We start from the raw sequence: 64,997 nt of genomic DNA, 5'->3' as shown, positions 1-64,997 counted from the left end.
GAAACAAAATTATTCCAAGCCGTAAGAAGAGAATATGGTTTACACACCGCTCATGGGGCCAAAATTGTCAGACTCGACAAATGCCCCGAATTACCTCGGCCCCCCCGACACTTTCAGATCAGTCCCCTGGATATACACTTCTTGCCATTCCTCTTGAAGCATTTTCAAGGCAAAAAACACATGCCATCATATGTAGTTAATCCATCCCAGCCTCACTTTTATTGGGACACTGTAAGTATAGCCCGCCTTAGTTGGGCACCCTTTCACCACAATAGCACTGGACCAAACCTGTAACCAGACATGCAAAGGCGCACTGACGCGACCCAACTTGATCCCGACATACGTCGACAACATTCAAACCCACCCCAACACAAACTTCTGCTCCATCCGACAAACTATGTATCCCTGCAATTTTCGTCAACATACCAGCAAACACTACTTCTAAACAACCCATCCCAAGTTCTTAAGGTAAAATGATGACTCAAGTTGCAGTATAAATCAAACATTTGAAAATAAATTTTAGCTTACCTCCCTGTGGAAAACGAACCAAATCATTTTCAGCTGAAATTGAATCCTCCAGACAGTACTTGAACGGGGGGGGGGGGGGGTGGAGGGGAGGGGGGCGAGTTAGGATTTTCCATTAGGTGCTTTCAAGAAAACCAACGCCGACTTTATTATCCTGGACATTGATTCATGTCCTTGAGTGTTCAGCCACAGTACTTTGACATGTTTATGAAATTTTAGCCACAGCCCACATGTCTTAATGGCTAAGTGCATACTTTGGACACCCTTTTTAACGTATCTGACTGACTCAATTGGTTTGTTAACCATCTTCCATTCCTATGGATTACAAGATAAATATGAATTTTCAGATGTAAATATTTCACCATGGAGGTAGAGTTAACATGATTTTATATTTTGATTTGTTAGGTTACTAGTTTCTTACTGGTCTTGGCTTGAATAAATCTGGCGGCTTTTAATATTACTGACTATTTTGATCTTTTCCTTTTTCATGGCAGTCATTACTTGTTTTCTTTAATCCAATCAAGTTCGGAATCACATTCACATTTGGGAATTTGCTTTCACTCGGAAGGTTTGTGTCTGAATTCTGGTATTATATTGTCTATGGTGATAGGGCTAACCAAAAAATGTCTGCACATGTGGGTATGTGTTATGCCATCTTGGTGGCAGTTTACATTGAAAATATGCAGAGGTGAATGAAATTTTCTTTTTTTTTCTATGTTTCCAGAATAGGAATCCTTGCAAATAGTACATTTCTGATTTGAGTGGCCAATGCTGTATTTTAACATCCTAGGATGCTACAATCTGGGTGTTTAGAAATCTTATTTCTGTCTTATCTGTATTTAGTCTTCCTTTCCTGTTGTCGTCACTTTACCATCTTTACTATGTATTAACTTTCTTATGATAACTTTCTTCTCCTTCTTGCATTTCTCTAAGTAAAATTGTTCTTTTAGTAAATTAGTTTCTTCGAGTTAAAATAACATGGTAAGTTATATTTTGTGAAACTGGTTCAAAATGCTTGTTTCTTTCCTCATTTAGTCAGGCATTTTCATTCACAAAATCTGTTATAATTTCTCAAGTCACTGGAAAACGTTGTGGTACTTTTCATAATTTGTCCTGCTATCCAGCCTTTCTTTCGGACGTTAAGCTGGTTTTTTCCCCCTGTTCTTTTTAATGGCAGCACAGCATTCCTCATAGGCCCAAAACGACAAGTGACAATGATGCTTGATCCTGCTCGTATTTACGCAACAGCTATATATATTGCAAGTATGATTATTGCCCTGTTTTCTGCTCTCTATGTAAGTTGCAATCTTCTTGTTGTTTCTCTTCCTTTCTTTTTTTTTTAAATAATTAAATTCCAATGTACGGAATATATCTTTAGACTGAGCAATAACATCAGTTGGGGATTTAATTTGATCTTTCATTGATTGCATTGAGCAGGTTCATAACAAGTTATTAACACTTTTGGCGCTGATTTTAGAGTTCGGAGCACTAATTTGGTATACCTTATCACTTTTGTACTCTTTCATTTGCACATCTGCTTCTTAGTCTCATCCACTAATACAAAATTTTAGACCTTACACGAATTGAAATGATTATGTTTCATTCTTTAGCATTTTAACATGCAAATTTGACTGATGAATTCATGCCCCTGTAGTCCACAATGCAAACATCATTCATAAATTAGTTGATTTGTTGAAATTTTGAAATGATCATTCTTAAAGGGGTGTGTGTACCCTTTTATCTTATACAAATTGCAACAACTTGTCGACCTTTAGATTAATTCACTTTGAATGATTCATCTTTCATATTACTCATGCTATTCCCATAGTGATATACACTATTTATGTATATTTATGTGTATCTACAATGGACTAAAATATATTAACCTTAATGCTCTGGCTATAACTAATGTTTCTGTTTCATGGTACAGTTTTCATTGTCTAGGGAATTGAAGGTTCTGTTTTATGCTGTAATTCTTTAGAGGGAAAAACTGTGGTGCAACTGTGGTATCGTACCACAGTTGCACCCAGCCGTTGGATCCCAATAGACCCACCCATCTAAGTGAATCCAACGGCTGGATGCAACTGTGGCACGGTACCACAGTTGCACCGTAGCCGGACCATTCTTTAGAATCACTTGTTTTGTCTGTACTGCTTTATTGAATCACTATTAGATGTGTGTTGCTTGTAAAAGAATTGATTCCACTTATATGGATATGGAAAATGATAGTCCTTGTCCTGTTGTCCATTTTATTGATTCCTCACATGTACATTATTGCATCCCGATTTGCTTACTTCTTGTGTTCTTCTAATTGTCTCTGTACAATATAGGTATAGCTTGAGCTATATCCCATTTGCAAGGTCCATGGTTTCCAAGATCATGTTAGCTTGCTTCGACACTGAATTTTAGGCTGATAAGCATGGAAAACAGTAGATGGATCATTCAAAGAAGAAAGTGATCTGCTATTTGCTGATGCAATTTGCCTGCAGCGAGTTGTGCAGAGGTCTGTCTTAGATGTATCAACATACAAAACTGAAACTGGATTTGTTTATGTGAATAGAGTTGTAGAATTCAAATGTTCTTTTTTCTTTCTCAATTTTTTTTTTCTTCTACTCTTTATTGCCATTTGTGGATTATAATTAGAATGGAGATGGGTGTGTCAACAGAGATCAACTCGTTTGTTGCCATTTGATATTGATGGAACCAGTATGAGTTTATGGTTCCTGCTGAGAACAATATTTAATTTTTTGTTGTGATAGTTTAGTAGGTTATCAACTTTACTAATTTCCTTAGGTTAGTTATTCTGTGGAGTTGACCAAAATGTCGACAAATTTTTCTATTATTATTTTATGCTGGTTTGATGGTATTATCCACTCGGGCTTGCTTATCAGGCTATAGATCATTGTTATGTTACCGTATTAACAACCTTCAAACCAACTTTCAGCAAATTGTTTCTTTCAAATTCCCTTTCTCCACTGTAACTTGGTACATAACAAAATTTACCAGGCTAATGTTTTTCAATGTTATCAATTAAACATAAATGTTATTATTTTGATTTTAAGTTAAAATTAATAATTGTAATCTATTTTAATTAGTGACAAAAAAATGTAGCTATGCCCATTCGTCATAACTCTTCTTCTTTTTCTTCTTTTTTTAATATATGTCACCAAACACGAAATTGGATTAAAATTGGAAAAATAATCCAATCCTAAAATTTTTATTATCCCTCGACCAGAGGCACCAGGCACTTATGCTAATTATATGGAGCCGTATTGTCAAGGAGTTAGAGCCACTGCTGCAATTTGGTGCCGCACTATGTATTACGTGAATCCGACAGTGATTATCATACATTAGAGTCGAGTGTGATTTGATGATTAAGGATACGATTGGGATTGACATTGGTCAGCTGTAGTTTAGATATAATACTAAAGTGTTTGGTAAATATCAGCTGCTGTAGTTTGTAAACTATATTATATAATTTTTTATTTATTTAAAATTTATATTTACTAAATATTATTAACTTTTTTTTAATAATTACAATTTTTTTTTTCACAGCAATTGTAACTTAAAAGTTACAGCACCTCAATTCCAAACGGAGTTTAAAATTGTATCTTTACATTTGCTTAAATCTTCTAGTCACTTTTGTTGGAGCAATAAAAATCATTTAGTGAGCTGGTTAAACGAGGGATTTGCTCGTAGATGTGCGAGTCGAGTCTTCGCTTTCGAAATTTCATACCGGTACAGTGAAATTAGACAGTTTTAAGTCATATTTACTATATACTATTAACTTCTATTTTATAGTTATGATTTTTTTTTCACGACAACTATGATAATATATCAATACCGAACAAGGCATTAATCCAAATAATGTAGATTTCATGGAAACAATGTTTTTCCTATCAGCAATTGTCCAGCCACATCCACCGCCCTTTTATACCAAAAAAAGAAACACAATATGCTTCATTCTAAAACAAACATTTATGGCATCAAATACAGTCAACTAAAAGCAATCGAATTTCTGCAATTCTTTGTCAATTAAAGTTTTACATGTAAATGCCATAGATCAGAGCATCGATTTGTAAATACATCGTCAGAATCATACAATCTCAGAAACAGAAAAATGACATGAGATTTTACTTTGGGAAGGCAAAGACTGCTATCTGATACAGGAAAAACCATTCACTTTGCATCAACCAAAATTCAGCTTCTTCTTCAGATACAATAATAAATAGAGAGAAAAAAAAATGAAGGGGTACTTAATGAAAACAGGAAATCTTAAAGAATCTTCCCTTGCATTTTGACATAATTGTTTATGCAGAACTCCAGTAAAATCAAAATAAACACAATGCACTTTAAGCAGCATCAGCATTAATATACCCATCCTTGCGACCTTCAAATCCTGGTCGCAAGAGCTTTTTCTCTCTTTTCTCGATACGTCGCATCTTCTTTTGGTGAATCCTCTCAGAAATATTTGCCGATCGCTTCTGCTGTTTCTCAGCTTTCATCCTCTCTCTGGCTTCAGTCCTCTCCTTCCACTTCCCAGCATTCTTCTGATGCTTCCTTTTATCCTTCTGTATGCTCTGTTTCAACAGTTTTGGATTGTCATGCACCTTAATTCCTGCAGCTCTACTGGTGGCTGTTTGCCATGAATGCTTCGTCGCAATCATCTCTCCTTTCTCAGGATCTTTCTTTGCTTCCTCCAGTTTTTTTGCCTTTTCAAGCTCCTCGAACTTGGAAGGCTTCTTCCTCTTCTTCTTAACATGTTTTACGTCATCTCCAATTTTAACATGAGTAAACGCAAGTTTATTCGACGCCTCTGCTATATCCTCCTCCACATTATCTGAAGAATTGTTAGTGGTAGATTTCCTTTCTTCAGTTCCGGATTCTCTCTTGCGTTTCTTCTGCTGAATTCCCTTCTTGTCACTCTTCTCATTCCTCTTCTTTGGTTTATCTGAACTATCAGCATTTCGACCAGCTCGAAGCTCTTCAATCTTCTTTTTAAGTCTTTGCCGGAGTTCTTCATATGTCACTGATCGATCATCACCTTCAAAACCAGACATCACAGGTTTATTCTCCGTTTCCTCATCGTCACTCTCCTCGTGTGATCTTTCCTTTTCCAAGTTTTGCTTCAACAAATCAAGTGTTGTTATATTAGACTTCTCAGGATCCAACCGATCTCTCCGAGCTTTCTTGATATTTTCTCTCACTTCCTTCTTCACTGAAGCTTTTTCTTTCTTGCTGAGGCCTTGAAACCATGGCTTCTCTTTATCATCAACTGGTAGATAAAACCTTGCCGGGACAAGCTCAACCAACTTGTCAAAGAACAGCGCATGGTCACGAATAATGGACTTTAAATCGATATCAGGACTGGCTTCCTCAACAACTTTTAGCTTTTTCTTACCCATCTGTAAAGATATTGAAATCAAAGCAACAGGAATGAATCAACTAAAAACTATTGTCAAAGAACAGCGCCTGATTCTACTATGACTATTGCAACGCAACTTACTCAAAATAAACATCGATCAAAAGAGAAAATAATTCAAGAATAATTCAAAAGGTCACATTACAAACAAGAACTGTTATCTAGGTCACACACGAATATATATTAATTTGACCAATAAAACTGTAATTTGATCCACGCTAGCAACTAGTATAACATAAAACCCTGTTTCCGATATTCAAAGAAAATCCACTAACCAACTTAAATTCTCCGATTTCTCAATAATGAAAGAAAAAAATTCTTATTTCCGTTTATACTTTACTCCAAGCAAACATATGTAAAAATAAAAAGAAAATACCTCATTTAGAAAAAAGGAGTGAACGAAATAGAGAAAAAGATACCTGAGTGTCGCCGCCGGTGACGGAGACTGGAGGTTTAAGAAAGGTTTTGTTTTAGCAAGACGATGAATCTCTGTCGAAATTTTAGGGTTTTGTGGCTGTGAACCGATGAACCACCATAACGGAAATTTGGGCCCATTGGGTCAAACCCATTAGGCGGCGTTATTATTTAGTACTTTATGCATCCCTATTGACTTTTAAGTTCATCCTTATCTCTTTGCAATAACTGACGGACTTCATCTAATTTTCTCGACATAAAAATTCTCTCCTATTGTTTTTTTTTCCTCTTCTAACCTCTCCTAATAAATTGTGTGATCAAGATTAAATTTCAAATTTTAATATTAATAATTAAATTGTTTTTTTTTCACTTTATTTACAATTAATTGACTTTTTTCACTAAATTTATTTCATTTAAAGTGGTTAGGAGAGAAAAAAAAAATTAGGAGAGGATCTTGATTCTAAACAAAAACTCTTAATTTACATGATGATATGGTAAATAACAACTTGTCACATCACAAAATTATAATACTGTTACATTACTTAAGACACCATTTTTTTTTTGTAACAACACAATTATTGATGATAATATGACAAAAATAGTTTTAATATGTAAACTTGTTTCACAACTTTTTTTAAATAGTAATGCTACACTTCCAAAGTAATCTTTCAAAATATTTCATTGCAGGTGATGAGTGTTCATCCATTAAATGGTGGGATGTTTAAATCAGAAATTTTTATAAGTTATGGATTTTCATCATTTAATTAATGACACATTGGTTTTGATGAAATCTCTTAAAATATTACTTAAATAGTGTTAAAATTATTATTTTTTAAGAGACAGAATCTAATTTTTAGATTGACATTTTTTTAGGATGCAGTGTTAAAAAAAAAAAAAAAAACTTAACGCTTGCTATAACTATAAACTCTTTATTCGAATTAATGTGACATAATAACAATGGTTAGATGATACACCAATGGCCTACTTGACTTATTTTTATTATTTGGGTTTCGATTACTATTAATGTATTACTATTAAATAAATTAATTAGTGCGTGTTATATTTATTTAAGCGTTATCTGTTCATACTTCAAATACTAATAAAATTCAAAAGTTACCTTCATGTTTTAGTTTCACATATGAAGCCTATATATTGGTATCTTATATCACCAATCGTTGGTTGATATATACATTAAACACACATAATTTAATACAAATTATGTATCCTAATTATATGTATGTGTGGTAATATCAGTCTTGTAACCATGTTACACATCAATAGTTGCTAAAGATTAAGAAAACTTGAAAACCGTTTAGTGCCCTTCATAGATTTAAATTTTATCATAATTAATTATACGGCGCGTAATGGAAAAGTTTTCATTTCCTTTTATTTGTTTATTCTCACTGCTAAATGAAAATAATTATCACTAATCTGTTTCAATGAGTATTCAAATCTAAAGCGTGTTTTACTCTATGATTAATCAATACTTAGTGTTGGTCTCAGCATGATTAACATGATTAAGCTATAGATTTAGGGATACGCAGCCGCCTAAAACATCACCCAGCAACCGTTTTATAATAAAGAAATTATGGGAATCAATTACATCTCTCCCTTAGTTACTAAAGGATCATGGAGGCATCAATTACTGTCTATGATTATCATAATTAAACCCCCTAATTCTATTCCATTATCTCTTTCTAAGTTGGTATCCTAAGCTTTAACTCTACTACATCAATTTCCTCAAAATGCATTCGGTACAGTACTTCCGCTGAGTGACAAGCACATGCACTTAAAATTGGTCGGCCATTCGTGGTAATTAAACAATATCTTGCTTCTTCTAATTTTCATAAGTAATCTTTACCTGCGAAGTTTGATGTGCCATACTCGTATTTATTGTCTGATCAATAGTGTATATCGTGTGGATGATAGAATATTGCGATGGCTTATTCTATACTTGTACATTCTTTACTTGAAGGTTTATTAATCTCTAACTAAAAGAAATAACTCTTAATAAAGAGTCGGGGCGCACACTTTTTATGAATAACATTAATGGGATAGATGATGTTCTTAAATTTTTAAATTAAAACTTAAATTATTTCTAACTAAAAGAAATGACTCTCTGCCATTATTCTTTAGATTAAATTAGAACTCTCACCTTCTGCATTTTTTTTTTCCCTCTCTTTTTCGAAGCACTTGTAATGCTGCATGAAATGGATACAGTCTAGCCCCTCAGTACTAGAAACATTTCAACTCTCAAGAACATGGAAAGAGTGCTGTATGACCTAGCTAGAGTAACATGAAAATCTGATACAAATACAAGAACAGGCCCTGAAAATTATTTGGAAACATGCATGAAAATTATATTGATAAAATGGTAGAAATGAAAAGACCAGCTGCTGCTTCACTTCGACTAATCAAACGATGACGAGTTTTTCTTGGCGAAACTCTGCTTGTTATTGTGCATCCAAACTTTGAGAACTCTCCTCTTGATCCCGATCTCTTGACAGAACTGCTGCACAACAGATTCATCAAGCTTCTGTATTCTCCAATCAGCCCTTTCAGCAAAGCTCAGCATCTTCTCTTTTTGTTCTTGTGTGAACTTTGTCCTAAACCTCTTTCTCATCATCATCCTCTTTTGATGATCATCATCGTCAGCTGGAGCTGGCCTTCCTACAACCACACCTCTTCTTTCAACCTTCTCATCCGATGCCGAATGCGCCGACCCGCTATTTCCGGAGAGCATCATCATGGCCTGCTGATGAAGATGATGGTAGTGAGCATCACATCCTATCTCTTTTCTGTGGAAGTTTCTGTGGCAGTTGCATGCCGAGCATTTTAGGGATTCAATGGAGCCTTCTTCTCCGCTGGGCATGAACTCGCCGCATCCATCTGTGGCACTGCCGCCAATAGCTGCTGCATGGTTCTTCAGGCATTCCTTGTACCTCACCACCTTTTTGCAAGGATTCTTCTCTTCCTCATGATCCTGCACGACTATGTTACCATTTGAGTTTGAGCTGTTAACAAGCACGATAAATTGTCTCTCCTTCGGTGGGCTTGAAGAACTGTTCATCTCTCTCACACACAACAACTTATTTTATATGTATATGCACTACTGATTATTGAGTGTCTGGGAATATGGGATGTTTGCTTTCAGAGTTGACTCTTCGTTGTTGCTATATGTGATCTTGTGGCAGTGGCACATAGCTAGTGATAACAAAAACAATTATGAAAGGTTACTGAGGAAGAAATGAACATCGATCTATCAGGGAAACCGACACGTTAATTAGTTCTAATGGAAAAAGAGATATGTTGAAGAATCCTAGCTATGGCTAACATTGGATTCTTTTGGAAAATTGGTTAACGAGAGAGAGAGAGAGAGAGAGAGAGAGAGAGAGAGAGCAAACGCGTTTAAATTTATTCGGAAAAACTGAAGGAGAATTGTATATATGGAGAGTTTGGACGGAATAGATAGAATTAAATTAATATCTTCTTTTTTTTTCCTCTTTTATGATGATCAATTTTGCAAGTGAAGCAATACCAACTGGCCATACCATATAATAATTAAAATAACTTAATGAAAGCGAAAGAGAGAATAGGGTGGGGAGGGTTGAAGGAATTAGTGCTCAACGGTACGTGTACTTATATTTAGTAGAGGGAACTGACTACTCTACTTCATCCTAATTAATGATGTGTGTGTATGTGTTGATTTGACGATCAGAAAGAAAGAGAAAATTCTTACATATCGGAAAGAAGGGACTAGAGAGGTTTAAGGTTAATTAGATATATATATCGATTGTACAATAAGTTAATAAACAAGGGATACTTGTTGCTTTGCTTGCACAACAATCTGAAAGCTTAGCTATGGCAAGCTCTCAGCCATTTAAATTAAAAACATTTCTGTCACGCGTGTACTCACATTTGAAATAGATTCAAGAGAGAGAGATCAACAACCTCAACTTTTAAATTACAGAAACTGTGAACATGTCTCTATATTCCATGCAACTGCATGCACTGCCGCTTCAATAATAACCATTAATGAAAATAGTGGTATTGTGGCTGCTTCATTTTCTACAAAAAAAAATATATATATATATATATACCACTATATATGAGCTCACAAGGGCAGCAAAAATAATTAATGCATATGTTTCCTATATCATCGTTTAATTTTATATGATTCGTAGCTAGGTTGAGGCCTCTGATAACCTGATAATATATTTAGATTATAGATGCACAAAAAAATTAACAGACACACGAATTGAACCCCACTAACTCACTAGCTTAATTTTAACGATGTAGCTGGCACATTTTCTTTCGGTGTGAATGTAGCTTAGTTGGTTCAGTTAACAAAAAGAAAGAAACAAAAAATTCTCATTGATTTAATAAGATAGAATATATTGTTTACTTAAGCCAATGATGAAGGGAAGAAATTATATTTATGAATTAGAAGAGTAAATTGCAAGTTCTTTGGAAGTTTGATAATATATTTATTCCTATATTTAAATGTCTGGGACTGGATTGTATTTATGTGGGTGCCATTGAGCTGGCTGCTTTTTTCTTTTTTGCCTCCTTGTCTGATACCTTGAAGCGCTAGATTTGGTCTTGATGCACTTGAGCTTTAATATAGAGGAAACTTTATAGCTAATGCTCAAGTAATGACAAAATTTTTTGTGCTTATTAAATATATAAAAATAAGAGTTCCCATCAATCATTTCCTAGCTCTCTATATATATTATTTCTTATTGTAGGCTAATAATCAATAAATCTATACCTTTTTTTCCGAAAAATAAAATCTCTTAATTTGTTCACTTTAAAAAAAATATTAAATTCTTTTTTATTTTTTTGTGTGTGTGCTTGCGTGTAAAATAATATTCAAAGGATCAGCATAATATATATGGGCGAACATTATAAATTGTACAAAGGATAATAATAACGAGTCAATTTATACTAATTAAAAAGGTTGATAACCTTTATATTTGGATAGCAATAGTGGGGAAAGTTACACTTGATCATTTGGCGGTATTACAAATGGAGCCACGAGTACATCAATGGACCAACAAGTTTTGTTCACTAAAATGAAAAATCATGAGTTTAAAAACATCAAATCACTCGAGGTGAAATCTTTTATAATATAATTTGAACAGCTATTTGCATGCACTAGAATAATCCTACTCTATCGCTACAAATTTGGTGGCTTTTGTATGCTAAAATTAATCTCTAAAACTACTAAAACATTTATGGGTTAATTTGACATTAAGGATTAGGCATATGTTATTTTAGTTTGTGGATTAGTCCAAATTATTTTACCGATGTAGGGAACAAAATTTTAGTTTTGGGTTAATTTTAGCCTACCACTTCGTGAAGTGACAATCTTCAAATCGCTCATTTTATTATTGAAAATATCAAGTTATCCCTCAAAATTTATTATTTCTCTGTTATTTTTAATAGGTAAAAAGATAAAATAGTATATGTACATTTTCCTAACAGTCAATTAACAGAAAAATGTCAAACCTAGGTAGACTAATTTTCATGGGTCCAAATCTTTCTAGATTTCTCAAAACACACATAAATATTTTAAATATTTATAGTATGCTCCCTAATACTTTAAAATATTTTTATTTTGTGCCTATATGACTAATTTTTTGAACGGATTAAATTTTATCTTTTCGTATTAAAAAATATTTTAAAAAATAAATATAGAAATTAATTAAAAGCTACAAATAGAAAATATATAATATTTTACCTTTTTCATATTTTTAATTATTATCATTATTATTCTTTTTTTCATTTTTTAAAGCTACTTAAAGAAAATATAGATATAAAAAAAAATCAAAGAATAAAAGAAAAATGCTACTGACAAATGAAAGGAGTAAGGATGAGAAAAATAAAAGGAAAGAAAAAAAAAATGCTACTGAATTCATGTACATGGAAGAAAAAAAAAAACAAATGAAAGGAAAAGGAGTATAGATGAGAAAAATGAAAGGAAAAAAAAAGTTACTGGAGTCATGTACATGAAATAAAAGAAGAAATGAAGAAAAAGACAAAGAACGAGTAAGGATGGCGAAAAAACAAATGAAAAGAAAAGATGAAGGAGTAAGAATGAAAAAAAAAAGATGAAGAGAAATGAAAGAAAAAGACAAAGATGACATTATCATAATTTATATGTGATGATTCGTCTGGTAATTTATTTAATTAACATGTCTAATTTAAAAAAATTATCAATTTATTTAAGCTCATTAAGTTATTTCAAAATTTTATTTTTTAATTTATTTTTCAATGACTAGCCATACATCAATTACTTTTATCATTTTCTAATTACTAATCATACATCAATTACTTTTTTTTTTTAGTCTCACAACGTCATTACAAGAATATTTTATTAACATCAAAATATTTTTATATTTTTATAAGTTAACGATAATCAATGGTTAAAGATAATAAATTTTAAGAAGTAACTTAATGTTTTCAATAGATTAGGGAACGATTTGTTGAAAATTGTCACGAGGAGCAGACCGAAATTAACCCTGTATAAATTAACTAAAAAGTAGTTGTTGCTAAATAGTTGAACGTCTTTACATAAGTCTTCAACAATAGGTGGGGCGGACCCATTCTGTTTTTTTTTTCCTTTTTTCAAGGGGTTTCTCCCTCGGGTTATTGGAGACGTGGACAAAGGCGGCGTTCAACTATAGAGCTGCAGCACTGTTTTAAGATTCTGCCCATAAATTTAACTTACATTAAATAGGCAAAGGTGGGTGCTGTACTGCTGTTTTTGACAAATGGTGGGTTTTGGGTGGGATTTAAGTTGGGTGAGTATCATTGTTCAATGGTATATAATACAGCAAGGCTGCAATGGAAATTTATCTGGATGTTTTAAACCGGTACGAGGAATAAGAAAGAGCACCATAATGCCAGCTACTGTGAATAAGTTCGGCCTTAGCATTTGCGCCAGCAGCACCCATAGCAACATGCAATGGATAAATGTGTTCCGGCCAAGGATGAGCCTTTTTTGCGTGTGGTGCCTTCTGCTCGTAGTGGTTCACATCCTCATAACTGCAGGAAGAATCAAGTACTTCAATTCTAAAAGCAACTGAAAATCTTTAGAACAGTCTGAGCCGTTCATGAACATTACAGCAAACATGACTAAAACATTTACAGCCCCCACATAAATAAGGAGTTGCGCAGCAGCTACAAAATCGGAATTTGATAGAATATAGAATAATGATATACAAACAAGAGCCAATCCTAAGGAAAAGGCAAAATAAATTGGGTTGGTAAATAATACCACTCCCAGACCTCCTGATATAAGACTCCATCCCAGAAAAACTAAAAGAAAATCGTGTATTGGTCCAAATGATAAAAAATAAAATGAACAGCTTCTAAAAGCAATGGCCACTCCATATCCTGTCCCAACCATAGAAACCATCCCTAAGAAACAGTGTTTAAATGGTGTAATTTACAGAAAATCAAAATCAAACTCAAATTGACAACATAAAACTAAGAATGGGTTCTAGCAGCAAACATTAAATAATTACCTTCCTTCGAGGAGAGCATCTTTAAGCCAGTTATCAAACTCCAAAGCCCATGATGAAATGGAACTGCTTTCAAATTGAAGAGCCCTGAGGTTGTGTGTCGCACTTCCAGAACCAATTATGAGGACTCCTTCCTCCTTGAGAGGGGCCAATGCTTTGCCTATGTTGTAATGATAAGTTCCAGTATGATGCATCTGAACTGAGAGCTGGCACACAGGAATATCAGCTTCTGGATACATTAGCATGAGTGGAACCCACGCACCATGGTCAAGCCCACGTTTTCTATCTTCATTAACGTGCTTGATGCCAGATGCTTTGAGCAAATCTTTGACCCTCTTTGCCAGTTCTGGAGCTCCTGGTGCAGGATACTTGAGCTGGTAAGATGGGCAGCACATTACTAAAGTAGAAATATGCACGTCTGTGAGACGTCATCAAGTCATGCACTCTCAAGCTTTCTTCATCCCATTAGTATTAGCATATTAGAACTTCAATACAACTATTTCACCATATTTGTGATGTATGCAACTGATAAAATGGCTTCCTCCACTATTACATTAACCACGATTTGAATTGATTATGACCTTTCGAATTGTATCAATACAAACATATAACAGATTGATCACAAACCTCATTCAACATTGACAAAATAACCTTGATCAATTGTTTTTTCAATTTCCCTTCCAGTAGCAATATTGTTCATGCATTTCAAAACAGACCAAAATTTTGCAAAGTATTTTCCCTCGATTTTGATTACAACAGCAACACGTTGAATCCTTAAAAGCAATTGATTCATTTTCCTTTTTTTACATGAGATATATACAGTCAATTTTATAGCGCGTCATTGTCTTCATCAAATTTGGCAGTTTATATAACTACAAACCACAAATACAAGAGGTTTTGTTCTACTTTAAAGTAAAGACATGACAGTAGAAGTAGTAAATATAAAGGATGAAATAATTTCTTGATGAAGAAGAAATGGCCAACAAAAGTATGCCAATGCACGTAAATGTGAAAGATACTAGTAAAATATAGAGCTCTAAATAAAGAAAGTATTCCCAGAAATTTCTATAATATATTAGTTGAAAAGCTACAACCAAATCATGATCAAATTAACCCACAAAAATTGACCATAACCCAGCCTATCGACCACCACACAGTCAAAACGTGCACAGCACAAACCATAACCTTCTCTACAAAGTACAAAACCCACCATTAGTCTATTAGCATTATGTGAAATCAACTTTTTTTTTTAAAAAAAAAATATTATTAAGGGTCTAAATATAAATGATCTAAACTCGTCTTAGACCTACCAATTATTATGAATATTATCCAAATTTAAAACCAAAAGAAAGGGTATGGTTCATGAAATGCTCACATGGATATTAAACAAATTAAAAAAAAGGAATTTGTAATATGTTAAAAATTTTAAGAAATCGAATAGATATGGGAATGAGGGGATACGTACATCATACATCTGTTTGGGGAAGCCATAGAAATCGTGGATGGTATCGTTTCGCTGAACGACGTTGACAGAGGGAAAATCGGTATCCCAATGAGCAGATATCACCAGAATTGAATTGGGTCTCTGTGAGAAGACCTTCGCTTGCCATGCCTGTAAGAAACCCCTTGCCGGCAGCGACTCGTCGATAGACAACGTCGGCGATCCATGTGATATGAAGAATGTGTCCATCACACTCAACCGTGACTGTTGCCCACGTGTGACGTTCGATGGATTTGCAGAATAATGAATGAAAATGAAAAGAGTAACTGAATTTATAAGAAAAAAGAATAAGAAAAAGTTTCGTGCCTTTGCAGCAATAACTGGAATCTTCTGCCTCATCATCGAATGGTCCTATTTCTTCTCTGCGGATGTCTTTTCCCCCTTATGCCCAATTTAATTTCAAATAATAATAATAATAGAATTTAAGTTTGATACTTCATTACAATATGACTTATACAACTAATAAGATGATTAGATATGAAATTAATTTGTTATTATAAATAATATAAAAAGCATTTAAATATAAAAATAAATTGAGGGTGGGAAGGTTGACTACCCAACTATAATGCGTACTCATCATGAGTTGGTTATAACGGCAAGAGTTGATTTTGGTGTCTACTTTGATTAAGTTAATGTTACTGAAGTGGAAGCTGCATGTTTTACTCTCCAACTTGTAAGCGAAGTTGATTTACCTTCGTTAATTGTTGAGTCCGATTTGTTAACGGCAATTTAATCAGTATCATAGTATTCATATTAAACTATTTTAGATGATTTTTTATGTGCAACATCTACTTTTACCAAGGCATAGATTAACTCCATTTTTAAAACTTGTAACCAAGCAACAGCGAATGCCCATTTTTGGGTGGTAACAAGCAACAAGAGCGTGACGCGAGATAAGGAGGCTTGGCAGTTCGATGAGTCGTGGCCTACTGCTAACTGATGCAGCATCAACAATGGTGACTAGTGTCTGCAAAATCACAATCTTATAATTTTAGGGTTTCAATGTTATTGTTTATTGATTTTTAGGTTTGGGTATTTTATAATCTGATTGATATATAAATTATTTTAATTGTGCATAAAAATTGGAAGTTTATGTTGTCTATGGTGCTTTCAAAGCAGATATTTGGTGATTGCTATGAATACTGAGAAATGCCATGATGCTAGAGTTTGGAGTTAAAGATGTCTTAGGGGGTTTGGTTCCAGAACTCATAGTGTCCAATTAATATTATAGTTTTTATTTAATTTCTTAAAAAATAGCTTTAATTTAATTGTGATTATTTTCGGTCTTTATTTTATCATTTTTTTACATTCTATAAATATCTTTCCAAGAAAATAACGTGCCAGCTCTCAAGTAATAAATTCATTAAAAATGTATGGGTCCTCCAATACCCACAATCAATTCAATTTATATGGGGGCATTATGGTGATTTCAGTGAATAAATGTCAAAGCCGTTAAAATTGATGTTAAATTTTAACGAAATGAGTCTACGGTGATAATTGTTAAAAGATTAAGGTGCCCGGCAAAATTTATCATTCTTATGGGGTGGCGAAAAATAAGGAATATGATCATGAGCTCCGTTAATTTTTAAAGATCTTCTATCACGTGTCTTTTAATGATAATATATGAATAAAATTTAATTTTTTTTTTATTTTTTTATTTATTAATTATCAATTAATAATTAAATTATTTACTCAAATAATAATCAGAACCATGATAAAAAAATAACCCAAAAAACAATTAATTATCTTTTGTGTTGGCGTCATTCGGTGACTGTCGATCCGTTGAATTGGTGTACCTTTTCTTATGACTTTTGGGGATTAGTGTGCCTAAAATGCTTTCATGTGGAAAAACAAAGGAAAATGCTAGAGGGCACGAGGGGCGAGAGAACGGCAGCCGAAACGGCATATGTGACGCCGTTCCGGGTGTTCGCCCCACGTGGTTCTAGCATTTGAATAATAAAATATTAAAAACAGAGCGTTGAATAATAAAATATTAAAAAAAGAGCGCTGCTTAATTGTTTAGAAAACCGAGAAAACCGCGAGAGAAGCAGCATACAACATTCAGTAATGCCATTTCTCTCACCAGTGGCTCTCAACTTTCTTGATAAAAAAAATTAAAGAATTAAAAGGAAAAAAAAGCGCTGCTATAAAAGGAAAAAAAAAAGAAGAAAATGAGCTGTTCCCTCTCTCCCTCCCGAGGGAGATGGAGAGAGAGGCCCGAATTGAGTTTGGAGACGAAGAGAGGGAGAGGAGGAGATCTGCATCAGCTCCTGAAAGAGTGAGCTCGTGAGGGAGTGAGGGAGAGGAGGAGATCTACGAGCAGCAACTCGCTTGTATGTTGTATGAGAGAGAGGGAGCAGCTCACTTTCTTTTCTTTTTTTTCTTTTATAGAGCACTTTTTTTCCCTTTTAATTCTTTAATTTTTTTTTTATGTGTATGTTGTTTCCTCGTGGTTTTCTCAGCTTTTTAGACAATAAGCAGCGGTAAAAAAAAAAAAAAAAAAACCGCAATACATAATATCATAGGCATGCCTCTGAACCAGAAAAAAATCTTACAATTTCAAAGAAGACAAATAGAAAATGTCCAACCAAAACAATAATGTTGCGCAGTTATTCTCAAATTCTAGAGCTAACCGATAATGAAAACAACCAAATGGCATATATGTGTGTGTGTGTGTGTGTGTGTGTGTGTGTGTGTTATGTATTGGAAATTTTAATCTGCCGCAGTAAACTTGTACGAGGAGTAAGAAATAGTACCCAGTTGCCAGCTGGTGTGAATGAGTTCTGCATTTGCATTTTCGCCGGCAGCACCCATAGCTACATGCAGTGGGTAAAAGTGGTCGGGCCAAGGATGAGCCTTCTTTGCGCACGGTGCCTTCTGTTCATAGTGATTCACATCCTCATATCTGTATGTAGCAACAAATTAAATAAAGCATGCAGTTACATAAATTCAAAAATTTAACTTTTATCGATGTAATGCCATCTCTGTATGTATATATAATTAATTTATTACACTTACCTTCCTTGAAGGAGGGCGTCTTTAAGCCAGTTATCAAACTCCGAAGCCCATGAAGCAACAGAGTCACCATCAAATTGGAGAGCCCTGAGATTGTGAGTGGCACTTCCAGAACCAATAATGAGTACACCTTCGTCCTTGAGAGGCGCTAGAGCCTTGCCCATGTTGTAGTGATGAGTTCCATCCTTTCGGGTCTGAACAGAGAGCTGACACACAGGGATATTGGCCTCCGGGTACATTAGCATGAGCGGAACCCACGCGCCATGATCAAGCCCACGTTTTGTGTCCTCATTGACGTGATTGAACCCAGACTCTGTCAGCAGTTGCTTTACTCTCTTTGCCAATTCCGGAGCTCCTGGTGCCGGATACTTTAGCTGGTGTGGTGGTAACAATAAATTAAAGTCCAATTTTTTAACCACTGAATATATGAGATACAAATACATTTGATTCGTTTCACTTTTTTTTTTCCCCAAAAAAATGAATTTATAAGCTATTTACCTTGTACATCTGCTCAGGGAAGTTGTAGAAATCATAGATGACATCGTTTTGCTGAACGACGTTGACAGTGGGAACGTCGGTCTCCCAGTGACCGGATATCACAAGAATTGAATTGGGTCTCTGCGTAAAAACTTGCTCTTTCCATGCCTTTAAAAAATGCCTCGCCGGCAACGATTCGTCAATAGACAGCGTCGGCGATCCATGCGATATGAAGAACGTGTTCTTCACAGTACTCATCTATGTATATTTATATATTTTCGAAAACAAAGACTGATTTAGAGGAGAGAGCACCTACCCCTTAAATTCAATGAGCGAGCGCTGGAGGAAGGAACTTGAGTCTCTGCAATTCAAAGTTTGGGATTTTCAATTCGTGCAAGGTGATATGTATTAATAACTGGAGAAAGACGTAGGTGATGACCTCAGCACCACCTAAGCGGCTAATTAGGCTTTATCTGGAAGCCAACTTAGGTTAGGTGAGCGGATTTTATTATTAACTAAATTTGTTAGAACAGGTCCATAGTTTGAGGGTAATTTTGGTATTCGAACCATTAAAGAATAATAAGATTCTTTTTTTTACACGTATTTAAAATTAACTAAATAAATATAATCCGATTTCACATATGAGCAAGAGTATGCCAACAGTAATTCCAATTATCTCAATTGATGTGGTTAAAGTATTATTTTAGTTATGAAATTTAAAATAAAATAATAAAATAAAACATATTAGTTGGATTCAAAGTTCCAACTACACACCAGCAAGGCAGCAACCACCGTGTGCTCACCAGACACAGGCTAAATTCACCACTCGAATGAAATTTATTTTTCTTTATTTTTCTGTTTTTCTTTTTTTTTTTCTCCGGGAGTCTTACCACCCATCATCAACAAATTTGTATTTATTTCAGTTATAGAAGTTTGGAATGGTAATTATTTATTTAAGTCCAATGTACATTTACTTAGAGATCAAATTTTTAACTCTAATTGGACCGTCACCCTATTCTCTCTATCAAAGATTTTCTTCTTTATGCATTGAAGAGTATTTGACTACAAAAATTTCTTGTTGAATGCTATAATTCATCAATCTTTACAATAAATCATTTGGTCTTCAAATTACAACATAGTATTTATCTTATAATTACAACATAATATTTAAATGAGAGTAATGATAGCACTAAGAGTTGCAGATGTGAAAATAATAATACATGTCTCTTTGATATGACTTATTTAATTATTGTAACTACTTATTTAATTCCATTAATTTTCTTAAAAAATTATGTTGTTATTTGATTTTTTTTAGTAAAACTTTTGAAAATTAAATAAGCCATTTTATCTACAATAGCAAAAGCTCAATTTTTTAGTTTTTAAAAGTACATATTGAAAAGATAATTTAAAATGTTAAAATATCTAAAATATTTTTTACTTATTTAATAATTCTATTTCAACTTTTTCATAGTATAACTTTACAAAATTTATCCATTAAAATAATATTATAATTTTTAATAAAAACCCTCACCTGATGACTAAATAACTAAATATTTTTTATAAAAATTTCATTCATAAAAGCTCTACTAACTAAATCATAGTTATACTAAATGAAGCTCATTTAAAAAAAATAAAATGCAAAGAGTTTTGTGAAAGAGGCAAAGCCCAAAGGGAGTTTGTTAAATTATATATTTCCTCTATTATAATTGCAAGAGTGAAGGTTTAATAACATTAATTATGGGTTCTAATTTAATAAAACAGCTAGTAGCACCAGTCTTGAGAGAAAATTGATGAGAGGGGTTTAGAAAGATGGAACTCGGGCGTCAACCAGTTTCAGCTGATCATTGTTACGTTATAAATGGACTTAACGATTAGCCCAATTGGACTTGAAACTGCAGGGAAGGCAGCATGTGTGCCAGTGCCACTGATAATTGAAATTGATTGTCAAGAATTTGTGGAGACTGGAAGGGAATGCAGCAAAACTGGAATCTTTGGGACCAATGATGGTATCCAAGAGATGCTAAAAAAACTAAATCAGCTGCGATATTGCAACACTTCAACCCTCTGTAATGGCACTGCCCATTCTGTTGTCAAAGTGGCATTAAATATTGTAGAACCTTTAATGTGGCTGCGAATTTGTCCAGCTCATTTGATGTATTTATTCAATAATGGTTCTGAATTGTTGCACTCTAATATAGTCCCATACAATGCATCTCGAAGCACCGAAAGCACCCTTGCAAACAAAAATTAGTCTTACTCCCAACACATGAACACACAAAACACATTGGCAATAACTCATCCAGAATTTGATTTGATTTAATTTTATTCGAGAATAGAAGCAAACTCGATGGCATAAGTATGTGCAGTACAAAATTTCAGCTGGCAGTGGCGGCTGTAAATTTGTAAGAGGAACAAGAAAGAGAACAGAGTTGCCAGCTTTGGTGAATTTGTTCAGCCTTTGCATCTTCGCCCGCGGCACCCATGGCTACATGCAATGGGTAAAAGTGTTCTGGCGAAGGATGAGCCATTTTCCCATACGGCGCCTTCTCTTCATAGTGGTTCACATCCTCATATCTGGAGGAAGATCAACAGAATAGAGCAATTAAATTTTTTTTTTTCTTTTCAAAAAGAAGAAGAAGAAGAAATCAGCGGATGCGCCGCTAAAAGCATTAGCACTTCCACATACATGATTACCTTCCTTGAAGGAGAGCATCTTTAAGCCAGCAATCAAATTCTGACGCCCAGGAGACAACCGAATCGCCATCAAATTGTAGAGCCTTGAGATTGTGAGTGGCACTTCCGGAACCAATAATGAGGACGCCTTCGTCCTTGAGAGGGGCCAGCGCCTTGCCTACGTTGTAATGGTATGTTCCATCCTTTTCGGGCTGAAGCGATAGCTGGCAAACCGGGATGTTGGCCTCTGGATACATTAGCATGAGTGGAGTCCATGCCCCATGGTCCAGCCCTCGTTTTGTGTCTTCTTTAACATGATTGAACCCGGACGTCCTAAGCAGCTCCTTCACCCTCTTTGCCAAATCAGGAGCTCCTGGAGCTGGATACTTTAGCTGGTCCCAGGACCAGGGGCAGAGTTAATTGATTAATCAATAAACAATACTGAGATTGACAATTTTATACCAAAAATAGATTAAAGTAAATAAAAGTAATTGAACCTTATAGAGTTGCTCTGGAAAGCCATAGAAATCGTAGATGGTGTCGTTTTGGCGAACGACATTGACAGTGGGGACGTCGGTCTCCCAGTGTGCAGATATCACCAGAATCGAATTGGGTTTTCGCAAAAACACTTGCTCTTTCCAAGCCTTGAGAAAATGCCTTACCTGTAACGATTCGTCAATAGGCAACGTGGGCGATCCATGTGATATGAAGAACGTTTCCATTACATTCACAGCTAAGCTTGCAAATCTTCAACCTTCTTAGATTTTTTGCTTCTCACTTCTTTGTCATGCTGATGCGAAAGCAAAGAAACAATCAATATATATATTTTGTCTCCTTGCCTTGATCTTCCAAAATTTATTTTATAATCGATTGTCTCCTATTTCACTTTTTGGTTCTACTTGCTATAAAATAATACGTAAAATAAGAAGATGAGCTTTTGCCAACTCATATGATGCATGCAAAAACTAAAGAAAATCAAATTACGTGATTGTGTCTCTTCTTCTCTAATATAACATCTTATATTTTATTGCGTTTACCTTCTCCCAGGACCTTGCTTGTAAATTATGTTACGACATTATTAAAATTAATCTCCAACCACTCAATAAAAAAATACTATATATGTAGATAGTCGTTGTGTGCTGCAGTTGGTGACCAAGCCAACATTGGAAATCAATCACTATGCTTCTCTGATTCGAGCTATCAAGGATTATCTAAAGATGGATTGGCAAGTTTCTGTCTCCCATATTTACAGAGAAGCTAACTTTGCAGCGGATTATATGGCGAGCCTAGCTTTCTCCATCCCTCTTGGTCTTACTATTTACCATACTCTCCCGTTGGGAGTTAGCCCCTTTTTGTTTAAGGATGCTTATGGGATTGCCCATTCTCGCTCGGTTGTTCTTTAGCTCTGCTTAGAGCCCCTTTTTTACCAAAAAAAAATAAAAAATACTATATATGTTTTTTTTTCTCTTTTACAACTAAGCTAACCAATCTTATCTGCAGTTATCTTGATCGATAATTATTTGAGTGCTGCTAAATATCGGGAACTCTTAGAGAACGCTGAGAGAAACGGCAGTTTGTGCTGCCGTTTCGTTCTCTCACCTCCCACACCCCCTACGTGAGTAACAGATATCTGTCCCCCATGTGACTTTCAAATCATTTTCCTTCTTCCACTTCCTTCTTCGCTTTCAACAGATCTGTTCCAGCACTCCTTCACTCCCTCTCAACTCCTTTTCCTTTCTATTTTCAACTCCTTCTTCAGCATTCCCACATGAACTCCAACTCCCACAATTATTTTGGTAATTATATTGTTGATAATTATTTTAATAATTAATTTACGATACAGTCAAATTGTCTTAATAGCATCTAGTCTTTCTTTAGCCGAGCCTCAAAACCTCCTTCAGGTAGCTTGACTAGATGGTAAGGCATGTGAGTTCCAAGAAGTCTATCCCATATTGAGAAGAATGGCTGAGAATAGTTGTACTTCAAGCCCTGAAGTTGATGGTGGACATCGTGATAAGCGGTGTTGTTCTGGAAGAACAAGTGGAAGATATTGCCAGGCAACCAAAGCCCAGAGTGATCATCAACAGTTTTAATCACAGCAAAGCAGAAAAATATCACGGCTGTTCGTGCAGTCATTCCCGAGACAAGAAAAGAGAGGGCTCCACCCAAAGTGTCGAGCAAAAGTCCCTCAAATGAGTGATTGTAAAGGGCGCCAATTGTATAAGGAACAACCAACCTATGGTGCTGAGAGTGGATATGACGATACAAGAAGTCTATCCCATATTAAGAAGAATGGCTGAGAATAGTTGTCTCTTTAATTTGCTCAAATGATGCCTTATGTTTTGATAATAAACATATATATTTTGCCATTGTGTGGTGGCTTCTATCAGTTGACGAAATTTTTAATTTCAGTGCCATATGAAATCTTAAGATGGAGGCATGTATATTCTGTTGGAATTGAAGGGACACTTATTGTGTAAATAGATATGTAGGGTAGATGCATCTCTTTTGGATATTTTAAGTTCTCATGGAATAAAGATTGGCATTAAATATGTTAATATTTGTTTCTAATATCTAACTGTGAACTAGGATGCTGTTAGAATGTTGAAAGAATTGTACTTTCAAATTGTAGAACTCAACAAAGCAGTTTAATATTTGAAATTAATGGGAGCAAGTTATCTTGGTTTGTGATGAGCAAATAAGTGAACAAGAAACGAAGGAGAAGTGAACGAGTGAAGGAGCAAGGAGAGAACTCAAACTTAACTTTGCTTGGTCATGAGCAAGGAGAGAACTCAAACTTTTACGTGGGGGGGCAGAATTCACTTGGCAAAAGTGACTTGAGTGTGGGGTCAAACGGCAGCTTTTGGCAAAAATGACTTGAGCTGAAGTATTTTTTCACGTGGGGGTTCGCTTTCTTAGTCATATTGAGGGGAGCTGTGAAAATACGAAACGGCAACACAACATGTCATTTCTCTCAGTATTATCTTAGCGTTCCCGACCTTTAGCATTTCTCTAATTATTTCTCCAGCATGTATTCGTATTTTTTCCTTCTTGGCCACATCATAATCCTTTAAAAAGCCATGTGTTAGTTAACCGATTCCTGCGCTGCTAAGGTACTTGACTACTTGCTATGCATCCCATAGCATTTAATGACTTAAGAAGAGCTTTATCGGTTTCTTTTACTCAAATCACCCAAATATTTTTAAAAACCTTAATTTATTTTTATTTTTATTTTTATTAAAGAAGACAAAAATCATCCAACCAACTTCTTCTTTTTTTTATTGTTTGAATTAAAATAAGAGTAGCATGAAATTTTTTAAAATAAAAAAAAAATTCAAAAATAATCAATTTATGTGCTTTTTATGAAGCTGATTCTTTTATTGATTTTTCGCTGATTTTTTTTACTGCAATAGAATTGCATATTTAGAGGGCATATTCATCATAATTGATGCGGTTCAACAAGTTTAATATTTTGGGCCAGAATTCTAGATGATGCACGTAATTCACACGTTTTATTCTGATTAAAGTCAAGCATCCCCATGGAGTAGGGAGAAAACATCAATATAAACATAGATATTGGCTATAAACATTTGTTAGATGCATAAATGGTGCGTAGAAATTTAATAAGAATAAAATTCAACTAAATAGGGTCACCTACAAAAATGAGGCATATGAAAATAAAACGACGGCGTCGCTACAGTAATTGTCATCATTTAAATAAAATAAAATAAAATTCAGTGGTAGATTCAACAACATATCGATTACCTTGCGGCACATTTTGGGGTTGCTGATACAACTGGGTAAAATTATGTGGCAAAAAGGGGCTCCGAAGTCCGAACATGTGATTTTCCTCACAAAATTGTAAAAAGAAAAGGGAAACCTGTACGGTGAAGCAAAAATTAGAGGAAAGAATGTTGCAGCCCGTTCCTCTTCAATCTCTTTCCAGTCGGGCCTCTCTTAGCATTTCTAATTGACAGCATATGAGTAGCTGCATAAGTTCTCAACTTCTCTAGAATCTTTCTCTCACTTACACGCAGCGACAAAGAATGGTACAGCTTCCTATCCCGTATTGAACAACTTCTCAAGAGTTCAATATCATCTTCTTTTGAATTTGAGGGATATAAACTCTCCCGCATGTCTGCAAGTGAAGAGATGGCATTGCAAACACTTTCAGTTAGCAATTGTTCTTCGCTCATCTCCGAACCTTTTCCCAATTGAATATTGTTTTTCTCAGACAAAATTATGCATAAGGCTTCATCGTAACTCTCCGTAGTCGATAACTTAAGATCCAGCTTATGATATACATTTTCAGTTAGTAACATGATGTATAACAATATAAGCAGCTCAATTTGGGGCATTCCATCAGAAGTTATCTCAAAATATTCAGAGTTCTGGCTTTGACATGCAGAGTAACCTAATTTTCTCCACAAGGATAGCCTTGCTCTAATATACCGGCTAGAAAATAAAGATGAACTCCATTTAAGCACCAGTTCCATATCAATGTTCACAATGTCAAATTGATTGTCTGGCTCTGTGAACCCATATCTGTGGAGCAGTGCAGCATTTCCTATCAACCCATATGTATTGAAGACCTAAGAGAAGAATACATTTATAAGAACGAATAGAAACTGAGAAAAAAAAAGAAAAAAGAACTCCACACCTTCTTAGCATTCTAGCCATCCTTGTCCACTTTGCAAATTGAAAACAAAAGGCAATGAATAATGCACAACTCAAACAAATGAAAGCATGTTGAAGTAATAAATCCAAAGAAATCAATCAAATGTACATCATCTTTCAATCCTTTTGACTAGGACAACCAATAACAAGGATGAAGAAAACAATGCTAGGATACCTGTAAAATAGCACACACTAACCTCAGCTCCAGCTCTAACATCTTTCACCATGATCATTTGCAACACTGTTGGGACATCCTCCAAAGCCGAAGATTCCAAGTCACTTCCACCCAAAGAACTCTTCCCATTGGAAGGAGCAGAAGATTCTTCTCCATCCACGTGAGGATGTTCAGTTGATGGTTCATTATCATCAGAATTGGCAACCACATGATCATCATTGTCAGCATCACTGTCAGATTGACAATGTGAAGATACAGAGGTGAAGTGTACATCCTCGGCCCCAGTTTTATGGTTAAAGCTGCATAACAGAGGATGTGTCACATAAGAAGAGTTAATACATCGAGAAAGAATGGGTAAAATTCAGGGTAAGCATAAGCAGCAAAGTGTAATGTTCAGTAGTTTCAAACTATTGGAAGAGAAACTTCAAGACCATTATAAATTAATAGATATGGTTAAATAAAAGGACTGGTAAATGCATGGAATTTTGAAGACAAGATAAAAATGGACCAAGATTGGCAACTTAAAACAAATTGCTATGACAACCAGGAATAATGAGGAGAAAGAAGAAGATATAATTAGGTCCTAGAGAAGATAAGAAGGCCTACAAGAATATGTCTATTTTGAATATGAGATTAAGCTAAAATAGATGAAACTGATGAACCTGTGACACCTCATAGAACTGAAACCTATCTTGTTGATCTGCACGGTGAGACACTTGGCAAGCTGACACCTTTGCAAAAGAGTTTCAAATCAGTTATTTTAAGGTCTGCACTACCATTACTATCAGAAACGATGTCAACATCTACATATTCAGTGTATAAGCTATCAATTCATTGTTAACTGACCATTGACCCAAAAATATCTGAACCAATAACACAGATGAAATTCTGAGAGAAACCAATGCCAAGAGAGAATTTATACTTACAGGTCTGCCAAAGGGACCATCCCAGATCCATGGAAATCATCAATTTGGAAAGATCGAGAAGCAACAAGGCTTTTTGCAGCAAAGTAATGTTCAACACCAAAATAGTCTGGATTAAGCTTCACATTAGCTGAATTCAAATCCAGAAGGGGTAAAATATTTTGTTTCCAGTCCTCAAAAATAAGACCTTTGTCTTCTTTCACTATCTGCCTACAGAAAAAGCAAGAAATGCTCAAAACCCCTTATATTATATTATAAAGCAGCCATTTCAATTTCCACAATTTAACAAAGGCATCAGACATTAATTAAACTACCTCGTGAAGCTCAGTGCCGGAAAGAAGAGAATCCACTTCTTCAAGTGACCAAACACAAGGAACGCACTCTTGTTGAGGCAAGAGCTGGAGATACCCGGCCCAGGGAGAATCCTCACCTAAGCTCTTTTCATACATAAGAGCAAATGCCAAGCCTAAACTACCTCCCAAACCAGCTGACTCGATAATGTCACTTGCCCCACTGGTCTTAACAGTGAGGCATGCGCTCTTTGGTATAGTAGCCACCAAATCGCCTTCCTTCAAATCACCTAATGCTATAACAGAAATTCCCTGTTCCGGGTCATCTTTGAAATCGAGTGCGTCGCTGTATTCCAAGCCTTGTGATCTCATCCAACGCTTGAACGCTCTTACTCGCCTAAACATACCACATAAAAGCACGATACAATTTTTTTTTAAAAACAAAAACTTTCAGTAGACACAAATACATATTTCTTAAAAATGTGACAGTGTTCAGGTTTTACCTGGAAGCCATGATTGAGTTCAGCCGGCGGGAGCAGTTTCTGTTCTGTTTCTTGTAGGGTTTTAAGTTCAGGGAGATGCAGAACTGCCAGGCCAGGCCCGGGGCTTGAAGTGAAAAGAACCGTACAATTAATTTCTTGATACATCATCCCCATTAAAGCCCAACCCAAGCCCGCTTCGATTTCAACGATAAAGATTTTTTTTAAAAGATTTTAAGAAATAGTATTTTTGACTTAATTCGTATTCAAAAAAAAAAAAAATTCCAAACAACTAACTTCAACAACTTGAAAAATGAAAAGCATTTTTTCTTTCGCAGATAAAGGGGTATAGAAATAGAATTTTGGTGATTAATTCTCTTTTTATACTCATATTTAATTTATTTAATCTCGTGTACTGAATCGTTGCGAAAACTTTTAGTTATTTAATTGGAAATTTGATTGGTTTGGATTGTTGTATTTTAATTTTAGTTGTGACATCTATTTACAAGGAATTATTGCGTTTGTCGTTAAAAGGTTACGGGTGACCGTGTATGCTTTAAAGCTAATATTCGTACCATATAAAAAATTTTCCTATAAAGAATATTTTATTTCCTTCTTATTGCTCATTATATTAGAATAAATTATGCTTTGAATTCGCATATTAATTTACCTTATTTTTCAATGTTAGTCATTCCAATTTCTAGCTATTTATAGGAGTGGTGAGATAATAAATTGTGAAGCTAAATTTCAGATCTTCTTCACAAATCATATTATTTTTTATGTGCATGCTTCTGTATCTTATGTTGGTGTTGACGATTAATCAAGGGATGACATATATTTACTGTGATTCCGAATTTCGAAAAATAAGTGACTTACTGTTAATTATAATAACATTAATAATACAAATATACAATACACAGAACGAGGGGAAAGAGATTTACTGTAGATTTCAAGAGTAATTATGATGCCACGGCAATAAGCCCAATAGCCCGTAACAGTAAACTCTCTAGTTTACCGTTTAATACGGTATAGCGTAAATATCTCATCACACTGTACCGAGGGAAAATACCTTATGCCACCACAGTTTAATGAAATAAACACGAAGCCCGCTCGCAGAGACAGAAAGAGACAGAAAGAGAGAGGCTGCTTAGAGACGGAGGGAGATTTAGAACAGAGAAACAGGTACTAGCAGTGGGCGGAACTAATGAATTTTACTCTCTCTCTTTCAATATACGTTTCTAGGGTTTTTCATTTTACTGGTTTCATTTCTTTCGTTTTATTTTCTTCTATTTTTGACTTGCATTCTTAGAACCTCTAAGATCTGAAATTATTAATGTAATTCCATGTAAAGGAGAAATATTTGTTCGATATAAATTTCCTGTTTAAGACAATGCGTAAAAACATTTGAATTAAGCGTGTTTTTGTACTAGCAACTAAATGGATACTTAGAAATTGATGCAAAATGTTATGGGTTTCATGGGTGTTACTCGTCAGTGTTTCGACGGGTGACGTGGCTGCCATTAAGTTTTTCAATTATAATTTAATTCAGTGCTGTTTCTTGGAAATGAAGGTACTTTTGTCCCATTTCACTTTATTAGGTTTCCGGGATATGAAAATTTGGAGTTTTGAATTTGTATCTTTTTGGTTTTAATTCTGTGTCATTTAGTTTTATTGAATTGGATTCTTGTGTTTGCAGGTTCCATTTGGCTGATTTGTCAATTACGAAAGGAGAGGGTGAATGTGTCTTCAACTAGTTATATTCTGGCATTAATTGTACTGGATCATTATGAGTAGTACTCCTAAACGATCTCATGAAGAGGGTGGTCATTCCTCTTCTTCGAAATATCCGCAAGAAGATACAGGTGTATATCCGAAGCTAACAACTTCAGGGGTCTCGAATGAATACCCCAATGTCCCCTATGAGATGGCACAAGATGCTCGAGTGAAGATTTCTCGTAGTGAATCTCGTGATTCGGATAGAAGATCACCTTTGCATTCCATGTATCGGATGCCATCTTCTTCTTTGCATGATTCGCAAGTAGATTCTTATCCACCAGCTTCAGAAAGCAGGCCGGAATCAAAAGATTCCAAGGACAATCCAAGAATGGATAGCAGGGAGCTTTTTGGTGAGGCAAAAAAGGATGCACCTATTAAGGGTGATAAGGATGCAAGGTATGATAGTAGAGGAGATGACAATAAAGAAGTGAAACATGATCGGGAGAACCATACTGAATTGAAGAGTGATGTGAAGGAAGAAAAGGATGGCCATGGTGCTACAGCTAGTCATGTGAACTGGAAAGAGTCAAAGGAGTACCTTCGAGGAAAAAGATATCCTGAACCACCTGGTGGTGCCATGGATTCTTGGCATACGTCACGTGGTAGTTCTCAAGGTCCAGTGGAGGTTGGAAAGGATGGCTCAACAGTTGAAGACAAGGATTACTCTGAGTCCTATGAGGCTATGGGGGAGAACAAAGTTGATTTGAAAGGTGAGGATAGATTTAAAGATAAAGATAGGAAAAGGAAGGATTCAAAACACCGGGAATGGGGAGATAGGGATAAAGAAAGAAGTGATCGTAGGAGCAGCAGTATGCAAGTAGGTAATAGCAGTAGTGAGCATAAAGAATCAGGAAGGGAAGAGAGAGAAGCAGAGAAGTGGGATAGGGATAGAAAGGATCTTTCAAAGGACAAGGAAAGACCAAAAGAGAGGGAAAAGGATCATACTAAAAGAGAGTCATGGAATAGTGTTGAGAAAGAAGGTGTACAAAATGAGAAGGAGGTGGGAGATGGATCTCTCAGAGTGCCACAACCAGAGCAGGAAAATCCGTCTTCGGAGCAGAAGAAACCAAAAGAGTTTGATGGCTGGAAGAATATTGATAGGGAAGCTAGAGATAGGAGAAGAGAAAGAGAGGCTGACATTGAAGGAGATAGACCTGAAAAACGCAGTAGATGTTATGACAAAGAATCTGATGATGGATGTGCTGATGGTGAAGGGGGTGCAGAAAGAGAAAGGGATAATTTTAATTATGGAGTTCAGCAGCGTAAGAGGATGCTTAGGCCGAGAGGTAGCCCTCAAGTTGGAAATCGTGAGCCCCGGTTTAGGTCCCGTAGTCAAGATAATGAAGGGTGTGTTTCACATTTTCTTCTCAGATGCTCCAATTTCAACCATTTTTAACTTAATAGTCGAAATTGCATTATTTTGTATGTGTGGAAATGGAATGTGCCCCAACACATCCATCGTTACTAAACAAATTATTATTTACAATGGTGCATTTAATAACCTGGGCAGAGGAAAAAATAATCCTTCCGATTCAGAGATTTGTTCTTCTGTTTATTGTATATGAAGAAGATTAAGTTGGATTTAAGATGTTTATGATTTATCTGAAGTGTTTGCCTGATTGTTTTGGTATTACTAAGGTTCTCTGTGATTTATTTGAATTTTATAATGAGCTGAGGTTAGGACAAACATTTTTTTATAAGCTTGGAAAATTGCAGCTAGTGGATGCCTGAATCCTTGACTCTTTTAGAAACAACATCATTTAGGTTGTTTTCCAACATTCAATTTATAAAGATAAAGGACTAGAATTGATGATTTTTTATCATGAGCTCTAGATGAGGATGTTTAGCTGAATTTATTGACACTGTAGCATTTATTTATGTGTCATGTGCTACAATGCTTGTACGCCCTACATCACTTGTTCTATTAGTGATTTTTTTCCCTTTGTCCAATAAATGCTATTTCACCAAGTATTTGTTATTGACTTGTTTGTTATAGTCATAAAAATACTTTCCTTGACTTCACAAAATAAAAGTATTGAAATTGATTCAGTATCTTCATACAATAAATGGATTTTTATTGTGTGGCACCAAATCTAATAACTTACCTTTCTTGTTTTGATGGAACCATTTCTATTCCTTTTTTACATGTGTGGCTTACCTCTCACTGATCATATTTCTGCTTTCTTGCTTTTGCAGATCTCAAGGTAAGCTGCAATGTCTCTCATCTCAAGCTCAAACTTTATGTGCTTGTTTTGGTTGACAGGAACTTGTGACTCAGGAAAGTGATACTGTTCTGGGAAAAAAAAAAATCCTTTTGTCTTTAGGTTTTAACTTTGTTTCAGGGCATATCTGCGTGTGGATAATAACTGCATTGCCATACACATTCGGTTCATTTGTTCATGCGTCTGTTGATTTAGTAATTGCAAACTATTATGAGGGTTGTATTTCATCCTTTTATTTCAAAATTCCAAGATTGTTCTTTTCTGTGTTTGCTTACAGTGTTGTCTTCTCCGAAGTATATATTTTAGTAGCTATGACCTCATAGGGTTGTACTCTTCCTACTTGCTGCGAAGGTGGGATTCTTAATGTGTCTGCCTTGGCCTAGTATGACAAGCTTTCCCCAGTTGGAACCCAATGTTTTTGGAAAAATCGGAAACTCCAGTGAAGTCTAATATATTTAAATTTTTTTAAAACCTCTGAATTCTCTATTTCACGACTATTGGAGATGTAATTATTTCAGACTTGACATTTTTATTAGTTGTGAGCAGTTTAGAGTTCTCACTAATAATGCAGGTGAAATTTGAAGACTGTAAGTCTCTTGAAAAACGAAATGTCTCCCTATAATTGGTAAAGATTGAGATACTATTTTCAACTACTAGTTTAATTCCTTTTATTTGCTCTCTCGAAATTGCGGAAAAAAATTATGCACGGTTTTTGTCATTTCTTGCATTATTGCATCATTGCATACGAAGTGACAGGGGTTAATTCAAAACTATTGATATGTGGTGGAAATTGATCATCTGGTGCTCAGTGATGGAGCAGAAAACTTTTAGCTTTCGAAGTTAGATGAATTTCCTTTTCCCCATGTAGCTGTTTTAGTTTACTTCTTTGCTGGTGTTTCAGGTAAAGCTGAATTATCTTCTGTTGTTTATAAAGTTGGTGAATGCATGCAAGACCTGTTAAAGTTGTGGAAGGAGTATGAAGCATCTCAAGCTGATAAAAATGGTGAAATTGTTAACAATGGTCCCACTCTTGAAATTCGGATACCTGCTGAGCATGTTACTGCTACAAATCGCCAAGTAAGATCATGCTACTTCACATTATTCTGAAGTGTTGCTAGTTATAGCCTTACATATCAAATTCCATTTGTCTGGAAATGTGTTGATAGCAGTTACAACAGCATATTTTGTAACTCTACTTCTTAGTTATGTAAGTTCATTATGTTTAGGTCAGAGGCGGTCAGCTATGGGGAACCGATATATACACAGATGACTCTGATCTTGTTGCTGGTATGTGAGATCTATAGTTGATCTTGGTGTATTGTCTTTGCCTCACTGTTTTTGGCATATGAGATCTATAATTGATCTTGGGTTATTGCTTTCCAGTTCTCATGCACACAGGTTACTGTCGTCCCACTGCATCTCCTCCTCCATCTGCTATTCAAGAGTTGCGTGCCACAATCCGGGTTTTACCTCCACAAGATTGTGAGTGAATATAATGCCACTAAATTTTCTTTATATATGTTGCTAACGCTAATAATATACTGTAGCTCCTGTCGTATTCTACTTTGTCTATGTATATTCTGTTCCATATAAAAATCTTATTCAACTTTAGCTGTTCATGAGCAAATGTCACATGTATGTGCCAACTGATGTTTAAGGGTAGTGTGGCTATCTTCAGTTTGAGTTTACAATTAGTGGAAAAGAAGCTGAAATTGATATTTTGCTGTTTTTCTGATTTTCTAAAGTATTTTAGATCTTGACTTTTGTTTGGACTTGATGGTTATAGATTGTGTCTACATTTCTTAAGTTGTATCCAACACCTTGTGCCAAAACAAAACACAATCCTCATGTGTGTTCACAATTAGTAAGAAAAGTGTGTTTGGATAGACTGTGGTAGACAACTTGGGAGACAATTTTATGTCTCTGTTTGCAGAAGTCTTATTCCTGGATGACACTTCCACAGTCCTACTTTGTCGATATGGAGAAGTAATGTGCTGAATAATGCAGTGCATTATTCTTCTCTATGCTTATCATTGGCTTTCAACCCAATAATAGTTATTAGAGAATTCGAGCTGAGTTATTGACTGAAGCATATTCGGAAGCTGATTAATTTTTCTTTATTTAACTAGTTGTAACTTATGCTCACTTTTTATCTCTTTGCACTTCTGCAATTCCCATCACAATGTTTGTTTTACTTATGTGCATTTTAACAAGGCTAACCTCCACTAGCTTTGTTAGGTTACACATCTGAACAAAGAAATAACGTACGTTCCCGTGCCTGGGGGGCTGGAAGTGGTTGTAGTTACCGTGTTGAGAAGTGTTGCATTGTGAAGGTGACAAACTAGTTATCTCTGCCTTTTTCTGCTTCAGATGTCTCATTAATGATGCTTCATTTTTTCGTTAAAGATTGGATGGTTGCATGGATTGATGGAGTCGGAATTCAATCAATAATTCTAATTTTTTGGACTTAAAATGCCCTTTTCTTTTGCATAAAAACTTTAGCAAGTGCTATTGAGTTGGTAGAAGTTAGTAGCTTACAGGTTGTTTAACACTTTTTAATAGTTATGCACATATGAATTTCTGTTTTTTAAATTGCAGAAAGGAGGTGGAACTATTGATCTAGAGCCTTGTCTTACTCACTCATCAACAGTGGAGCCTACCCTTGCTCCCATGGCAGTGGAACGGACAATGACTACTAGGGCTGCAGCATCGGTATCACTCAGCTACTTATGTTTGTTGGGATTGCATCAGTGGATGACTTTCCATTATATCTCTCCATTTGTCCTAGTTCATTTAAATCTTTAATTAGGGTCAGAATTGGCAAATGTAGTGTGTTCATTGTGTATTCAACTTGGTAGATTGTCAAATAACACCTGGCATGGTGCACCTGGAAAACCCTCTTTGTCTTAATGTAGCTTATATACAGAAGACTTTCAAAGCCACCGAGTTAGGCCAGCTCTGAAAACCATCTGTCTTAAACAAAGCTTCTAAATGATTGTCAGATAACTTGGACTGCAAAGACAATTATGTTTTGAATCACATATTCTTGTGTAGCACATGTGGGTATGTGTGAGCATTTATGTATATGTTTTGTTTGTATTAAATAACAACTGGCTCGCTTTATGTTTTTCATTCTTCAGAATGCATTGAGGCAACAAAGATTCGTGCGAGAAGTCACAATTCAGTACAACCTCTGCAATGAACCTTGGTATGCATATAATCTTCTTTTTCATAATTTCTAGCATGCATTTACGTACATATATCAGTTTATTGTTGGAAAATTTGTTTGAATGTTTATGTGCACAGATAGTTGGGACTTTGTGACCTTGCTTTTCTCAGCATTACAGTTAGAAACAATTGAATATACCTGATAATTGCTTTTCTTGGTTTTTATTTATTTATTTATTTTTTGAATCCCTTCGATATTCAAGTGTTCTGATACTAATTGATCTGAATGCCCGCAAACTTATTCAGGATTAAGTACAGTATAAGTATTGTTGCTGATAAAGGTCTGAAGAAGCCCCTTTATACATCAGCACGTTTGAAGAAGGGGGAAGTTCTTTATTTAGAAACACATTCTTGCAGGTAGTCTTCCTATCTTGTTATTGACATAAATTGTTTGCACAGGTTGTTTGATTGTCATTTGGGATTTTGGAACATGATATTTTGTTTTAATAAATTTGTTATGTAATTGTTTTCTATATGCCTCTATTCTGATGTTATTATTGTCTTATTGCTCTTTTGTTCTTAATGCTACATAGCACCAATGATCAAATTAAAGAAACTATACTGAGATATGATCACATATTTACATCATCATGTGATTTCGTGGAACATTGTAATAAGACAATTTACAGATCAGATGCATTAAACCTGAACTTAACTGGAGATGCTAAGTTCCAAATTTAAGATCCGGAAGCATCCTAGTGAAGTTTCCAAGTTGATGGAATAGGATTAGACTTTGCTTTTATGAAGAGCTGCATATAGCTTTGAAGTTCTGCAGTCTGCTTGTTCCTGTTGGTCTTGGGGTACAACTTTCTCAATTCTTTTTTTTTTTTAATTAACTGATAGGATTTTCTCATTTCATATCTGTTATGAATGAAACTAGTCACTTGAATTAAAGTCTCTTGTCATTTGTTTGTGTAAGAAGAAATGATTTATAGCCTCAAATCAGAATAATTTTCTGGATTTTGGAATCTCTAAAGTACATGTGGCAATTTCTTGGTGATGGTTTGTATTTTCTGATCTTTTAAGTTGTTATCTGCAGGTATGAACTCTCTTTTGCGGGAGAGAAGATGGTTAAAGCTGTTCCAGCATCTGAATCACATGATACAGAGACAGAAAAGTCTCAAAATCACCTTTTACATTCCACAAATGGGGAAAAGAATGATGGTGATAATATTATGACTGATGTTTTTCGTTGGTCTCGTTGCAAGAAGCCCCTTCCTCAAAAAGTTATGCGTTCCATTGGGATCCCACTGCCTCCTGAGCATGTGGAGGTACTTCATCTCACTTGTTTCTTTCGACATCATTGCATGTTTAGAACTAAAACGAATGGAGGTTCATCTTTGGAACTTGGAAGCACTCCTGAGTTGCCAGAAACTTTGTATTGATGAGTGCTTGGTATCTACTTCCACTTTGCATTCTCCTATTGCCCATCTCAGCATAGGGCATGTTGGTCCAACTTAGCAAAATTGCATCTATTTTGCCTATCCAGTTAAATTTCCACATGTGCAATCATATATGCATATTGATGTAATATTTTGCATAGCAAACATGCATGGTGGGCCTAGCTTGGTATATAAATCCATCTGTTCTGTACATTGCTTAGAAACGATGTAGTTGTGGTTCTTTTGTCTTCTATTTGAATTTTTTTTCTTGGACAGGTAATAGAAGAAAATCTTGACTGGGAGGATGTGCAATGGTCACAAACTGGCGTTTGGATAGCTGGGAAAGAATACACCCTTGCACGGGTGCATTTCCTATCTAAGGATTGACAGTTGTGCCTGTCTCCTTGTATGTACAATTTTTTTTTATCTTGGTTTGATGTGTGAAACAGAACAACTCCTTGTAAGAATGCAATGCGAAATGACGTGTGATTAGAATATCTCTCTCACACTCGCTAATCGCTATTGACATTACATGTGTAATTATGGAATGTAGTTAATTATTTCATGAGTAGACTAGTGGATATCCAAGTTCACCAACTTCAGCCTTCTCAGAACTTTAGAGCGGAGGTTCTTGATTAGCAGAGTTTTTTTTTTTTTTGATTGGTTTTTTTTTTTGGTTGGGGCGGCGGGTTTTGGAATAAAGGCAGAAGAGAATTAGTTGTTGCATAATCTTGTAGATTATTTGAAAAGCAGAAGGGTGGCAAGATTGGTAAGGTAGGTGTAATGTCATAGGTGCTGAATTGATTTTGAACAGAACTGTGAATGTAATGTAGTCTTTCTTTTGGATTAGTACTGAGATTTTGGAGATTTTTCTGTTTCATACATGTAATGCCGTAGAATTTTTACTAGCCGGTGACGGTGAACAAAGACCATGAACAATTTTTTTTTGAAAAAATGAGAAATACGATGGATTATCATTCTATTTAAGATTGAAGTGTTATAATTTTAATTTATAATTGTTGTAGAAAAAATATTGTAATTATGAAATAAAAGTTAATAATACGTAGTAAATATAAATTTTAAAAAATAAGTTTATATAATAAAATTTTCATCATACAAATGAAAAATTATATCAACATATTTTTTAAGTTATAACAGTTAATATTTATCAAACACTTTAGTACTGTAACTTTTAAACTATTACCTAATTTTATTTCCAAAGAGACCTTATGAGGAATATTTATAACAAGACAAATCTGCATTGATTTAAAATTAGATGACGTTATTAAGAATTTATTGTCTAATGACATTTTGCCTTGATAAAATGTACGAACAAAAAAACATGCAGATAGCATAACTAATATTTCTGAAATAATTTCGGAAGAAAGGTACTTTGATCTCCATTTGGGTCTTGTATTTTTTTGTTTAATTTTTATGATGCTAATTCTTTAAAAAAAAAGTAGAGAAAATGGGAAGGAGTAAAAAAAGGCAAACGCATATTTACGTGACTTTTCAACATACTAAAAGTGATTATTTGATATGTATATAATTTATAATTGATATCAATATTGTGATATTAGTTAGGATTAATATCATTCGTATCTAATTTTCGTTTATTAATATCTCCCTTGGTTTCTATTCAATTAATACATTTGCAACTCATCAATTTACCCAAAAAATAATTTTGTTTTACTACTTGAAAAAAAAATGGTAATAAATAAAGACGGGCTGTCAATGGCAGTTGAGTTTTGACCACATTCATTTGATATATTAAACTTTTAAGAGAAGAAATATCTAGAGTTGACAATATAGGTTCTTAGGTCGTATTCGTGTTGTATTAAATTTAAATTGATTGAAATACTACTTATTTAATATTATATCAAAATATTAAGACGCTGATATGATACAAAAAATAAATAAATTCTTCAATAACCCGCTTTATATATATATATATATATATATATATTTATATCTACTAAAATATTACTCATTTACACTATTGAATTTGTAAATATATACATATACAAACAATATTACATATCGATATTATAAAACATATATGTCTATCAATATTTTACATATTTACATTATTGAAATTCTAAATTTATATAAAATTTTATAAATAAAACATTATATACATGTTCATCATTTAAAAAAGAAAAAGAAAATAATGTACAATATTTAAAATTTATAACAAAAACCTATAAATTAATTTAAAATAAAAAATATAACCATATTATTCTTTTAAATAAATAAATCAAAAACTTTAGCCTCAACTCAATTCGAAAAAAATATTATATCTACTCAGATCTAACACATATAAAAATCGTATCAAATTAAATGACTCGTACCTATTTATTCACCTAGTATTCATATCAGATAATTAAGTGTGTCAAATTTTACCGGCTCTAGGAATATCACTCCCGGCCTCCGGGTCCTGCTGGGTAAGAAGATTTATTCTCTTCATATAGATATTATTAATTCAAAGTGAAAAACAGTGTCTATTTTGATTTTCGCAAATACAATGCTTTTCCATCTGTTTGAAACGGAAACCCACTAAACCCTAATTTGATTCTCATTGCAACGGAGCATAACCTACATGTCTGAATTGTGAGTTTCACTTTCTTTTACCCTTTTACTCGGGTTTGAGTTTGAGTTTACAATTAGTGAAAAAGAAGCTGAAATTGATATTTTGCTGTTTTTCTGATCTTCTAAAGCATTTTAGATCTTGACTTTTGTTTGGACTTGATGGTTATAGATTGTGTCTACATTTCTTAAGTTGTATCCAACACACCTTGTGCCAAAACAAAACACAATCCTCATGTGTGTTCACAATTAGTAAGAAAAGTGTGTTTGGATAGACTGTGGTAGACAACTTGGGAGACAATTTTATGTCTCTGTTTGCAGAAGGTCTTATTCCTGGATGACACTTCCACAGTCCTACTTTGTCGATATGGAGAAGTAATGTGCTGAATAATGCAGTGCATTATTCTTCTCTATGTTTATCATTGGCTTTCAACCCAATAATAGTTATTAGAGAATTCGACCTGAGTTATTGACTGAAGCATATTCGGAAGCTGATTAATTTTTCTTTATTTAACTAGTTGTAACTTATGCTCTCTTTTTATCTCTTTGCACTTCTGCAATTCCCATCACAATGTTTGTTTTACTTATGTGCATTTTAACAAGGCTAACCTCCACTAGCTTTGTTAGGTTACACATCTGACAAAGAAATAACGTGTGTTCCCGTGCCTGGGGGGCTGGAAGTGGTTGTAGTTACCGTGTTGAGAAGTGTTGCATTGTGAAGGTGACAAACTAGTTATCTCTGCCTTTTTCTGCTTCAGATGTCTCATTAATGATGCTTCATTTTTTCGTTAAAGATTGGATGGTTGCATGGATTGATGGAGTCGGAATTCAATCAATAATTCTAATTTTTTGGACTTAAAATGCCCTTTTCTTTTGCATAAAAACTTTAGCAAGTGCTATTGAGTTGGTAGAAGTTAGTAGCTTACAGGTTGTTTAACACTTTTTAATAGTTATGCACATATGAATTTCTGTTTTTTAAATTGCAGAAAGGAGGTGGAACTATTGATCTAGAGCCTTGTCTTACTCACTCATCAACAGTGGAGCCTACCCTTGCTCCCATGGCAGTGGAACGGACAATGACTACTAGGGCTGCAGCATCGGTATCACTCAGCTACTTATGTTTGTTGGGATTGCATCAGTGGATGACTTTCCATTATATCTCTCCATTTGTCCTAGTTCATTTAAATCTTTAATTAGGGTCAGAATTGGCAAATGTAGTGTGTTCATTGTGTATTCAACTTGGTAGATTGTCAAATAACACCTGGCATGGTGCACCTGGAAAACCCTCTTTGTCTTAATGTAGCTTATATACAGAAGACTTTCAAAGCCACCGAGTTAGGCCAGCTCTGAAAACCATCTGTCTTAAACAAAGCTTCTAAATGATTGTCAGATAACTTGGACTGCAAAGACAATTATGTTTTGAATCACATATTCTTGTGTAGCACATGTGGGTATGTGTGAGCATTTATGTATATGTTTTGTTTGTATTAAATAACAACTGGCTCGCTTTATGTTTTTCATTCTTCAGAATGCATTGCGGCAACAAAGATTCGTGCGAGAAGTCACAATTCAGTACAACCTCTGCAATGAACCTTGGTATGCATATAATCTTCTTTTTCATAATTTCTAGCATGCATTTACGTACATATATCAGTTTATTGTTGGAAAATTTGTTTGAATGTTTATGTGCACGGAGAGTTGGGACGTTGTGACCTTGCTTTTCTCAGCATTACAGTTAGAAATAATTGAATATACCTGATAATTGCTTTTCTTGGTTTTTATTTATTTATTTATTTTTTGAATCTCCTCGATATTCAAGTGTTCCGATACTAATTAATCTGAATGCCTGCAACTTATTCAGGATTAAGTACAGTATAAGTATTGTTGCTGATAAAGGTCTGAAGAAGCCCCTTTATACATCAGCACGTTTGAAGAAGGGGGAAGTTCTTTATTTAGAAACACATTCTTGCAGGTAGTCTTCCTATCTTGTTATTGACATAAATTGTTTGCACAGGTTGTTTGATTGTCATTTGGGATTTTGGAACATGATATTTTGTTTTAATAAATTTGTTATGTAATTGTTTTCTATCTGCCTCTATTCTGATGTTATTATTGTCTTATTTCTCTTTTGTTCTTAATGCTACATAGCACCAATGATCAAATTAAAGAAACTATACTGAGATATGATCACATATTTACATCATCATGTGATTTCGTGGAACATTGGAATACGACAATTTACGGATCAGATGCATTAAACCTGAACTTAACTGGAGATGCTAAGTTCCAAATTTAAGATCCGGAAGCATCCTAGTGAAGTTTCCAAGTTGATGGAATAGGATTAGGCTTTGCTTTTATGAAGAGCTGCATATAGCTTTGAAGTTCTGCATTCTGCTTGTTCCTGTTGGTCTTGGGGTACAACTTTATCAATTCTTTTTTTTTTTTTTAACTGATAGTATTTTCTCATTTCATATCTGTTATGAATGAAACTAGTCACTTGAATTAAAGTCTATTGTCATTTGTTTGTGTAAGAAGAAAATGATTTATAGCCTCAAATCAGAATAATTTTCTGGATATTGGAATCTCTAAAGTACATGTGGCAATTTCTTGGTAATGGTTTGTATTTTCTGATCTTTTGAGTTGTTATCTGCAGGTATGAACTCTCTTTTGCGGGAGAGAAGATGGTAAAAGCTGTTCCAGCATCTGAGTCTCATGATACAGAGACAGAAAAGTCTCAAAATCACCTTTTACATTCCACAAATGAGGAAAAGACTGATGGTGATAATATTATGACTGATGTTTTTCGTTGGTCTCGTTGTAAGAAGCCCCTTCCTCAAAAAGTTATGCGTTCCATTGGGATCCCACTGCCTCCTGAGCATGTGGAGGTACTTCATCTCACTTGTTTCTTTCGACATCATTGCCTGTTTAGAACTAAAACGAATGGAGGTTCATCTTTGGAACTTGGAAGCACTCCTGAGTTGCCAGAAACTTTGTATTGACGAGTGCTTGGCATCTGCTTCCCATCTCAGCATAGGGCATGTTGGTCCAACTTAGCAAAATTGCATCTATTTTGCCTATCCTGTTAAATTTCCTCATGTGCAATCATATATGCACATTGATGCAATATTTTGCATAACAAACATGCGTGGTGGGCCTCGCTTGGTGCATAAATCCATCTGTTCTGTACATTGCTTAGAAACGATGTAGTTGTGGTTCTTTTGTCTTCTATTTGATAACATTTTTTTTCATGGACAGGTAATAGAAGAAAATCTTGACTGGGAGGATGTGCAGTGGTCACAAACTGGCGTTTGGATTGCTGGGAAAGAATACACCCTTGCACGGGTGCATTTCCTATCTAAGGATTGACAGTTGTGCCTGTCTCCTTGTATGTACAATATTTTTTATCTTGGTTTGATGTGTGAAACAGAACAACTCCTTGTAAGAATGCAATGCGAAATGACGTGTGATTAGAATATCTCTCGCACACCCGCTAATTGCTATTGACATTACATGTGTAATTATGGAATGTAGTTAATTATTTCATGAGTAGGCTAGTGGATATCCAAGTTCACCAACTGCAGCCTTCTCAGAACTTTAGAGCGGAGGTTTTTGATTGGCAGAAGAGTTTTTTTTTTTTTTGGGGGGCGTGGGGTTGGGAATAAAAGCAGAAGAGAATTAGTTGTTTGCATATTCGTTGTAGATTATTTGAAAAGCTGAAGGGTGGCAAGGTTGGTAAGGTAGGTGTAATGTCATTGGTGCTGAATTGATTTTTAACGGAACTGTGAATGTAATGTAGTCTTTTCTTTTGGATTAGTACTGGGATTAGGCAGATTTTTCTGTTTCATACATGTAATGCCGTAGAATGTTTAATAGCCGTTGACGGTGAACAAAGACCATGAATAGTCTTTTTTGAAAAAACGAGGAATATGATGGATTAGGGTCCTATTTGATATTAAGGTGTTATAATTTTAATTTATAGCTGATGTAAAAAAAAATAATGTAATTATAAAATAAAAGTTAATAATATGTAGTAAATAGAAATTTTAAATAATAATTTTAATAAAATTATTGAAGATATAATAAATTTTTCATCGTATAAGTAAAAAATTATATCAATATATTTTTTAAGTTACAGCAGTTAGTGTTTATTAAATTTTTTTGTGATATAACTTTTAAGTTGTTGCTCAATTTCAATTCCAAACGCACCCCAAGAGGAACATTTATAACAAGACAAATCCGCGTTGATTTAAAATTAGATGATGTTATTAAGAATTTATTATCTAATGGCATTTTGCCTTGATAAAATGTACGAACCAAAAAAAAATGCAGATAGCATAACTAATATTTCTGAAATAATTTCGGAAGAAAGGTACTTTGGTCTCCATTTGGGTCTTGTATTTTTTTAATTTAATTTTTATGATGCTAATTCTTAAAAAAAAAGTAGAGAAAATGGGAAGGGGTAAAAAAAGGTGAACACATATTCGTGACTTTTCAACATGCGTGATTATTTTATATGTATATAATTTATAATTAATATCAATATTGTGATATTAATTAGGAAGTTTAATATCATTCGTATCTAATTTTCGTTTATTAATATCTCCCTTTGTTTCTATTCAATTAATACCTTTGCAAACACATCAATTTATACAAAATAATTTTTGTTTTACTACTTAAAAAAAATTATGGTAATAAATAAAGATGGGCAGTCAATCACAGTTGGATTTTGACCACATTCATTTGATCTATTAAACTTTTAAGAGAAGAAATATCTAAAGTTGACAAAATATATTACTAGGTCGTATTCATGTCGTATTAAATTTAAATTGATCGCAATACGATTAATTTAATAATCGTGTCAAAATATTGAGATTGTAATATGATATAAAAAATAAATGGGTTATCACCAACCCACTTATACGTGTGTGTGTGTATATATATATAATCTACCAATATTATAAAATATATATATCTACCAAAATATTACTCATTTACACTATTAAATTTTTAATTATATACCTATACAAATAATATTATACATTAATATTATAAAACACATATATCTATTAATATTTTACATATTTATACTATTGAAATTCTAAGTTTATATAAAATTTTATAAATAAAACATTATGAATATATTTATCCTTTCAAAAAAAATAAAAAAAAAAGAATAATATTCAACATTTGAGTTTTGATAACAAAAATCTACAAATTAATTTAAAATAAAAAATATAATTATATCATTTTTAGATAAATAGATCGAGAACTTTAATCGGAAAAAAATTATATGCGCTTAAACCCGATATATTTAATAATCCTAAGAAATTTAATGACTCCATACTTATTTATTCACGTAATATTCATGTCTGATGATCAAGTGTGTCAAATTTTACCGGCCCTAGAAATATCTCTCCCGGCCTCGGGGTTCTGGGTAAGAATTTATTCTCTTCATATAGATATTATTAATTCATAGTAAAAAACAGTGTCTATTTGATTTTCGCAAAAACAATGCTTTTCCATCTGTTTGAAACGGAAACCCACTAAACCCTAATTTGATTCTCATTGCAACGGAGTATAACCTACATGTCTGAATTGTGAGTTTCACTTTCTTTTACCCTTTTACTCGGGTTTCATTTATTATTTTAATTTGTCTTTTCTTGAATAAATGTATCAAGAAACTAGGGTTTATATCACTAAATTAGTTCATATCCTGTTTAATTGAATAAAGTAAATTAGCACCGCTGTCTGTATTAAGCTGATTAATTCAAAATATTCAATTGGGTCAATTCTTGGTAAAGTCTGAATCACCATAGATTTCTCCGCCTTCTTTGTGTTTGGAGTATTAATTGTCTATGTAAGTAACGCATTCATAGGCTCTGAAATTTCAAGTTACAATATTTTAGATTGGAGAAATATTTGAAAGAATGTGTTGGTAAAAGAGATCATTGAAATTATGAGGATAATGAAGCTGGTGTCAACTTATCTGGAAATGATATAATCTCTCAAACTAAGTTGAGTAGTTCTTTTCCAGTGATTCTTTTTGTGTTGGAAGTTTGTTACTGGTTCATGGCTTTTACGTGGTTGGCCATTTGCCTTGCTTCGTTTCAAAACCATCTGTGTTTATGAGTGCTTTATTTGCCATTGGACTAGGATAATTTCATTATAGAGAATTGGAATGAATATGGGCTTTATTTTTATTTTTGAATGAAGAAAGTTGGGCTAAAAGTACTTGATTGTTGATATGTATTAAAATTTAAGGGCATGTCTATTGATCCTAGTGCACCAATGAATTACGTGGAAGAGGATGCTACTTCGGGCTCTGGAGATGATGGTAACATATTAGATGGACACAACAAGCGCCAACCTGTGACTCCTTCAAGTTCTGGACGTCGCAAGAGAAATCGTAAGGCTGCTGGTGATGCAATTGTGGAAGCAATGCTAGAAATAGCTGCTGCTTCAAAAATGAGGGCTGCTGCAATTACGAAGAATGAAGAACGATTTTCGATAAGCAAATGCATTAAAGTTTTGGATGACATGCAAGGTGTTGATCAACGAATTTACTTTTTTGCGTTGGACTTATTTGAGAACCCCAATGCGAGAGAAACATTCTTATCTCTTAAGAGTGAGAAAAGGTTCCCGTGGTTGCAGAGGAAGTGTAATGCTTCCTCTAGTTGAATAGTTTTAAGTGACATGAATAGTCTTGTACATTTTAATTCCAAAGCTCTGGTATGATCATAGTTTTGCTGAGAACTCACATCTGTAATTAGTTCGACTATAAGTTATTGCTTTTTATTTGGTCGAAATATTATAATTATAAATGATAATTAGAGGGTCAGCTTTTTATTCCTTGTTTCATTATTGCTTGTGTTTGAAACTCACAAGTATTTATTAGATTGCTTTCTGGGCACTCACTCTTTATATTAGTTAGTTGCATTTTGTTATGTATACTGCATTTGATTCTATTTCTACAGATTTGTCTGGTAGCATGGATGATTATGACTTAGAATTGGATCAGATGGAATTAGTTGCTGCAGCTGCTGGCTTCTACTACTATAACAGCATAGTCAAGCAACCTCAGCGTGGTATCTCACCCAGTGGAAGTGGATTTATGACTCAAGTTCTAGAAGGACATGATGATATATGTCGGCAAATGTTTCGAATGGATAAACACGTTTTCCACAAATTATCTGACACACTTAGACAGAGAGGCATGCTACGTGATACTTCTGGTGTTATAATAGAGGAGCAACTGGCAATTTTTTTGAATATTGTGGGTCATAATGAGCGTAATAGAGTAATCCAAGAGCGGTTTCAGCATTCAGGTGAGACCATCAGCCGGCATTTCAATAATGTTTTGAAGGCAATCAAGTCACTGTCGCGTGAATTCTTGCAGCCCCCACCACAGACCACTCCTCCAGAAATTCTCTGTAGTCATCGGTTTTACCCATATTTCAAGGTTTATATCTAATCAGCTTTTTTCTTATATTTTATGCACATTATTGTTTGTCATTCACTTTATTTCTTCAACTCAGGATTGTATTGGTGTCATAGATGGTATGCACATCCCTGCACATGTCCCGGCAAAAGAGCAATCGCAATTTCGTAATAAGAAAGGTCTATTATCACAAAACGTGTTGGCAGCATGTACATTTGACCTACAGTTTATATTCATTTACCCAGGTTGGGAAGGCTCTGTTGCAGATTCACGAGTGTTAAGGGCAGTCTTAGATGATCCAGATCAGAATTTTCCTCACATTCCAGAAGGTTCTTCTAAAATAGAGATGTTGCAAAAGCATGCAACTTATTGCACATATATACTTGGTTTTTCTTCTTTAATACTTATGATTAAGTCTTCAATGTTTCAGGAAACTATTACCTGGTTGATATGGATTACACAAACACAGAAGGATTTATTGCTCCATACGTAGGAATTCGGTATCACTTGCATGAATATAGGGGTGCTAATAAATTGCCTAGAAATGCAAAGGAGCTGTTCAATCATCGGCATTCATCACTAAGAAATGTCATTCAGAGGTCATTTAACGTGCTGAAAACTCGATTTCCTATTCTCAAACTTGCCCCTCAGTATGCATTTCATATCCAAAGGGATATAGTTATCGCTGCCTGTGTTCTACATAATTACATCCGACGTGAGGAAAAAAATGATTGGTTGTTTGCTACTGTCAATGGGGAGCCAGAGGAAGAGATGCCTTATTTTGAGGATCAATTTGACATGCAGTTAGCTTCTTCTATGCAGGAGCAAATTGCTTCAGCAATGCGAGAATCAATTGCAGCGGCTATGTGGAATGATTTCATAAACAAATTGGATCAATGGTGATTTGCAAAAGCCGGACTTTATAAGTTGGTACTGATGCTGTACATTTTTTGTCCTCCTCTGTTCAGAGTAATTTATCTTAGGCTTGAGATTTCCATTTTGCTACCAATCGATATGGTAGTGTAAAAGAATCATTTGATTTGAGGACATTTGCCACCTGGTTTTAGCTCTCCCCATATTTTTTCGAAATTATTTATGGGAGGAAAGTAAGGAATTTTGGATTGATTCTGGCACTACAGTTTGATGATTCATGGATTCAGATTTTGCATGGATAATGATTCTGCTTGACATACCGCAAGCTGTTGTGGCTGAAGCTGAAAGCCAGCAAAGAACGTTGCTAGTCGTTGCTTCCCTCAACACAATTATGTTGGTGCTACACCACATTCATTTTCCTCTGTAAATGATGATTATTTTTATCCTTGTGTCAAGAGTTACAAGAGTGCCCATTACCAAATTCTAGTCTAGTTGTGACGTTCATTTTAATTAGTGCCAAATTAAATAGCTACAATTTTTGAAGGTGCCATATCGTTTTCCTCTTTTCTTTTGAATTTATGAAGTACAAACATGGCATATGTGTAGAAAATTTTACAGTGAAAAAGTACTGTTAGATCATCCTTACAGTTAGCCTTGGAACGGAGAGATCACATAAAAGTTCAAAATATGTAATACTTCAAAAATTTTCGATCAACACCCGTTAATTTATTTATTTAAAATAATGAACATAATTATTTTTAATACTGTATAAAGCAGTCCCGTTAATCTTTTGCTCCTTACTCCGGTCACCTAAGATTTTAATTTCGATAAACTCACTTTATATAATCAATTTTGAAATTTATTAGTACCCCTGCCTCTAGAATCTTGCATAGTTGATAAGCTTGGAGATATTTTTTAAAAATCCTTTATGTTTGAAGAAAATTTACTAGAATTGACAAGTTTCATTAGTGTACATTTTAGTCAGTGAACGCCATGAGAAATTCTTAAGTGCTCCTGAAGCATTACTCTCTTTCCATTTACTGATTGCCACGTGTATACTTCAATCAATTTTGATAATATGCATAAATATGTGATAAATAGTGAATGGATGAGTAATAATGTTGCAAAATTATGAAAGATCTTCTCAAATGGATGGGTGTTTTTTTACAAGCTTTTGAACCAAAAACTTAGAAAGAGTTATTAATTAAAAAAATGACCTTCTTTTTCTTTTCTTTTCCTTTTTTGTTAAAAATAAATTAAAAAAGAGAAAGATATGAAATTGTGAAGGAAAAAGAAAGCAAATAATCATCAATGTAAAACCCAATTATATAACACTATGAAATTATGTATATGTAAAAATATTGTCAATCTTCACTAATCGAGCTATACATCAGACAAGACATAGTCAAAATCAGAGTTAAATTTTTACAACTGTAGTGACCTGGCTTTCTTATAATTGCACGCTCAAATGGTTTAGATCTGAGGCAATATTCCTAACAAAGCCATTCTAACAGATATCAAACTTCTGTACAACTCCTTGACACTTTCTTCTAGTGGTCTAATCCCTTCTTCCATTTTCCCACAACTTCTTTTCATTTCCTCAACATCAACTCTAAGCTGATGATCATTCTGCTTTCTGTGCTTCATTTGATCCCGCAAGCCCTTACTAACCTTTACCAGTTGCTGCACCTCAAATAGTCCAATGATTGAGCTAGTTTTTCCTTGCTCTTTCACTCCATTCTGGAGTTGCTGTAATGAACAAGACCATGAAGTCTTTTGTGACTGAGGTTGCATTAACGGCAACAACCCACGTTTTGATTTGAATGACAGAGCATTTTCAAGAATTGCACACACTGTGGACGTTAAGGCCATCGACCCACTCAACATTTCTCCCAATCTTGAATCTTGCATTTGGCGTAGGATTTTCTTTAATCCAGAGCTACAGTTGGCCATTTCCTTGCCTCTTCTTTCCATGACTCGACATGAATCTAAAGCTCCTCCTATTCTGGCTAATGTAGCCGGATGAAGCTCAGCACTGCCCTCGAGCAAATGTGAAACTACTCTTAATGATTCTACGTAGTTATGAACTATCTCTATTCTCTCCGTTAACTCATTGCACGCATCCAGCATTCTGATATTGGAATCAAGATACTGATCGATGATTTTTCTATCTGAATCTTGAAGCGGGCCATGGTTTGCAAGAGAAGCTAAGGTTATTTGTTGAGCAGTGGTTGAAGCTTTAAGGGCTTGTAAGATCCATGTGTAATGAGACTCATTAGAGGAAGCAGATGATGATAATTGTAGGGCATCGAGCTCTGCTGTGAGTTGCCGGTCAAATGAGCTTCTGATCGGCAAAGGGACGACTGCCGAAGAAGCTGCCGATAACCTCATCGGAATCCCAAAGGACAAGCTTCTAAGGATTGATGATGATGATGATGATGAGTACTTCATTTTTCCTTCTTTCTTTTAGTTTGGAGCTTGATTGATTGTATTGAGCAAGAAGCAAAAGCTAGGGTTCCCTTAATATATAATAGACGACAGGAGCTTGATGGGTGGTGATTATTTAAATAATTTAATAATAAAACTAAAGACTGCCAAACGTCGAATGAATTGCATGCATAACACGCAGCCAACACGTGTCAAAAAGACAGTAGCAAGTAGTAAAGCACAAATATAAACAAAGGCTCTAAAATTGTGATTGGTATCCGTTTTTGGGGAGAAACAAAAAGAGCAAGTTAGGTCTAAGTTATGCCCTTGATGGCTTGATTCCTTTAAAGTGGGGTACCAAGTGATTGATTTGAGATTCACAAAATTATTGGGATGATGATGATAATTGATTATTGTGAGCTGTCTTATTAGTATCGTGGTCCGTCAAGAGACTGCCACGTACTCATATAAGGTATGTTTTCCTAAGATATCAGCAAATATTTTCAGCAACGAAAACATCACAAATAGAATAATTTAACGTTGAAGAGGGTCAGGCTACAGTACAACTGTGATACCGTGCCACAGTTGCACCAGTCGTTGGATCCATTTAAATAAATGAGGTCCACTTAAATAAATGGAAATCTAACGGGTACAATTTTATCCCGTTGAAGAATGCTGGTATGTAACAAACTAACATTGAGTAATTATTTAAAGAAATAATAAACAAAAAACCAAGAGTTGATGTGTGTGGATTTGGTTAAGCCAATTTGCCCTTTCTTTGGGACTATAGATCGATCGATCCAAAACACAATATATTACATATATATGTCATATGAGTGGTGTGACTTTTAAAAGGGTGAGTCCTAGGAAATTGAAATGGAAAGATCTTCAAAAGATTTTTTTTTTTATTTTTTTATATTTCAATTACAAATGCAATTGCAAGCATTTCAGATATGATTGTCCATCCACATGACCTGCGTTCCTTATGTTAGTCTCTTTGTTTGCCACGTTCAGATCTCTGCAGGTTTCTTTCATTTACTACTAATTTTCTATTTGCCGAAACCATTATATGTTTCCGTTCAAATCAAAGCTTCATCTCTATGCTTTCGCTAGCTAATCGCAGCTTTAATCTTCCTTTTCAATTTTTTAACCATGTCTTTTGAGAGTAGTGCGATACGTATAAAAAAAAATAACATAGATAGTTGTCAATTCTATATTTTTTTATGATTTAGCATATAATTGTGACACAATATACAAATTGGATATGGGGTTTTTGGTAGTGGGTAAGCAAAAAGCTAAGCGTCAATCTATTTATTATAAGATTGTGTTGATAAAAGTTGCTTTTCAAAAAGAGAGAGGTTGTTCGTAGAGCAGATGGATAGTGATTAATCTTCAAACAATAATGGAGGCGCATGTAATAAATTTATTTATAGGAATGGAGGGGCGTTACAAGCAAATACAAATGACCAAGAAGGCTGCATATGATTATGATTAGACGATAATCTATGTTTTAATATATTTAATAATACATAAATGTATAGTACAATTATTGATCGACGGATACACTGCTCCAAGCCCGTACAACAAATTGTACATAATAATTGATCCCCTATTATTAGAGACGAATGCGTGAATGTATACTAAACAATTTCGCCGAATAAAGGCAAATTTGCCAGACAACTTTAGATTTACTTTCGATACTCGAATCAATTCCAGGCTGAAAGTAACTGAACCAGTTTCGGTTCTTGCAATCTGTTCGTTTGTTTTTTCAGCTGCTTTTTAGTTTTTTCGCCCCGTGAGGAAAAAGGGCAGGAAAGTTGATACGTTTGTTTTTCTAAGAACTTGTTGGGCTTCTACAAGAACCTTCTTTTTTTTTTTCTCGAGAAATTAATTTTCAGCAAATCAGTACAAATTTTTTACTGAGTTCATAGTATTTTTGTCAAAACAAAAATTCATTTTCTAAATTTTTTTCTAAACTTTTTTCTCTTAAATAATAATGATAATAATAATTAGTCTTTTGTTTATACGTTAAATATAAATTATATTTTCGTTAATATCATTTGCCTATTGTAAGATTGGTAAAGGCTCAACGGAGATTGGAGTGGGTTCTTGGAAATGCAACAGAATTTGTAAAGGCATTTGAAGTTGAACATTGAAATTGACACGAGAAATGAAAAACAACACGAAGGCAAGTTGACAATCCAGCATGTAGCTCATATCATCCTAGAAGACCTAGAGCATCAACTGTGTGGCAGCGAAAGGTAGTTGGGATGTGGCAACCAACAAGCAGCTGTTTGTAAAAGAAATGGCCAATCAATGTCGCCTGCCCCCCATTTGTCAAAAGTAGGTTTCAGTTCAGAGTAAATTGATTACGTAGCTGACTCCAACCCCCACAAGTAACATTTTCGTCTTTCTTTCTTTCTTTCATTTTGGCTTATACCACCAGAACAACTGCACTATTATTAGATTCTTAGAAATAGAAGAACAAATCCCCCCCCCCATTTATTTTAACCATCATCATCATCTGCTTCCCTCCGAGAATGGGAACCACCAGTCCCGCAAAACCGGCTATCCCATGGACAACCAGACTTGCTCTGACCTTCGTCTCCGCCATCGGCGACTCCGGCCGTCGCCCTGACGGCACCATCAACCGTCGTCTCATGAACTTCCTGGACGTCAAGAGCCGTCCTAATCCCAACCCCGTCAACTCCGTTTCCACATCTGACGTCACCGTCGACCCCTCCCGCCCACTCTGGTTCCGTCTCTTCACCCCCACCGATTCCACCCCTTCCCTTCCCGTCCTCATTTTCTTCCACGGAGGTGGCTTCACTTACCTCAGCGCCGCTTCCAAATCCTACGACGCCGTTTGCCGTCGTTTCGCCCGCAAATTCCCCGCTTTTGTCGTGTCCGTAAACTACCGTCTCTGTCCCGAACATCGTTACCCTTCACAATACGACGACGGGTTCGACGTTCTGAGATTCCTCGACGACCATCGCGATTCCGTGTTACCACCCAATGCCGACTTGTCTAGGTGCTTCTTAGCGGGCGACAGTGCGGGTGCCAACTTGGCCCACCACGTGGCACTTCGGGCTTCTGGGTCTCCATTTCGGTTCGTCAAACTTCTGGGGTTGGTTTCGATCCAACCCTTCTTCGGCGGCGAGGAGAGAACCGAGTCGGAGATCCGATTATCCGGGTCGCCTTTGGTCTCCACGGCCCGAACCGACTGGATATGGAAGGCGTTTTTGCCAGACGGGTCAAATCGAGACCACGAAGCATCGAACGTGAGTGGGCCCAACGCGGTGGATGTTTCGGGCTTGGAATATCCGGACACGGTTGTGGTGGTGGGGGGGTTCGACCCGTTGCAGGATTGGCAAAGAAGATATTACGAGTGGTTGAAAAAATCAGGAAAAGAAGCAACACTGATCGAGTATCCAAACATGATCCATGCGTTTTATGTTTTTCCGGAATTGCCCGAGGCTTCTCAGTTAATTTCACAAATTAAAGATTTTATATCCAAGAGGATATCTAAAATATAAGTGGTGTGTTTTACTTTTACATAATAAATCTCGTAATATTCGTAAATTACGGAGGAATGCCTTGGTGTCCGTCGGTATTGTGGAGAAGTATAAAATATTGTGCTATTTATATTGTGAGATGCGGTGTGCTTAATGAGATAATCTATGAATAAAAAGTACTTCATTAATAAAAATATTTTTCTTTTAAAACAAAGCATAGCTAATTGTTGTTTTTTGTAATCATGATAACAATGTTATTGGTATTTTGTAATCAAAAAATTATTAGGTCTAATTAATCGATATTATTTTTGTCACAGTGGATGATTTATTTTAGGGCGCTAGGTCTGATCACCAAATATTCAAAAATCAATCTTCTCTAGTTAATATGGGTGTGGTAGATTTATTTATTCAAATGTTAGTGAGAGCATAATCAAACGTTTGTGTAAGTGTACAAATAAAGGTGGTCTTGCATTTAATTGTTGTGAAAATTTTTAACTTATTTTATTTAAATCTGTAGACCATGTGCGAATACTTGTCGGCTATTGATTGGATTAAGAATACAGCCAATTGATTGGTTTGTGAGTTGACTCCCATGCGTATCTCTTTTGAGCAAAGAGATAACAAAGGATTTTACTACCTTACAGCCTCTCACAAGGGTGTGGGCTCAAATGAGACCCACAACTCAGTTTGTGAGAGGCGGAAATAACTTCTCCACTTCAACAACAGAGGGAAGAGTCCCAAAGTTCTTTAATTGGATTGTTAGGATTAGACTGTAGATGTGGCAAGGTGGCAGGCATAATCAATGGAGTCTGTGATACAGCGCTGCATCCCTGATCAATCAATGACGGTAATAAAGAGGGTCTTACTAACTTTCAATGAATGTAATTTATGGCTCATCAATCATCTTATTATTATTTTTTTCTTTTAATATTGACATACTAAATTATTATGCGGTGTATATTCATCTTTTAAAATACTGTTTAAATTTTTAAATCTGTTTTAATATTCGGTGTATTCTTTTATATTTCCTAAAAATCTTTATACTCACACATTGTGAGTGTAAAAATTCTTCCATTAAAATAAAAAATATATTAATCAATGTCATACTATTAATTTTTACATATTTTATAAGAATTGTATTTTCCTTAAGGTGTAATTTAGCAAAGCACTATAATGACATTAAAGATGCCGTATTCAAGGTGTCCCCTTTGCAATAACTTCCATTAATTTTTAATTTTGAAGTTGAATGTTTCGGTTGTAAGAGATTTTTTTTTTTTGTTTTCCCTTTAGATTTGATATTTTTGGATTGGCCTTCGATTATATTATATCAACCACGAATTACAACAAACTTTTAATGCACATGAATTCTCGATTGAATTTCAATTAAGATAATTTGAGGTAGGTCTCTTTCATGGAGTGAACAATAATGATATGTGCATACAAAATAGTATAAAAATAGCACATTACTATAAGATAAAATTTTATTATGTCTTTTTATGTTTTTCTGCTAATTTTTCTTTTACTATTTTCTGTATAAAAATGGTTAATTCTTTCTCATTTAAAATCTCATGCATTCTTGAATGATTTTTTTTAAGTAAAATGTGTTTAACCGAATGAAAAGAAGAAAAAAAAAGTTCCTCGTGTATATGTAAGTAAAACAAACAAAACTACTTTTTATCGGTGGACCACTTGCTCTCGCAAATATGAGAGCAACGGTTTGAATACTTAGGAATTTATTATTTCTCAATTAAAAATGATTAAGTGAAGTCAGTTGCATTCTTTCTCCTTTGTAAAATACTATGGAAGCAATATGGACATCTTTATTGAAAAAAAAGAACCTTTGTTTTTAAAAAAACTTTTTAAGATATTTTTATTTAAGGTTTATTAGATTACAGTCTGAATAACTTACAAAGTAAATGTTAAATTACATTTAAATATAATTTATATCACTCACATGTACAATGCGTGAACCCCACACCATACACTATTTATGTAAATGGATATAAATTACATTAAATATACTTTAGTGGCTCCCCAACTTACAATTCTTATAAAGCATGTAAAAGCTACTTATATGAAAGCTGGGTCCACATCCATGTTACATTCACTAGAAGTTACGTTACTTGTAAGGATTGGTTTGAAAGCGCGGTCCACCTCCAAATCTTCAACTTCCATTTCGCTGATTAATGTATCCATTATTAATTAATCACTCCTCACTTGATAAACAACATCACCCATCAGAAACAATAGCTACAAATTAAGCCCAAAAAAAAAAAAAAAAAGAAGCCCAAATAAAGAAACAAAAGCAATAGCAAAACGTATAAACAACAGAAAAAAAAAGTTCAAAAAACCACTCACATTGGTGATCGAGCATGATCCACAGCAAACCAGCATAAAAATTTTCACCAACTCGGATTGGTAGACGATGGGATTAAATAACATCTCTATTCCTTTTGATTTTCTAATCATCATCGTCGTGATCATCATCATGGTGAAAGTTAAAGTGCTCTGCTTCCAAATGAGTATGACATTAGTTTGAGTTCAAAAGATTATATGATGCTTCATATTCATCTTGGAAGCAGAATACTATGCCCTTCATTATCTTTAAATTCATCAAAGAAATTACAAGTGTTGTACTGCAGTTATAGTCACGATATCCTTTCCATGCATTTGTTTAAAGTTGCTCTGTACCGTAGACGGATTTCTGCATAGTTTTTTTTTTTTCCGAATTTTATTGTGAGCTAGAATTAATTTCAGTACACTGTATTGGAACTGATTTTCTGTGAAAAGTTAATTAAGGTGTTGTTTTTTAAGCTTAATTTTATAGCTAGATTCTGATTACTACATAGTGTGATATAACTTTTTTTTATATGTATATTACAATCGAAATTTACTGATATTTATTAAAAAAAATCTATCATGATTATTTTACATTAAGTCTATTATGATGCAGCTCAATATTCTATTTTATCCAAACTCAAATGAGTTGAATCCATATACTCTAAGAGCGTAGGCGTTGCCAATAGGTTATGAGACCATTGGCATAACCATTACAAGCTTGAAAAATTCATATACACATATTTCATGGCGCTCACAAATGGCGTAATATATCCTGGAAACAACATATATTTAAGATAGAGTAATACTATTTACACGTGAAATGACGCATAATATTACACGTGACCACTGAAAACAACAAACGTTTAAAAGAAATAAATTCATTCATTTAATTAATTTTATCTTTACAAGCAAGTATTCTTATTTTATTTGTCATGCACAACACCTTACGCAAATAACATTTTCCTACAAAATATCAGAGGTCTCCCGCCCATGTACAACTCAGCAAATTATTTATTGGTCTTAAAAACACAAGGAATCGGATTCACAATTATTCACAAGAAAGGAATCCTATATAACATGGAACTGCTAGTTCATGATCCACTACGTGTGATTTTGCAAATGGCTGGCAGCCAGCTTAAAGCTAATAAGTTTAGTTCTCTTAAATTAATTGGATTACTTGAGAACATTTGGACACTTCCAGAAAATTCTATTCATTTTATTTTTAATGGGGTATATCAGATATTCAGATTAGATCATTGTACGGTTGTTAGATAGCAGAAGAGTTTAGGTAAATCTAGGCATACACAATTTGATATCAGTTCTTATACATTCAAAACTTTATGAGGCTAAAGTTGTAGATAATTTCATGCTCAGTTTTAATTAGTCATCAAAACCATTACTGTTTGTCTAAAGCCATGCTAAAAGCTTTGCAGCAACTGCAGACTTACCCCCACCCACCCCAAAAAAAAAAGAAGAAAAAACAAAATCAAAGGTAACTGCAATTATTAATACCGTAAAGTAAACAATCTACCCTAAAGTAAACCATCTATCTCTCTATTGTTAACTAACAAAAGTCAGCAAATTCTGTCGTTCTGAAAAGCTTCGAGCTAAGTTGAACATGCTCCATGCTGGGAAGCAGCACGAAGAAAAACACAATTAAAAATGAATACAATGAATGACACACAATTATCAACAACTGCAGCCCTTTGGGAGCATACCTGAATAACAAAATTGTTTGACAGATGAATGCCAATTCAGAAACATATCCGATGCAATGGAACTGGTGCAGTATGAGATGCTGTGTGAATAACTCAATTACGGTCCCTCAGCACCACTGCAGAAATTCTCTTCAAAGATTCACAAGCTTTCACCAGGTCAGCTTCTGAATGGGCAGCAGAAACAAATAATCTAATTCCCACAGGCAGACGACATTTATCGAGCATTGATCTTTTCGAAGTGACAACAAATACACCGTCTTCCTTCAAAGCCTGCAAATGTAAAAGCAAAAGAAAACCGAATCAACACAGATATTGACTAAACAAATAACAAATAAAGATTCAAGTATGACGCCAAAGAACAATGCTTACCCAATCAGCAATATCCTCAAGCAGCTGTAGATCATTTTTCATTGAACCTGTTGACTTTTCTAGGATGAGAAAAACAATGGGTGATTCTGGGTTACTCGCAATTGAGAGCCCATGAATATCCGATAAGCCTGCGGTGGCCCAATACAAAAAGTCAAGGATAACTCCAAATTCAGTTCTTAGGTACACCACCAGAATCATTCAATTGCCAAGAATCATTCAATTTCCATGCTACCAATAAAAAAGATTTGATTGTTGTGAAGGCATGCTCTATCATGACAGGGTGGGGTAGCAGAAGCAAATTGATAGGGTAGAAAAACACTAAATATCGTTCTAACACCAGACCAAGCCAACCAGACTAGGTTACACTCTAATCGAAGTGTGATTAGATCTCGTTCTAATCCAAACAACTCAATCAGATTTTGACAACGTTTAAAAGTGAGATTAGATGACGTTATAATCTAAACGACTCTACAAGAGAGATTTTGATAAATAATCCCAAAGGAATTATGAAGAGGGGTTTTATTGAATAATTGAAGTTGAAATTATGAGAACAATAATAAGACCTTTCTATTTATAATAGAATAAACCTACTTCCATAAGTTAACTTAGTAGAGAAACTAAATCGCAATTATAATGGAAATAAAATACTAAAACACATACCATAACTGATTTTAATTAAAAGAGAAAATATCGAAAGATCTAAAATAACAAAATTCTATAATCCAAAATAACGTCTTACATCATATCAAGCACTAATTCTTAAAAGCCATCACAATGTTATATATGAAAATGCAAACAACCTTTATGAATGCTTACACCAATATATAACCAAAAAAGTAAAAAAAAAAATTTTTTGGGATCAGAACATGAAGCAAGTTTATGATGGTAAAAAGTGATTTAGAAACCTACCTGTCCGCAATATGGCAGTGTTTATCTTCAGTTTTGTTATCAAATCAGGATTTTCTTCAAGGACATCAATAGCAGTAATTGCAGCACTCGCAAGGTATGGGGGCAAAGAAGCAGAAAAAACATATCCAGAACTGCTCAATCGCTGCCAGTAATTAGCATTTGTAAATTAATAAAGATATAAACATTTGCCAAAATTTCCGTGTTCATCTTAATAGTTCAGAACTTTTCAGTATTGTTTCACAACCTTCTTTATCTTTCATTTTTGTTTGTTTTTCTTTTGGGTGAAATGAAAAGAGAATCAATTTGCATTTGAAGGATCAGAGGATGCACCTAGACCTAGTAGTGTATCTTGATTCTTGATAGTAGTTGTTGGAGAATGAAAAGAATGAAAGTAAGTCAAGTGCTATTAATCTTGAGAAATAGAGTAGAAATATGTTTTCACAAATCTCATTTTCCAAAAACGCATAAAACAACCGCAAGTTGGTGCTGCTAACTTTGACTGAATTTAATCTCATTCAATTCATATTTTTCAAATGCAGCACCGAATGCATTTAATATGTTTATGACTTGTTGCAATATTGGAAACGTTTTCAGAAACAATATTAAACTGCAACTCAAATCTAGATGGTTTTCATAAAGCATAATTTACATACTTGGTGATCAACAACTCGAGCACTACCCGTGCAGAATCCCCCCTCAGTGGCCAATGCATGTCCCATAGCAGCAGTTACAATATCTATCTTGTCAACCTACAAGGCCATACCACCATAAGTCACAGAGATTAAAACAAAAATAATAGCATAATAAATCTTCAGAACATACCGGAACTCCACAATGCTCAGTAAGGCCTCTGCCAGAACGACCAAGTACACCAAATGAGTTACTCTCATCCAGAAAAACACGGAACCGGTATTTCTCCTTCAATCTGATTAACTCATCCAACGGCGCTATTTGCCCAGAATTCTACAAATTTTAGCATAAAAATTTTTATTATTTCTTATCTCACTCTAGCATTTCAAATTACATTTAAACATCAAGGACATAAGTAGCAAATGTAGCATTTCACAAGGGATACCTGATACACGGCCTCAACCACAATGTAGCGTCGTAGTTTCTTAGCCCGCTTGTTATCAGCAGTGACCCTCTCCAAAGTATTTCGTAAAGAATCCATGTCATTGTGCTTGAAGTAGACAACTGTACTTCTAGAGAGATAAAGGCCATTTTGAATTCCCCAATGCACTCCCTCATCACTGGAAGAAGAAAACAAGAACAACTTCTATTTAGAAAACTAATTAAGAAGCAAAAGCTCCAATCCTGAGCCAATATAAGGAAGCTACCAAGTAATTAATGAAAAGAGTACCATCAAATATTAGAAAATAGGGGAAACAAGAAACATTGTGGCTTAAAGTATTGCTCTTATAACCATGTAAATCATTCCTTTAAAGCATCTGATTAGTTATAACTCAAATTAATCCCATATGGTTCAAAATTTCCAATCGCCAATACAGCTGTTTCTCCATTTAATATTGTCAAAGAGGTTATTAGGCAATATCATGAAAGAGCAAGATCAACGCCAATGTCATAAATTGGCATCTCTAGATGTAATCATATATTAGTAAGGACAGTGAAATGTCATTTAGCAAGGGAAAATTCTAAATTGAACAAAAATTATATTAGGTCAACAAATTGAGGCCACAGCAATGACACACACAGAAAGGAGAAATAATTACATTTCCACTTACTACCGTTAGAAATACTGATCATCTTACAATAACTGATTTAAATCATAATGCAAACTCTAAATTTACTCTCTCTTTGGGGGGGGGGGGGGGTGGGGAAGAGAGAGAGAGAGAGCACTGAAAGTTTAACTTACAAGACTCCAATACTTACGCAACAATGAGATCTCCTTTTTTGCAGAAACAGGGAATTGCACTGAACATGGTGGAAAGTCCATAAGAATAGAGGATTGAATCAGGAGTTCCAAGAAACTTAGCAATTCTGGCCTCACAATCAAGGTGAACATCTGAACAAAGAAACTTGTAAAAATGTGCATCATGCCCATATAGTTAAAAAAAAAAACAAAAGTAACTTCAGTTTAGTCCATTTTGAAAGTAGTTGCAAAGCTCAGTCTGACCTATTGTTCCATAGAAGCCACGAGGTCCACAAGAGCCGACACCATATTTCTCCAATGCAGAGGTACATGACTCCTAAGGTAGAATATTTTTATGACTGATCTATCCAACAAAATCTATTATCATGGGGAAAAAATTAATTTGACAATGAAAACAGTCTTTCTTACAAGTAATTTCTCATGTCCTATCAATCCAAGATAATTTGCTGAAGCAAAATTCACAACTTCTTTTCCACTAATTATTGTATGCGGCCCTGCAGCACTGCATAAAAAGCAACTCATCAGCCAGGCTATCTTTCAGAATACTATTTGACTACTGTGTGGTCAGGGCATAATATTTAATGTGTATAAAATTTTAAGTTGCATGACTCTGGACAATAAGTGACTAGAAAGAATTTATAATCTCAATATGACAATTTCCTGCAAGTATCTTATAAAACAAACATTTTACACAAAAGAAAAATTATTTTTACAAACACCGAGATCAAATTTATTTAAGAAAAGGTAATGCGAATAACATTGGTTTTGTAAATTACACTTTAATTCATATGATATTTGCAGTAATGACAATGAAAGAAACTCAACTGATGTAAAGAGAGCAGGAAAAAAAAGGAACATAAAATTAATAATAAGAAGATAGACGGTATTCACTGAATCCAAGATGGCAGGCCAGAAAATAATATATAATATAAAAGTACAAGAAATATAATTTTTCAAGAGTCAAATAGAATTCTACCATAAAAAAAAACTTTCTTTTTTCACCTTTCCAGCACTGGAGGCTCACATTGCATCTCTTCTATAATCGGTGGAATAAGGGATTCTGGAACCCACTCATCACATAGCTCATCTATTTCCTACGGTCATCATGCAAAATATTTAAGCAATGTTCGTAAGATGCAAGATAACCAACACCAAAATAGGTGGTATTACCAAAAGACTTTTTTTTTATAGGATATTAAATCAAAAGATTTAGTACAAATTAAAATCTAAAAATACACCATACAACACTATGTCCATAACTTAGCCTTGATAAATATAGCTCAAATGAGAGATAATAAATATAATGGCAAATTGAATATACATGCATAAACAGATGAACCTCATAAAGGAAGAAATACATTTAATCACATACGTTAGATGGAGAAATTCTTGATAATGTCATGATGCTTAACAGATAACAACACAGGACAAAGATTTTATACTTTCAGAAAAGTTTGAATTTAATTTATATCCTAGCAAGAAATTTATCAAAAATCACATATTTTCAGTTTTTCGCAACATTTTCAGGAAATTCTGACTAAATCTTTTAGAATTTCAAATCAGACAGAGTTGCAATTGCATTGGTATATGTTTCATTCAGCAGCAGAGAGAAATGAAATCAACTTAAGCAGGCCTAGGTCAAAATACTCAGCATTCTCCATATAAAACAGCAAAACAGACCTGGTCTTGGCAGCTAGAGATGGTGATGTGTGTAACCATACAACGTCAAGAACATTATCCAAAGACCACACTTGCAGAAAAGCCCATGGAAAAAATTATAAATTGACTACAGTCACCAACCTCCCTTCTTGATAAATCCAATATAAAGGATATACTTAAAAATGAATACAAGACAGATTTGCCAGTAACTTGTTACTATTATTGCTTCTTTTAACAAACTTGTAGAATAAGAATCCACCTAATAAATATTAAGCTTGCTATCATAACAGAAGTGCCTATCACCCTTACCATTAGTAATATTCTTAACTGAAAGAAGAAACCCAAATGCTTCATTTTTACAGGAATTGAACAAATGAAATATAGAGTTGATAATAAAACTGCAGCACAAACCTTCTTTGTCAGCGGTCGCTTAGGAGGCTTGTAACTCTTTTGAGAAAGTAGGAAAAGGATGACCACCAGAAGAAGAACTTCCACGAATAAATGACCTGAATCATCAGATTGCAAAGACATCTAAGTAAATCAAACAATGTCCAGCTGTTAAACAGACAAGAATACTAGCAGGTATATTGGATTTTGAAGCCTACCGCTGATGTGCACTCCAAAAACAACCGCTCCGGCAGAAGGAGAATCTAAGGCCAATTTCACCCGATTTAGCATAGTATTAACGAAGTTCAAAATGAAAGATGCCATTCTACTCAGTATCGCAATTTGACAAGCAGAGAGGCTTCAACCATCAGTCAAGAAGAAATCAGTACACTGCCTCAGCTAATGTACAATCAATATTCGGCGCAGACACCTGCTCCCTGCAAGCATCTTGCTTCTTAATATCCACAATTAGCATCCAAAAGCATAATTAAACAGAAAGTAACATAACTAAGATTAAGTCAATGTAACAAGGTACACGTCGACTCGGATCCATTGAGAAAAATATATAAATTGAGAGAATTACGTGCAAATTTCAACACTTGCTAGTTCGATCCAGCATAAAGAAAAAAAATCAAATTTAATCAATTCAAGCAGCTGATTTCAAACTTGATCGACATTTGAACCGAATTCAGATGACGAAAAGCGTCATTTTAATACACCTAAATATAAAATTGAAGATTAATCAATAAATCGAGCTAGAAACGCATGTAAAATTTGATATGAGGGAGAGACGAACTTGCTTGATAAGAATTGCAAATCGGAGATGCTTAAACGATGACAGAGAGAGGAACCAGATTGGAACTCGAGCTCAATTGAGAAGATGTAAAATGCTTTGACTAGTTGAACAGAGTTGTCAAATTTGAGAGATCAATCAAGGGCGATGGCACTGACATATCACATTACCTGTTAACTTATGACGCCTAGGGCGATACGCGCATCTTCTCTCTCTGTCCCACAGATTCAGTTTCCTTTTATTTTTATTTTTTTATTTTATTTTTTTCCCAAACTCTGAACCTTCTGAACGTTCAAATACGGGATTACGTATCGAATCTCTTCATTGAATGATTGGCTTTTGAAAATTGCTGCCAAATCTTCTCAGCCGTCGGATTACCTACAAAAACATCCCGATCTTCCATTTTAAATTTCAATAATACCATTACCTGCGTCAAATTTATCCCCCTTTTTTTTACCGTCCTTAACGTTTCATTTTAGTCTCCGTTAATTTTCTTTTAGTCAATATTTTATCAAAGTCCGCACTTACCGATTTTCCAATTTTACCCCGAACCGTGTGATCCTTATTTTAATGGTTAAGGAGATTTTAGTCAATTCGGAAAGGCAGTTCGTCTGTTGTGATTTTCCTTTTTATACCCCCTCGAAGTCTTGGGTCGAGGAAACCACCACAGCAGAAAAATCTTGATCTGCGTTTCCGAAAGTCAACCAGCAGCAACGAAGAAAGAGTTTATGGATAAACAGAGATGCAGTGGTTCATCATCTGTCGTCCGAGCTGCTTTTCTTTCACAATACAAGCCGTTTGATTCTTATAAGTTTCTGTTGATCTCTTCTCAGCCGTTAGATCGACTCACGCCTTGGTTATTATTCCCTCCCAAATAACGCTGAAGAATCGTGTATAGTTTGTCTATCTCTCTCAGCAAATACAGGTGTTTTCCCTGTTGCTTTATTTTTATTTGTTTGTTTTTATTAATAATTCGTTTAGTATGAAATAAGCACGGTCTATTTGTTTTTTTTTTTTTTTTTTTTGGGTCCATGGAATTGTTGGCGATTTTCTATCGGTTCTTTTGTTAAACGAAAAGCCTTCGGCTTCGAGTATCTGCTATTTGTTAGATGAAAACTAAACCTACAATAGTCGTTAATACTCGTTATTTCGTATTACCAAATACGTTAGCATTTGTTTACAGCAATAACAGCTGTTATTGAAAGAGCAGCCTGTTTCTTACTTTCTTATGTAGTGTTATTGTATGTTTTTTTATCAACACTGTTGAATATCATTTCCGTTTCTTAATGGGAAAGCGGGGAAAAAATCAGCTTTTATTTCAAACTTATTTGTTTTAAAATCTGTTGTCTGTTAGGTCCCTTTGTAAGTTGTATCCTTGAGTTGT

At 34.6% G+C, this 64,997-nt stretch overlaps 14 protein-coding genes across 30 annotated transcripts in view; 6 read left to right on the top strand and 8 right to left on the bottom strand.

Moving 5' to 3' along the window:
* Nucleotides 1-3,174, top strand: part of LOC18037827 (vesicle transport protein SFT2B) — a 4,484-nt gene extending 1,310 nt beyond the window's left edge. Inside the window, exons 3-6 of the mRNA XM_006426334.2 lie at nucleotides 1,020-1,093; nucleotides 1,703-1,820; nucleotides 1,963-2,021; nucleotides 2,856-3,174. Of these exons, the coding sequence (XP_006426397.2) occupies nucleotides 1,020-1,093; nucleotides 1,703-1,820; nucleotides 1,963-2,021; nucleotides 2,856-2,934 (330 nt within the window). The 3' untranslated portion in view covers nucleotides 2,935-3,174. The remainder of the gene's footprint in view (nucleotides 1-1,019; nucleotides 1,094-1,702; nucleotides 1,821-1,962; nucleotides 2,022-2,855) is intronic.
* A 1,466-nt stretch (nucleotides 3,175-4,640) lies between these two features.
* Nucleotides 4,641-6,506, bottom strand: LOC18035693 (surfeit locus protein 6 homolog). Its single transcript, XM_006426333.2, has 2 exons — nucleotides 6,367-6,506; nucleotides 4,641-5,930 (listed from the first exon to the last, which is right to left on the bottom strand). The coding sequence occupies exon 2, from the start codon at nucleotides 5,928-5,930 to the stop codon at nucleotides 4,878-4,880; it is 1,053 nt and encodes a 350-aa protein (XP_006426396.1). The 5' UTR covers nucleotides 6,367-6,506; the 3' UTR covers nucleotides 4,641-4,877.
* Nucleotides 6,507-8,771: 2,265 nt separating this feature from the next.
* LOC18035692 (zinc-finger homeodomain protein 3) lies at nucleotides 8,772-9,431 on the bottom strand. Its single transcript, XM_006426332.1, has one exon. The coding sequence runs from the start codon at nucleotides 9,429-9,431 to the stop codon at nucleotides 8,772-8,774; it is 660 nt and encodes a 219-aa protein (XP_006426395.1).
* A 3,419-nt stretch (nucleotides 9,432-12,850) lies between these two features.
* Nucleotides 12,851-16,988, bottom strand: LOC18037463 (extradiol ring-cleavage dioxygenase). The gene is made up of 3 exons (XM_006426331.2): nucleotides 15,356-16,988; nucleotides 13,894-14,264; nucleotides 12,851-13,411 (listed from the first exon to the last, which is right to left on the bottom strand). The coding sequence occupies exons 1-3, from the start codon at nucleotides 15,731-15,733 to the stop codon at nucleotides 13,219-13,221; spliced, it is 942 nt and encodes a 313-aa protein (XP_006426394.1). The 5' UTR covers nucleotides 15,734-16,988; the 3' UTR covers nucleotides 12,851-13,218.
* Nucleotides 16,989-17,152: 164 nt separating this feature from the next.
* Nucleotides 17,153-19,281, bottom strand: LOC18036991 (extradiol ring-cleavage dioxygenase). Its single transcript, XM_006426330.2, has 3 exons — nucleotides 18,905-19,281; nucleotides 18,410-18,780; nucleotides 17,153-18,296 (listed from the first exon to the last, which is right to left on the bottom strand). The coding sequence occupies exons 1-3, from the start codon at nucleotides 19,139-19,141 to the stop codon at nucleotides 18,104-18,106; spliced, it is 801 nt and encodes a 266-aa protein (XP_006426393.1). The 5' UTR covers nucleotides 19,142-19,281; the 3' UTR covers nucleotides 17,153-18,103.
* Nucleotides 19,282-21,258: 1,977 nt separating this feature from the next.
* Nucleotides 21,259-23,692, bottom strand: LOC18036990 (extradiol ring-cleavage dioxygenase). Its single transcript, XM_006426329.2, has 4 exons — nucleotides 23,449-23,692; nucleotides 22,054-22,289; nucleotides 21,578-21,948; nucleotides 21,259-21,457 (listed from the first exon to the last, which is right to left on the bottom strand). Exons 1-4 carry the CDS (start codon nucleotides 23,690-23,692, stop codon nucleotides 21,259-21,261), a joined length of 1,050 nt encoding a protein of 349 aa, XP_006426392.2.
* Nucleotides 23,693-25,209: 1,517 nt separating this feature from the next.
* LOC18036984 (ribosomal lysine N-methyltransferase 3) lies at nucleotides 25,210-28,190 on the bottom strand. Its single transcript, XM_006426327.2, has 5 exons — nucleotides 28,125-28,190; nucleotides 27,646-28,018; nucleotides 27,335-27,537; nucleotides 26,431-26,707; nucleotides 25,210-26,148 (listed from the first exon to the last, which is right to left on the bottom strand). The coding sequence occupies exons 1-5, from the start codon at nucleotides 28,133-28,135 to the stop codon at nucleotides 25,456-25,458; spliced, it is 1,557 nt and encodes a 518-aa protein (XP_006426390.1). The 5' UTR covers nucleotides 28,136-28,190; the 3' UTR covers nucleotides 25,210-25,455.
* A 975-nt stretch (nucleotides 28,191-29,165) lies between these two features.
* LOC18037688 lies at nucleotides 29,166-37,279 on the top strand. Of its 4 annotated transcripts, none has more exons than XR_002904582.1 (12): nucleotides 29,166-29,282; nucleotides 29,797-31,223; nucleotides 32,073-32,080; nucleotides 33,000-33,175; nucleotides 33,325-33,385; nucleotides 33,482-33,580; nucleotides 34,337-34,431; nucleotides 34,697-34,810; nucleotides 35,239-35,306; nucleotides 35,573-35,683; nucleotides 35,860-36,126; nucleotides 36,366-36,456. XR_002904582.1 is itself a non-coding variant. In XM_024180234.1 (12 exons), the coding sequence occupies exons 2-12, from the start codon at nucleotides 29,887-29,889 to the stop codon at nucleotides 37,093-37,095; spliced, it is 2,379 nt and encodes a 792-aa protein (XP_024036002.1). In that variant the 5' UTR covers nucleotides 29,166-29,282; nucleotides 29,797-29,886; the 3' UTR covers nucleotides 37,096-37,279. The 4 variants fall into 4 exon arrangements, 3 of the variants coding, with proteins under 3 accessions (XP_024036002.1, XP_006426388.1, XP_024036003.1); XM_024180234.1 differs by lacking the exon at nucleotides 35,860-36,126 and adding an exon at nucleotides 36,985-37,279 and having other exon boundaries at nucleotides 33,033-33,175; nucleotides 36,366-36,597; XM_006426325.2 differs by lacking the exon at nucleotides 35,860-36,126 and adding an exon at nucleotides 36,985-37,279 and having other exon boundaries at nucleotides 36,366-36,597.
* A 1,788-nt stretch (nucleotides 37,280-39,067) lies between these two features.
* Nucleotides 39,068-43,244, top strand: LOC18037687. 5 transcript variants are annotated; one of them, XM_006426324.2, is made up of 7 exons: nucleotides 39,072-39,152; nucleotides 39,922-40,015; nucleotides 40,281-40,394; nucleotides 40,823-40,890; nucleotides 41,156-41,266; nucleotides 41,948-42,179; nucleotides 42,550-43,244. In XM_006426324.2, the coding sequence occupies exons 3-7, from the start codon at nucleotides 40,353-40,355 to the stop codon at nucleotides 42,658-42,660; spliced, it is 564 nt and encodes a 187-aa protein (XP_006426387.1). In that variant the 5' UTR covers nucleotides 39,072-39,152; nucleotides 39,922-40,015; nucleotides 40,281-40,352; the 3' UTR covers nucleotides 42,661-43,244. The 5 variants fall into 5 exon arrangements, with proteins under 5 accessions (XP_006426386.1, XP_006426387.1, XP_024036814.1 ...); XM_024181046.1 differs by having other exon boundaries at nucleotides 39,074-39,152; nucleotides 39,913-40,015; XM_006426322.2 differs by lacking the exon at nucleotides 39,072-39,152 and adding an exon at nucleotides 39,163-39,318.
* Nucleotides 43,245-44,609: 1,365 nt separating this feature from the next.
* On the top strand, nucleotides 44,610-48,048 carry LOC112096817 (putative nuclease HARBI1). 4 transcript variants are annotated; one of them, XM_024180723.1, is made up of 4 exons: nucleotides 44,610-44,728; nucleotides 45,576-46,753; nucleotides 46,830-47,061; nucleotides 47,163-48,048. In XM_024180723.1, exons 2-4 carry the CDS (start codon nucleotides 46,238-46,240, stop codon nucleotides 47,633-47,635), a joined length of 1,221 nt encoding a protein of 406 aa, XP_024036491.1. In that variant the 5' UTR covers nucleotides 44,610-44,728; nucleotides 45,576-46,237; the 3' UTR covers nucleotides 47,636-48,048. The 4 variants fall into 4 exon arrangements, with proteins under 4 accessions (XP_024036491.1, XP_024036492.1, XP_024036494.1 ...); XM_024180724.1 differs by having other exon boundaries at nucleotides 45,556-46,753; XM_024180726.1 differs by lacking the exon at nucleotides 44,610-44,728 and adding an exon at nucleotides 44,735-44,891.
* A 1,030-nt stretch (nucleotides 48,049-49,078) lies between these two features.
* Nucleotides 49,079-49,996, bottom strand: LOC112096770 (protein BPS1, chloroplastic-like). Its single transcript, XM_024180444.1, has one exon. The coding sequence runs from the start codon at nucleotides 49,994-49,996 to the stop codon at nucleotides 49,079-49,081; it is 918 nt and encodes a 305-aa protein (XP_024036212.1).
* Nucleotides 49,997-52,141: 2,145 nt separating this feature from the next.
* LOC18036750 (probable carboxylesterase 18) lies at nucleotides 52,142-53,747 on the top strand. The gene has a single exon (XM_006426321.2). It carries the CDS (start codon nucleotides 52,573-52,575, stop codon nucleotides 53,566-53,568), a length of 996 nt encoding a protein of 331 aa, XP_006426384.1. The 5' UTR covers nucleotides 52,142-52,572; the 3' UTR covers nucleotides 53,569-53,747.
* A 1,762-nt stretch (nucleotides 53,748-55,509) lies between these two features.
* On the bottom strand, nucleotides 55,510-63,905 carry LOC18036067 (long chain base biosynthesis protein 1). 7 transcript variants are annotated; one of them, XR_002904615.1, is made up of 15 exons: nucleotides 63,617-63,903; nucleotides 63,039-63,257; nucleotides 62,845-62,939; nucleotides 61,777-61,868; nucleotides 61,183-61,276; nucleotides 61,018-61,090; nucleotides 60,774-60,906; nucleotides 59,959-60,133; nucleotides 59,706-59,846; nucleotides 59,537-59,632; nucleotides 58,884-59,025; nucleotides 57,975-58,102; nucleotides 57,606-57,875; nucleotides 55,906-56,058; nucleotides 55,510-55,763 (listed from the first exon to the last, which is right to left on the bottom strand). XR_002904615.1 is itself a non-coding variant. In XM_024180591.1 (13 exons), the coding sequence occupies exons 2-13, from the start codon at nucleotides 63,142-63,144 to the stop codon at nucleotides 57,699-57,701; spliced, it is 1,452 nt and encodes a 483-aa protein (XP_024036359.1). In that variant the 5' UTR covers nucleotides 63,145-63,274; nucleotides 63,617-63,903; the 3' UTR covers nucleotides 57,171-57,698. The 7 variants fall into 7 exon arrangements, 2 of the variants coding, with proteins under 2 accessions (XP_024036359.1, XP_006426383.1); XR_002904614.1 differs by having other exon boundaries at nucleotides 55,510-55,797; nucleotides 55,906-56,055; XR_002904613.1 differs by having other exon boundaries at nucleotides 55,906-56,055.
* A 350-nt stretch (nucleotides 63,906-64,255) lies between these two features.
* Nucleotides 64,256-64,997, top strand: part of LOC18035944 — a 3,290-nt gene continuing 2,548 nt past the window's right edge. The window contains exons 1-2 of the mRNA XM_006426315.2: nucleotides 64,256-64,538; nucleotides 64,968-64,997. The exon at nucleotides 64,968-64,997 is cut by the window's right edge and continues 867 nt beyond it. The gene's annotated coding sequence lies outside the window, so the exon portion shown is untranslated. The remainder of the gene's footprint in view (nucleotides 64,539-64,967) is intronic.

This window comes from Citrus clementina, unplaced genomic scaffold (assembly GCF_000493195.1).
Source record: "Citrus clementina cultivar Clemenules unplaced genomic scaffold, Citrus_clementina_v1.0 scaffold_7, whole genome shotgun sequence".
NCBI classification, from domain to species: Eukaryota; Viridiplantae; Streptophyta; class Magnoliopsida; order Sapindales; family Rutaceae; genus Citrus; species Citrus x clementina.
The sequence above is the reverse complement of the archived record's forward strand: the minus strand, read 5'-3'. Positions and strand labels throughout refer to the sequence as shown.

Coding starts and splice junctions, on each gene's coding strand:
- LOC18036990 (XM_006426329.2), bottom strand. CDS start 23,692: ATGACTGCACGAACAGCCGTGATATTTTTCTGCTTTGCTGTGATTAAA. Junction 21,949..22,053: donor TTCCAGAGCAACTCTATAAG/GTTCAATTACTT, acceptor TCCTGGGACCAG/CTAAAGTATCCAGCTCCAGG. Junction 21,458..21,577: donor GATGCTCTCCTTCAAGGAAG/GTAATCATGTAT, acceptor ATCTTCCTCCAG/ATATGAGGATGTGAACCACT.
- LOC18036984 (XM_006426327.2), bottom strand. Junction 26,708..27,334: donor ATGGTCCCTTTGGCAGACCT/GTAAGTATAAAT, acceptor TCTGTTATGCAG/CTTTAACCATAAAACTGGGG. Junction 26,149..26,430: donor ATGTTAGAGCTGGAGCTGAG/GTTAGTGTGTGC, acceptor TTCTTCTCTTAG/GTCTTCAATACATATGGGTT.
- LOC18036991 (XM_006426330.2), bottom strand. CDS start 19,141: ATGAGTACTGTGAAGAACACGTTCTTCATATCGCATGGATCGCCGACG. Junction 18,781..18,904: donor TCCCTGAGCAGATGTACAAG/GTAAATAGCTTA, acceptor CCACCACACCAG/CTAAAGTATCCGGCACCAGG. Junction 18,297..18,409: donor GACGCCCTCCTTCAAGGAAG/GTAAGTGTAATA, acceptor TGCTACATACAG/ATATGAGGATGTGAATCACT.
- LOC18036067 (XM_024180591.1), bottom strand. CDS start 63,144: ATGGCATCTTTCATTTTGAACTTCGTTAATACTATGCTAAATCGGGTG. Junction 61,869..62,844: donor AGCGACCGCTGACAAAGAAG/GTTTGTGCTGCA, acceptor TGATGACCGTAG/GAAATAGATGAGCTATGTGA. Junction 61,091..61,182: donor TAGGACATGAGAAATTACTT/GTAAGAAAGACT, acceptor ATTCTACCTTAG/GAGTCATGTACCTCTGCATT.
- LOC18037687 (XM_006426323.2), top strand. CDS start 40,353: ATGGCAGTGGAACGGACAATGACTACTAGGGCTGCAGCATCG. Junction 40,395..40,822: donor CTACTAGGGCTGCAGCATCG/GTATCACTCAGC, acceptor TTCATTCTTCAG/AATGCATTGCGGCAACAAAG. Junction 42,180..42,549: donor TGCCTCCTGAGCATGTGGAG/GTACTTCATCTC, acceptor TTTCATGGACAG/GTAATAGAAGAAAATCTTGA.
- LOC18036750 (XM_006426321.2), top strand. CDS start 52,573: ATGGGAACCACCAGTCCCGCAAAACCGGCTATCCCATGGACAACCAGA.
- LOC18037463 (XM_006426331.2), bottom strand. CDS start 15,733: ATGATGAGGCAGAAGATTCCAGTTATTGCTGCAAAGGCACGAAACTTT. Junction 14,265..15,355: donor TCCCCAAACAGATGTATGAT/GTACGTATCCCC, acceptor CCATCTTACCAG/CTCAAGTATCCTGCACCAGG. Junction 13,412..13,893: donor GATGCTCTCCTCGAAGGAAG/GTAATTATTTAA, acceptor TTCTTCCTGCAG/TTATGAGGATGTGAACCACT.
- LOC112096770 (XM_024180444.1), bottom strand. CDS start 49,996: ATGAGGTTATCGGCAGCTTCTTCGGCAGTCGTCCCTTTGCCGATCAGA.
- LOC18035693 (XM_006426333.2), bottom strand. CDS start 5,930: ATGGGTAAGAAAAAGCTAAAAGTTGTTGAGGAAGCCAGTCCTGATATC.
- LOC112096817 (XM_024180723.1), top strand. CDS start 46,238: ATGTATACTGCATTTGATTCTATTTCTACAGATTTGTCTGGTAGCATG. Junction 46,754..46,829: donor GGTTTTACCCATATTTCAAG/GTTTATATCTAA, acceptor TCTTCAACTCAG/GATTGTATTGGTGTCATAGA. Junction 47,062..47,162: donor TTTTCCTCACATTCCAGAAG/GTTCTTCTAAAA, acceptor TCAATGTTTCAG/GAAACTATTACCTGGTTGAT.
- LOC18037688 (XM_006426325.2), top strand. CDS start 29,887: ATGAGTAGTACTCCTAAACGATCTCATGAAGAGGGTGGTCATTCCTCT. Junction 33,386..33,481: donor TGACTCTGATCTTGTTGCTG/GTATGTGAGATC, acceptor ATTGCTTTCCAG/TTCTCATGCACACAGGTTAC. Junction 36,598..36,984: donor TGCCTCCTGAGCATGTGGAG/GTACTTCATCTC, acceptor TTTCTTGGACAG/GTAATAGAAGAAAATCTTGA.
- LOC18035692 (XM_006426332.1), bottom strand. CDS start 9,431: ATGAACAGTTCTTCAAGCCCACCGAAGGAGAGACAATTTATCGTGCTT.